Below are 72,089 nucleotides of genomic sequence, written 5' to 3'. Positions count from 1 at the left end.
CAAGTGATACTTGAGATTTATAGTTTCAACTTTTTGCAATTTAAGAATCGAATGCAACGAGCTATCAGTGTCACACTACCACATGGAAGAAATGGCACAACTATGAGAGAGGAAAGGCCAAGAGTAACATATATATGCTCTAACTTCTAGCATGATTTATGAAGGGATAGAATAAAAGCAATCTTTTGGTACTATCGGAGCCTATGAAGCTAGATCATATTTTAATTTCATTATGCCCATGAGAATCAAACTGTGAGAGAGAGAAAGAGAAAAGAGAGAGAGAGATCACCCAAAAATAACACATTGAAATCAGTTTTTACAATTTTCCCATTTCTTTAGGTTCAAAGATAGGAAAACGAATTAAAGAAAGAGTTTTTTTTATTTTGCAAGTGCAAGATTTTGGAAAAATTCATAAAAAGGTTGGAATCCAAGAAAAAAAAAATCCATGAAGACATTTCTTGCATTCAAACAAGGCCTTATATATCATTTTCATATGTACTTTAAGGCTAATAAGCTAGTAGAAACTTCTCCCCACCCACACAAGGGGTTGGACTCACATTGCCTTTTCTACGTTTATATAGTTTTCTTAAGCAGGTACGGACCTGAGACATTCAAACACTGATTTTTTTAATTAACATGCAAAAAAATAAGCAGTCCAATACTTGGACCTTTATTGCAGCCTAAATTGTCATATTTGCTTCTGATGGAATTCGGAAGCATCTCAGTAATCAGAAAGCAATTAACCTTGTGCATAATCATCTAAATAGTGTAGGATCCCACAACGAAAAAGATGTTTAATTTAGTTATTTATTGTTGCCTTTCGTTGCACCTTGTATCACCAAAGGCTGGCATCTTTAAGATTTGAATAAATCATCTTTGCATGAGGTTCTCCGATAAAGAACGAAAAGATTTCTTTTGATGTTGTTATGAGTGTAAATATTGCCGAACCAATTGTGACTTCACGTGGTGTTAACACCCCAAATTTTTCTACATCAAAATTGAAGCAATGTGAAAATTTCTCAAAAGAATTGTGAAATTTTACAATTTCAAAACCAATTTCAAACATAAACGTAATTTAGATTTGAATCATGAATTTAACTTGTGACACAAATCCCAATGCAGGATTATGAGTTCAAACTATGTCCAAATTAGGATTTGAAATCCAAATCCAATTGCAAATGTCATTTGAAATCCAAATCCAATTGTAAAATTCAAATTTTGACTTAGATCCAAGAATTGGATCTAATTTGGTCCAGAATGCTATGTGAGACCCACGTGTGGGCCCCACCTAGCCCGTGTGGTCAAGAGCCCCCCAGGATCACACCCCCATTTAAAAAAATAAATAAATAAATAAATTTTTTCTCCTAATTAAATGAAAAAGTCATTTTCAAGGAGAAATGAATGATATCATAACTAAAAACCTAGGGAAGGATAAACATTTATGCATCTCTCTCTTCTTTAACCAGGTCCTCTTTAAAGAGTTTTCAATCTTCGAAAAGCAATAACTAGGCTGATCAAACCCACTTAATTCAAGTAGGTTCGACCCTAGTGCACCCAAACCTTATCTAGGCTCAATCAACAAGAGCTCAGCTTGGCCAAAAAAGTAGGTCTGTCTCACGATCCAATTAATGGACAAAAATAGACTTTGACCGAACCAAACCCACTTTGACTAAACTCAGTCAAAGTACAATTTAGCTCAACTAAGAGCTTTCTTGGCTCAAATTTATCAAATTACCTCAAACAAAGTCAAACTACTTACAAATGAGCTTTGACTTTCGTCAATTGGTCGAAATTGACCAATCTGGACAATTTTGCCCTTCTACGGTCAAATTGAACTTACAGAGCCCAAATTGGTTTATGAAAGGCAAATAAACATTTGGATTTGTCAAATGCATAAATCAAATACCAAATTAAAATTCAATTTTTTCAAACAAAGGTTTGATTCAGTTGAAATCCTTCTTCAATCAAACTATGGATGAAAATACCCTTTTCGAGCCGAATTTGATAGGATTTTTAAATTTTATTCAAATTTAAATTGTATTATCATAATTCAATGGCATTTGGAGGTTAAAAACTAGGTTTTAACCCAATAAGCTCGATTTCAAACAAAAATAAATAAATAGCACAAAATAAGACAAAACCCTATACCAGGGCATTTTCATCCAAAATTTTAGTCAAAGTTGGTCAGCTAGGTCTGAACCAAGGTCGCCCACACCTAGCCCAACCCACCTAGCTCGTGCAAATGGGCTACGAATGATTAAATAGAGTCATTAAAACTCATTGAATCCATTTTTCATCTCCCTAACATTGATTAATCTTTCAAGGCAAATTAAAGGAGGTGGTTGAACCCACCTCCTCCTGTATATAAACCTCCCCTTGGCCACCAAGGGGGGGGGGACGAAATTTTGAGGTATTCCATCAAGTGCTGCAGCCAAGGAGCTAGGACAGAGAAGCCAAGGAAGAGAGGAGAGATTCGTCCAAGTACTCTTCCTTTTTTTCTCTTACTTTCTTCTTCATTTACTTCTATTCTCTCCATTGATTTTGCTAAGTTATGGTGCTTAAGTGAACCCTTACTTAGGATTTTCATAGTGAGAAGCCTTCTTTCCTACTACAAATTCCAGCAAGCAAGCTATTCTACTTCTAGTTTTGCTAAGATCGAATCCAAGCTTGGATTCTTGCTTAGGATTGCTCAATTTAGAAAACAAGTAAAGGCGAAGATCAAGTATCAAGACTGACCGCAAGGTAGGTGATTTTAACCATTTCTCATCTATTTTGACTTCTCATTAGTTTATTTTAATTTCAGCAATTCGTGGGAGAGTTTATTTTCATTTTTTTCATGGCTGGGAATGATGTCCAGCTAAGGGAAACCTACGATTAAATGTACATGTTAATGCATCATGCATGCATACGTCGGTTTTTCTTAAAGATGAACTCATGTATCAAATTTTGAAAAAGGCCCCAAGGCCACGTCCCTTTCAAAATAACCAGCTTAAAACCATTTTGAACTCCCTACCTTGAGAGAATATTACGGTGAGAGAGTAATCTTGCTGCAATACGTATATGACAAAAAAGCCTATTGAGGATGGATGCATTCTCATGAATGTAATCCACCTTTGCATGGCGAAATTAAGGATGAACTAACTTGAGCATTCATTTATCCGTTTCCATTTAAAGTTATTTTGTTTTATGCTTTATTTAATTGATCAAGGGTAGTAGGGGAGATTTGGAACAAGTTTTCACTCTTCCCACGTAAAAGAACCCAGCCATGAATCTTCATGATTCGTGAGTTATGTGGTCCCTTCATGAAATTTCATTTTGAAGAGTAAAGTATGTATATGTATACATTGTTATATATATACATATGTGTGATCAATCTCTTGTTAAAAATTTCTTTCCTCTCTTAAAATCAGATTGGAACACGTTTCCAAACTGGTTTTAAGAAGATGGTTCATTTTGATTTTCATAGTACCAAGTTATGAAATCATTTTCATTTCATTTTAAAATTTGCTTAATTTCAGCAATCCATACGTAAGATGTATGTATGTTGTTGAAATCCGACCATGTTTTATAGGAATTGGTTTAAGAATGTCAAATTTTACAAATTTGAAATGCCAACTATCGTAGAACCATCCAAAGAAGTTGACTATTTCATGAGTACGAAATCTGAAATTTGATCAAGGACTTCTCATTTCTATCTAAGAAACAAGCTCTTTATTGGAATCAATGTCCACAATTTTCAGCTATCTAAATCAACATAAGGTCTGATTTTTTTTAGCTATTTTCAGACAAAAGTGGATGTCATTAATATCTCCCATATATTTCAAAGATTGATTTTAGCATCATTTGTGTATTTTTCATCATTTGTGTACTTTTCATCATTTTGATAATTTTATGTTAAGTCCCAAGCTGATAGACTACTTCTCTAATTCATGTGTTTAATCATATAATAAGCACATTTAGAGAAAGTCCTACATTTTAAATAAAATTAATCTTTATGTGTAAATTGTATGATATGCAATTACAATGGATGAACTTTGAGAGATTATGAGAGAGTGAAGAATGTATGTTTCATATGAATAAATCTTGAGAGATTATGAGAGAGAGAAGAATGAAAGTTCCATATAGTTTCCCTTCTCATATCATGCATTCACTTTCACTCAAAATCAATGGCACCACATGCACATTCTCAAGAAGTTAAATGATTCAAATTTGAGTTGCAAAAAGTGACCAAGTCATATTGCAACAAGAATTTGTAAATTTCTCTTAACTTCAAAAGAAAACACAAGCAATGCATTCATGATCTTGGCCAAAGGATATTTGAAAAACAACACATTTACTAACAATTTGGAATCTATGTTTCATCAAAAGAATGAACTCTACCTAACTAAATCACGCGATTTGGCAAAAGAAGAATTCAAAAATCAAGTTTCTTTGCTAAAGAAACTTAGCCATTTTCCAAAAAGTTGATCATAATTTCAACTCATGAACCACCTAGAGTTCACAACAAAGAACTCAATTTCACATTTCAAAGTCCTCAGGAATTATGTATTTCAAATCGGATGGCACAAAAACAAAGGTTCTTTTACCAACTTGAAAATCTTCTAATCTTCAAAACGAATTCAAATCACTTATTCAAAATGAACTTTAGTTCTTGAATCCAAAACCTCAATGCATAAGCGTATAGGATTTGCATCAATAACTCGTATATGATCCAAATGATCCTTAGTCCTTGGTCTAATTACCCCTGTTAAAGGCGGCAGTAACGATTGGACCTCGTGCCGACGGGCGGATTCCTTTTCATTAAAATATTTTTCAAAACCTCAATTTTAAAAGAATTTTGCTGATTCGCATATGACACCCTTTGAGAAAGGGGTGGGGTGCGAACAGATGGCACACCCAGTGGGACCCGTCATTGTTTGTCTAAGGACCGATTTGGATCATATACAAGTTATTTTACAATACCGGATATCAATTGCACAAAATTTTTCATAAACATGCATACCGGCATCACGTAGTATACATTGAGGAGATTTCATGAACCTCTTCCATTTCAATTTATCCTACCCCTCCTCAATTTAGGGATTGTATGCTCTCAAATTTTCAAATCAATCTCTTAGGAATGTATGCAATAGAGACATCTATTTTGCATCTTCTCATGAATTTTGAAAAACAAATTCTTACATATATCATGTCCTGGTCATCATGTTGCCGGGCTATTTCTAGGACATTAGTCCAAGATGTAGCCTTACAACTGGACCACCCAATCGGACTGAGAAGTCCCCCCATTAGTACCAAAACGGACAATAGTCCCGGTATATCGATGGGTGAACAAGGAGAATTGGAGAGCCCAAATCTAGAAAACCCTTGGAGGAGTTTATGCCAGTACCATAAATTTGGTAGATAGGCATACCTTAAATTATTGGATAAATCGAAAACTATTCACCCATTTATTCTCCATAGGTTTCAAGACCAATTTTCAAAACAATGCATATAGGCAAGAGTCTTAGGGAATGCATTATCAATTTTTCGCTAATTGCTTGTTTGGATGCATATGATGTTTGCCTCTAAGTCCATGAATTCATGTCAAAGTCTAACACCTTCTCTTGTCTAGATGGACTCAGAAAGCATTTTCCCATATGACCACATCCTATTCGGGTCGTGTCAAGGTCGATCCGGACTTTGCATCATCTCAAGTGGTGTCTACCTACCTAAGTGGTATCTTTCATGGTACCCAACTTTTCGGTGTATGTTTTCGGACCACTTAGAAGATTGTGGTCTCGAAGAAGCAATTAGTTTTGTTGTGCAACCTATCAATGGTAATCTAATCCATGCAGTTGCCGAAAGATGGAACCCAAGGACCAACACATTCTGGTTTCCATGGGGTGAAATGACAATCACTCTTGGTGAGTTCTCTAGCATTATGGGTTTGCCAGAACCAAAAGGTGACCCAAGAGGTCCAATGGAAGACCAGTTTCTTGTAAACCAAGGTCAAGTCAAAACTCTAGAAGTGATTCGTAAACTCACAGGGAAACGGAGTTGGCCTTTTCTAGAGAAAGATGGACAACAATATCTTCAACTACAAGAACTTGGTGAAACATATTCCCAATTTGTCAACCCTGCGTCACTATCTAGAAATGTTGCAGACAAGTACAAAAACTTCATGGTGACTTGTACACGGGTCTTATCTTCTTCAACAATGAAGAACACATAATGGATTTCCGCATAGCCCGCCTCTTCAAAAAAATGGGGGCATGTCAAAGTCCGTCGCGTATCCGTAGCAATGGCAGCCTTGGCATTTCTTTACAGATGACTGACCAAATTTTCAATTGGAGATGCAGACTCGATAGAAGGATGTGTCTTCGCACTGCAAGCATGGTTCTACAAACATGTAGGGCCACAATCATGTCATTTTCAGAATACCGACAGCCAGTTATCCAGTATGGAACACTACCGTATGATGATGGAGGAAGTGGATGACTTCATCATCATTTGAGACTTCTTTGATCGAGAAGTCATCAAGTCAAGATGCACCTACAACCCAGTCAGAGGAAGTCTTCTATTGGGACCATTCTTCATAGTTGAATACCATCCAGAGCGTTGCCTCAGACAGTTATCACTGCGTCAAAGGAAAACATATCCAATTGAGTCAGAAAGAGCCATTGTAGAGTGTAAACTAGATACCGAAGAGTGGTCTGGAATATACACCCACGCCCAACAACGTTGGGAATCATTTGCTCACTTGTATCTTATCCTTGGTCCAGGAATGGGTCCTGAATATGTAAAATGGTGGGATGAAGTCCGCTCATCTATCCTTATATCCTAGATTGTCATGTCTGGTACATTGTTGTTAAGCCAAAATTTGTCAAGTTGTGTTGAACTTTGTCAAGTTTTGTCATTCTCATCTTTCTTTCAATATGCAATCAAAATTTGTCATCTCTCGTCAATTCAAATCCTGACATTTTCAATTTTTCTTCTTGCAAGGTGAACATTCGCTTTATGGTCGAAACCAGAAGCCAACAAAGGAGAAGGATTGAAATGGAGCTAGAGCAAACTTTTATGGGAGACAAGGGAGAAGAATCCTCCTCAGAAACACCTCCCAAGCTAGAAATGAATGATCCAGAATTTAAAGAATACAGAAGATTTCGGAGATACATGATTATGTTCAATGAAGAATAAGCCCAGGCAGAAAAGGCCAAAAAGAAAGGGAAGAAGACAAAGAAGTATTCATGAAGTAGTTCTGACTCTTCTGAAGATACTACAACAGAATCCAGTAGTGACGAAGAACCAAAAACTCCCAAGAAAAAGAAGAAGGGAGAATCCTGAAAAACAAAAATTTAGGAAGTTGAAAAGAAGTTGAACGCAGTTCAACTCAAAGGCAAGAATAAAAGAAATTTTACGTGCGAAGATTTCTACGAAAGCTTCGAAAACTACAAGCATATAAAAAACTTGCCTAAGAAATTTATCAAATTTGATGGCCATGGAGACCCAAAGGCACATTTGGCCAAGTTCTTTGCTGAATGCTACAAATTTTGCCACAATCACAAGGTCGTTTTTCGATGTTTCCCAAGAAGTCTAGAAGAAATTGTCACACAATGGTATCGGGAACACATCAACCCAGTCGAATGGAAGAATTTTGACAAGTTAATCAACATTTTCATTGAAAGGTTCATTCAAAATGTCGAAACTGCACTAACTATCACCACACTATGCTATCTGAAGCAGAGGCCAGGTGAAAAGGTGAGAGATTTTATTCAAAGATGGAGGTCTTCTTGCAACAAGATGAGGGACCCAATCTCTCAATCCCATGCATTGGGACTCATCGTAAACAATTTGACACAACCATTAAGGAACCTCATTTCCAATGTTCCAATCAAGTCTTTCATCGATCTCACTGAGAGGGCAGAATGCATTGAAGTAGGAATTGAAAATGGAGCTTTTGATGTTGTCATCCCGGTAAAGGTTAAGGAAGATACAAAGAATAATAGCAGGAGTCAAAATGCTCCAGCCAACATCGTAGCCAACGCCGCCACCTTCAAGAAAAAGAAGTTAGAATATCCCAAGAATAAATGGCTAATGGACAGAGCTAGTGGCAGTAGCAGTGGCACTAAAAACAAACATCCTGGATGGGGATACGATAGGAAATTCACCCCATTACAATAGAGTTATGAAGAGGTCATGCACATGTTGATCGAAAGAGGTACTCTGTTTCTCCCAAAATTATCCAACCCTCCACCGATTATGGGGAAAAACAAAGAGCAATTTTGCAAATTTCATCATGCTCCAAGAGATGACACAGAAGACTGCCTTGTACTCAAAAATATTGTGCAAGATGCAGTTGATAAAGAAATCATTAAAGAGGTCAGCGAACAACCAGACATTCTCAAGAACCCTTTTCCTAAACATAGGAAAGGAATAGTTTCGATGGTCAGATTTTCAACAGGTCATCAAATTATGGTGACAAACAAAAGGAATACAGCGTCCCTAGATTTCTTTGGATTATTTTTCAAACATGATAAAGGATCCATCAATGCACAAACTGGACTGGTTGAACAAGACCATCTGACAGAGATTGATCAGAAGTCACAAGTGTGTGACCCTAAACCCTTGGAATCCATTTTCAAGGAATCAGACCCCTTACCTGAAGTCAGGAAGGGAAGATTTAGCCCTAACCAAGGAAATGGATGGGCATTTGAATTATGTGAAAATGGTCTGATCATGTTCTCTGATAAAGATCTACCAATTGGAGGTGCATCGCATAATGATGCCTTGCACATAGTGGTAGAAACAAGGGGCACCAGAGTTTCTCATGTTTTAATTGATGGTGGAGCAAGCCTGAACATCTGTCCACAACAAACAGTTCGTGAGTTAGGCATAAGACAGGCTGACTATACACCGTCGTCGATTTTCATCCATGGATATGACGGAACAGGAAAACCATGCCTAGGATGTATATGTCTAGATCTGAATATCTCTGAGACGTATCATCGGGTTTTATTTCATGTGGTGGATATAGAACCCTCATTCAACCTATTGCTTGGCAAACCGTGGATCCATGCTACCAATGCAGTTCCTTCCACTCTACATCAGTGCATCAAATGGACTCACAACAGGAATACTATAACCATCTATGCAAAGGATAGGCATAGTCAGCTTGTGCACCCAATTATTCCAGTACCAACATATACAATTGAAGTACCTAGTATTCGAGTCTGCAAAGAGAAAGAAATATCTCAAAGACTTAGCATATTGGCCATTCAGAAACCAAAGAAATAGAGGTGGGTAAAAAAGGTACCAAACCTGAAACAAGTTACAAAAGTCATTCGTTATTCAAGAAATTCTGCCAGAATGAGAAAGGATTATATTTACTCATACACCATGGCTACCAGTCATTTACTGGCCTTGGCAAACATGAAAATGGAATCTTGAAACCAATTACCTTGACAGGACAACGAGGCACTCAAGCCTTAGGATGCCAAAGCTATGAAAAATTGGATGTCGAGGAAGAATTCAAGCCAATACCTTTTGTCAAGAGCAATACCATAGGTGGATGTTCACCATCAATCTGAATCAATAAATTCGCTATTATTTTGTCATCTAGTCATCATTTTGTCATTTTGTTATCATTGTACTCCAAATAGACCAAGTGTCTTCATTTTGTAATACCTTCAAAGATGTAATGGCATATGCAATTTACTTCCATGTACAATGTCGCAAATCTCATCTAACTTTTTTATGATCTTTAGGATGGCATCTGAGGATCAAACAACAAAAGCCTTTAAGAAGGTAAATCCAGAATTCACTGAGACAAAGTGTCCAGAATTCATCCAAATAAGAAAGCAAGATCAACTGTCACCTTTGATTAATGATCCAATTGAGTAAATTAATACTGGCACGAAAGAGAACCCAAAGATTTTGCAAATCAGAACAAGTCTTTCAGCAGGTGAAAGAAAAGATTTGATACACTCCTCACATCAAAATTGAAGCAATGTGAAAATTTCTCAAAAGAATTGTGAAATTTTACAATTTCAAAGCTAATTTCAAATGTAAACGTAATTTAGATTTGAATCATGAATTTAACTTGTGACACAAATCCCAATGCAGGATTATGAGTTCAAACTATGTCCAAATTAGGATTTGAAATCCAAATTCAATTGCAAATGTCATTTGAAATCCAAATCCAATTGCAAAATTCAAATTTTGACTTAGTTCCAAGAATTGGATCTAATTCGGTCCAGAATGCTATGTGAGACCCACGTGTGGGCCCCACCTAGCCCGTGTGGTCAAGACCCCCTAGGGTCACACCCCCCATTTAAAAAAATAAATAAATAAATAAATAAATGTTTTCTCCCAATTAAATGAAAAAATCATTTTCAAGGAAAAATGAATGATATCATAACTAAAAACTTAGGAAAAGAGAAACATTTATGCATCTCTCTCTTCTTTAACTAAGTCCTCTTTAAAGAGTTTTCAATCTTCAAAAAGTAATAACTAGGCTGGTCAAACCCACTTAATTCAAGTAGGTTCGACCCTAGTGCACCCAAATCTTAGCTAGGCTCAGTCAACATGAGCTCAGTTTGGCCAAAAAAGTAGGTCTGTCTCACGATCCAATTAATGGACAAAAATAGACTTTGACCGAACCAAACCCACTTTGACTAAACTCAGTCAAAGTATAATTTAGCTCAACTAAGAGCTTTCTTGGTCAAATTTATCAAATTACCTCAAACAAAGTCAAACTACTTACAAATGAGCTTTGACTTTCATCAATTGGTCGAAATTGACATCTGAACAATTTTGCCCTTCTATGGTCAAATTGAACTTACAGAGCCCAAATTGGTTTATGAAAGGAAAATAAACATTTGGATTTGTCAAATGCTAAATCAAATACCAAATTAAAATTCAAGTTTTTCAAACAAAGGTTTGATTCAGTTGAAATCCTTCTTCAATCAAACTATGGATGAAAATACCCTTTTCGAGCCAAATTTGACAGAATTTTCAAATTTTATTCAAATTTAAATTGGATTATCATAATTCAATGGCATTTGGAGCTTAAAAACTAGGTTTTAACCTAACAAGCTCGATTTCAAACAAAAAAAATAAATAGCACAAAATAAGGCAAAACCCTGTGCAATGGCATTTTCATCCAAAATTTTAGTCAAAGTTGGTCAGCTAGGTCTGAACCAAGGTTGACCACACCTAGCCCAACCCACCTACCTCATGAAAATGGGCTAAGAATGATTAAATAGAGTCATTAAAACTCATTTAATCTATTTTTCATCTCCCTAAGCATTGATTAATCTTCCAAGGCAAATTAAAGGAGGTGGTTGAACCCACCTCCTCCTGTATATAAACCTTCCCTTGGCCACCAAGGGGGGGACGAAATTTTGATGTATTCCATCAAGTGCTGCAGCCAAGGAGCTAGGACGGATAAGCCAAGGAAGAGAAGAGAGATTCGTCCAAGTACTCGTCCCTCTTTTCTCTTACTTTCTTTTTCATTTACTTCTATTCTCTCCATTGATTTTGCTAAGTTATGGTGCTTAAGTAAACCCTTACTTAGGATTTTCGTGGTGAGAAATCTTCTTTCCTACTACAAATTCCAGCAAGCAAGCTATTCTACTTCTAGCTTTGTTAAGGTCGAATCCAAGCTTGGATTCTTGCTTAGGATTGCTCGATTTAGAAAACAAGTGAAGGCGAAGATCAAGTATCAAGACCGACCGCAAGGTATGTGATTTTAACCATTTCTCATCTATTTTGACTTCTCATTAGTTCATTTTAATTCCAGCAATTCGTGGGAGGGTTTATTTTCATTTGTTTCATGGCTGGAAATGATGTTCAGGTAAGGAAAACCTACGATTAAATGTACATGTTAATGCATCATGCATGCATACGTCAGTTTTTCTTAAAGATGATCCCATGTATCAAATTTTGAAAAGGGCCCCAAGGCCACGTTCCTTTCAAAATAACCAGCTTAAAACCATTTTGTACTCCCTACCTTGAGAGAATATTACGGTGAGAGAGTGATCTTGCTGCAATATGTATATGACAAAAAAGCCTATTAAGGATGGATGCATTTTCATGAATGTAATCCACCTTTGCATGGCGAAATTAAGGATGAACTAGCTTGACCATTCATTTATCCCTTTCTATTTAAAGTTATTTTGTTTCATCCCTTCATGAAATTTCATTTTGAAGAGTAAAGTATGTATATGTATACATTGTTATATATATACATATGTGTGTTCAATCTCTTGTTAAAAATTGCTTTCCTCTCTTAAAATCAGATTGGAACACGTTTCCAAACTGGTTTTAAGAAAATGGTTCATTTTTATTTTCATAGTACGAAGTTATGAAATTATTTTCATTTCATTTTAAAATTTACTTAATTTCAGCAATCCATACGTAAGATATATGTATGTTGTTGAAATCAGAACATGTTTTATAGGAATTTATTTAAGAATGTCAAATTTTACATATTTGAAATGCCAACTATCTATCCTAGAACCATCCAAAAAACTTGACGATTTCATGAGTACGAAATCTCAAATTTGATCTAGGACTTCTCATTTCTATCTAAGAAACAAGCTCTTTATTGAAATCAATGTCCACAATTTTCAGCTATCTAAATCAACATAAGTTCTGATTTTTTTTAGCTACTTTGAGACAGATGTCATCAATATCTCCCATCTATTTCAAAGATTGATTTTGGTATCATTTGTGTATTTTTCATCATTTTGATAATTTTATGTTAAGTCTCAAGCTGATGGACTACGTCTCTAATTCATGTGTTTAATCATATAATAAGCACATTTAGAGACAGTCCTACATTTTAATTAAAATCAATCTTATGTGTAATTGTATGATATGCAATTACAATGGATGAACTTTGAGAGATTATGAGAGAGTGAAGAATGTATGTTTCATATGAATAAATCTTGAGAGATTATGAGAGAGAGAAGAATGAATGTTCTATATAGTTTCCCTTCTCATTTCATGCATTCACTTTCACTCAAAATCAATGGCACCACATGCACATTCTCAAGAAGTTAAGTGATTCAAATTTGAGTTGGAAAAAGTGACCAAGTCATATTGCAATAAGAATTTGTAAATTTCTCTTAACTTCAAAGGAAAACACAAGCAATGCATTCATGATCTTGGCCAAAGGATATTTGAAAAACAACACGTTTTCTAACAATTTGGAACCTATGTTTCATCAAAAGAATGAACTCTACCTAACCAAATCACGCGATTTGACAAAAGAAGAATTCAAAAATCAAGTTTCTTTGCTAAGGAAACTTAGCTATTTTACAAAAAGTTGATCATAATTTCAACTCATGAACCACCTAGAGTTCACAACAAATAACTCAATTTCACTTTTCAAAGTCCTCAAGAATTATGTATTTCAAATCGGATGGCACAAAAACAAAGGTTCTTGAACCAACTTGAAAATCTTCTAATCTTCAAAACGAATTCAAATCACTTATTCAAAATGAACTTTAGTTCTTGAATCCAAAACCTCAATGTATAATCATATAGGATTTGTATAAATAACTCGTATATGATCCAAATGATCCTTAGTCATTGGTCTAATTACCTCTGTTAAAAGCGGCAGGAACGATTGGACCTCGTACCGACGGGCGGATCCCTTTTCATTAAAATATTTTTCAAAACCTCAATTTTAAAAGAATTTTGCTGATTCGCATATGACACCTTTGAGAAATGGGTGGGGTGCAAACACATGGTCATCTCTTCTGGAGGCATTGTTTATAACAGTGCATCCATGCTCATATACCAAAGTAATTCAAGTAATCAATCTGTTGTAACATTGACACCCCAAAAAATGAAAAAAAAAAGAAATAAAACTATTGTTTAATAATTTTTGTTTGTGATAATGTCATTGCATATATGTGCATTGTCTCAAGTAGCGTTTGATTATTTGAACCTCAAGTTTATTATCAATTATTTGGATATCTTTTTAAATTTTAGCCTATATACGATTCAAGACTTAGCGTTCACAAATATTTGGGTTTGAATTTTGGTAATTTAATTCCAATACATATTATATGAAATTTACTTTATTATAAAAATAATCACCACCAATTTATTGGCATCCAAACAAGAACGCATTTAGTTAAAGTGAAAACTAACTTTAGGAGTTGTCGACCAAACACACAGAACCAGGTCTCCGATCTTTTTAAAATTAGGTTATAAAACTGGGCATTTACAGTACCTGGATTCCACATAATGGTTTATGAACCCTCATCAACGAGGCCTTAGCAGTTATTAAACTTTCTTTCATGGCTGGCAATCTCATCAGCTAGCATGTTCAGCTCTTGAGCAACCATTGGGTATCCAAGGCTCCAATTAGGTCACTGGTGGTAGGCCGTCTGTTTCCACTGAATCCAAAGCCCAAAAAAGCCACACGTTTGTTTCACTCTTTCTTTGTATAGAAAATATATTTTCCACTCCCAATCTTCATCAGTTTATGGCAAGGAAAAACTCCTATAGTGAATCCTTGACCTCCTATTTATAGACAGAAGCTTATCAAATTAAAGAAAAGGAAAGCAAGAAAATTTCAAAAAATGATATATATTACATAAAGTTTGTCAGTTGATGAATGCGATGTGCCATCAGATACATGAATCACACAAAATGTCAGCTAGCTCAGTACCTATTCTGGATTGGATCAGTCAATATAAAAGAGACAAGAAGCATCATGACCAAGAGGGCTTCTGCTCCTGGATACACCAGTTTATCATGTTCACCAATCAATTCATCTGCAAATATGAGAGGACAGTTCTGATGGTGAATACCAACAGCTTTCATGCTTGATGTTAGCCAAAAGTCTGAGAAAGGAATTCGGAAAATACAGAACCCAGATTTTTTATATCATTTGAACTCATGAGGTCTGAGCAAGAAATTCAGTTGCATCTCTGAATATTGCTGCTAACTCTTCATATGGTAGGTAAGAATGAGTGCCAGATCACTTGAACAACATTCCCCTTCACTTTAAATCCCTCAAAGCGACTGAATTAGGCAGCATTCGAGCATTGCAAGAACACCGTCGATGCGAACAACTGAAGTATGGACTGTTAAACCCAGCCCACATTAGTCACTAGTGATGGTACTTTTGAGTTTTGACCTTTGAGAATTGTCCATGCTCTGAAACCACCAATAAAATTGTCATCTTCCATCCAAAGCATTAACAATAAATAATCATTAAAAAAACATCTGTAACTGAAGAAACTTTAAAAAGACACACACACACACAGACATATATATATATATATATATATATATATATATAATGTATATAATGTGTGTGTGAGGGAGACAGAATTTGGGGGGGCGTGGGGGGGAAGAGAGAGAGAGAGAGAGGTTCAACCAGTCTCACGGGGAGGAGGCCAACATTGTTCATCGAGACACTCCCCTCACTTCTGCCTCATTCCCACCTATCCGCCGACGGCAAAGGGGCCGGCAGGGTGCCGTTGCGGGGGAGGAGATGGCCTCCCCTTCCTCATTACCCTACAAAAAAAAGGGCCTCACGGAGGGGGAAAAAAAGAAAGAAAGAAATGGGCCTTGTCTTTTTTATTTTATTAAAAAATGACAGGGTGGGCCGTTCAAATGGACATCTGACAGGGACTAATGGTTGCAACGGCTGAGGATGTGCGTGAGGAAGAATGCTATGTGTGTGTGTGTGTATATATATATATATATATAGGGAGACGAGGAGAGAGAGATGCAACGATAAACGTATGAACGGGCATCCCATGGCTTTGCCTCGTTTTCTCTTTCATCCCACCCTCTACAAAGCCAAACAGAGCACAAGAAAAATGACCTAATAAGGAATATGGATGCACCCAATTCAAAGGGGGGAACGACAGCAGCTAAACAAAAAAGGAAGTGGCCCAAGCAGGCTATTTTGCATCGATGCCTGAATGGAAAGAAAGAAAAAAACCTTTGTGCCAAAATAGGAAAGCCCAAATTGGTTGTTAAGAGTAGGCAATTTCTATTGACTACAAACATGGATGACCTCTCTTTCCGACTCTTTTAACTACCCGGCAGACTGCAATCTCCAGCAGCAAGGCCTTTGGCAGCTCCAAGCTGCATCCTGTCGTCGCCACTTATTCATACTCGTCATGTAAGTGTTCGCTTCTCAGTGGAGCGGAGATATATTTTAACTGCCTTTCAAAACAAGATTAAAAAGGCAAACAAGGGCACATACATGCTGGAATGATGAGATCACTTATATGTTTCATGACTCTGTTTTTCCCTTTCCCATCAGTAAGCAAGCTGGGTTAAGCAGTTTATGACAAAAAGAAACAATATGGGCATTGACCTCTTAACCTTCTTTGACCTGAAGATCTTGAATCCAAATCTCTAAAGAATTCATTCTATTCCTATTGGGGAAAGCTGAAACAAGAAGCCATCTTATTCCGGCTGGCTATCTTTGTCCACGCGCCCCCGTAAGGGTACATGATGCCTTGTCTGTGCCAACTATACTAGTTCATGTTTTTATTCCTTTTGTATGTTGGCTTATTGACATAATGAAAACACTGGCACATTTGAAAACCAGCAAGAGAATGAGAGACCCTTATATGTTATTATACAAGTCATATAACATTGATCTGCAAAGGCAATGTAAAAAAGTGAACAGTATCAACCTTTCACTTTTTCTGTAGGACTTTCTATATCACAGTCAAATTACAATAGGTGCTGCATGAACTAAGGATTTCTTGGTGAGCACTCCCACCCCTTTTCCTTGGGGTTTCACCAGGCTGAAGTACCTGGGGGACCATGAAATTCCATTGGAGGCTCTTTCTCTCTCTCTCTCTCTCTTTCTTCAATCCTCTTCTTGGCTTCCCTAAAATTGTCCCAATCATTGTTCAGAATAGATTTGCTCACCGCAGCCCAGACCAAGGATGACTCGCTTGGTAGAAGCCCCTGCTCAAAAATGATCCAGGTGCAAATTAGTTAGCCTCTCCTCTAAGAGAGAGAGAGAGAGGAAGAGATGAAAACTAATGAACTTGGACTTAAGCCTAACTCCAAGTTTTTGGATCTTGATGTGGCAAACTTGACTGAATCAAACTCGTTTCAAAATGAACCACAGATTGGTAGGATAAGTCAGCAATTTGATGCATCATTATCATTACAAAAGAGTTGGATATGGGTGAGATGTTGCGTGCAGCTGTTTTTGAATCCACTCCTGTGAAATTATCTGGATTTGGATATGACGCCATCACAATCTAAGCTCTTCAATCGGTGAAATAATACTTTGGTCCCATATTGATCCGTAACACATTCCAGATCCAAGCTGGGCCACCACTTGATTCAGAGACATGGCAATGTCTGTCTCATCTATGATGGATCACTGAACCATTTCACACAAGGTCAGCAGATACAGACAGACCATGGACATAACTTACTCTTGGTATGTGTACGGTTCTTAAATTATTGTCTGTCAGTTGGTTGGGAGATTTAGTACCTTTTTATCCTTCAGTACAGGAGTTCTGAGTCAACTAATGCTTTCCTTGCATGGTATAGAATAGAAACTTTGCCAGTTGCTACTTCCTTCTTGGTCACCACCCTGTAGACACAAAAAGTTGTTTATGAAGAAATTCATTTTTCTCAAAAAAAAGTATATCTAATAAAGTAGTAATTTGAATTAAAAAACAAATTTTGCACTCATTATATGGAACTATTATCTTCTGATTGGTGTCTGTGAGAAATTGAATGCGATAGTATGCAGCAGTTGAATGTAGAATGCAATGTTCTGTCCTGTAAGAGATTGACAGCTTGCTAGTAAGGTTATTGAGAGGTTCTTATCTGTCCTTTTGGATAATCATGCAAGACAAAAGTGATTTTTAGTCCTCAAAATGTATCCATACATGTGACTGTCACACTTCTGAAACCTTCAAAACTCTAAAGGCCAGGTGCAGGCTTTCACTAGCAGGTCATGGTGAAACATTTAGATCTTTTCACACAAACACACACCAAAACATACACATGTTCATGCACACATGCATGCATGTACTGACTGTACACACTGTAAAATCAGGATAATTTTGCAAATGCCATCACACAAGCCGCAGCAAATTGAAACAGACAATAGTAAGTGATACTGTTCGTATAGCTCAGATCAATAATTTTCTTCACTTAATTTGGTTCTTGAGTTGTAATGTTTGTGTAAGGTAATTTACTTTGAGTGCTGTGTACTTCCTAATTTTTACTGTTCTAACCAGCATGTAATAATTCATGGAAGTTCAAGCATGTTAAAGGATGCAATTTTTGACTGACTTTTTGTGGAAGATGCGACTTACTTGTCCCAATGACCATCGAGCTCGTATAAAGTTGTCTTTGTCAACGAATCAAAAACCTTCCCTTTAATAACTCTCCTCCAAATCCAAGAATAGACAGTCCTTTGTAGGTCAAAATGGCCTCAAGGCCCGACTCAGTGCATCGGACCGTTACGTTTCCGACCCACTCAACTAGCGGAATGGGCAGGAATCTGATAACGAGTTTGGGAGAACTCATCACATAGTTCTCACCATAATTCAGTAGCCTTATTTGCCTATACCCCTGAATTACACCTTCTACTGTTGCACCTGGCAGAAGGGGAAAAAAAAAAGAGAAAAAAGACAAACTTTTGAGAACTTCTATCCATTTCAATGGCATAAATGATCATTCATTATAATTCCAACCAATTATCATTCTGTAAATATTGTGAAAAATAGTAAGTTCAGCTTCAATGTGCAGTTTCCCCATGCACAGACAGACAGAGAGAGAGAGAGAGAGAGAGAGAGAGTTTTCTTTTTTCAAAACATGACTAGTGGCAAAGTTCACTAGTGATCGCCACAAGAATGGATGTGCTCAATCACAAAAAACGAAGAGTTTGAAAAATTTATATAGAAAGAAATTAAGATAAGCCAAAGAACAGTAAATATGTATGCCTCTCTCGAGTCCTTTTTCCCACATTTTTGGCACCAAGAAAGGAAAGCTTTGCTTGATAATTTATGTAGGTACATACCAGTGAACCTTGGGACAGGAGTGTGGCACCAAATCAATTCAATGCCCCTACCCTCATCTGTTGCATGAAGAGCTGACACAGGTGGGTGATGGGATACCTGTCATTTCAAGCACAAAGGAGGGAAAAAAAAAAAAAAAAAAGTTTTAAGCATCTCATCTCATATATTCGCAGGTTATAGACCTATGAATTTTAGATTCTCCACAAAGCCAAATTTATGCCACTGCAAATCACACTCCTAAGATGCCCATGGTTATTGATGAAATAGACCTAGTTAACATTCTGTGGAGGTCCAATAGAGCTCTCTCTCTCTCTCTCTCTCTCTCACTCTCTGCATAGTCATCACTTAGGTTGCAAATTATTAAGTAGGACTGTCACTGACATGCAATTCGAGAAATTAATGTAAATTCATCTGCCTTCCTCGTGTCAGGACTGGTTTGACGAAGGATCTAACATTTACTCGGATTAGAACCTGTCAGATGTAAACTATGTCTACGTTTATGTGGTAGATTTATATTGAAACCCAATCTGATTATTGTTCTTGTCCTAGTTCCTCTTCTGTGATCATCCAACTAAGTTAAATTCAGCTGGGCATCTAATTTATTGTTGTCTTTTCACATCTATTTCTCAACTCTACTATACATGAATCAACTGGCTAATTCTAGGGACAAACGCTACATATACACCAGAACACGGAAGGAAGATATACACTTGCTGTGAAAGGAACCATTCGTAGACTCTGAGAAGGAGTACTGAACCCATGAATGTGTGAGCCACTCAGCCTGAATTTGTTCCCATGTAAAAGTAGCCATTCTCCACCTAGCGCACGATAGTTGTCTGGTGTTCTCTTCTTTGCTTATCCGTAGCTACATGTCATCTCCTCTCACGACTTTTTGAAAGGTAGAAAGAATTTTGGCTAGCTAACAGTGGTTGACCGGTCTAATTACCTTTGGAAAGATATGAAAAATTTTGCCATGGATGTGAATGAAAGGCATTGCTGATCCGCATAAGAAGCAAAAATCAACTGATACTAAGTTGCCTAATGGAAATCTCAAACATGGGTCTTCACTTAATTTATTTTAAACTATAAGAAGGCCCATATTTTCATTGTAATCTGTTCAAAGGAAAGCATAGACATCCATACTAGTCTATTAGTGGACAGTGCCACTATGTAAGATCTTTAGGTAACATCCATGGCTACGGTCTCCTTGATTTTAGTAGACAATCTGCGTTGGATAGTGGCCCTGAGCCCTATCTCTATATCTCGTAACTGCAAGAGGGCCCACTTGCAGTTACGAGATTAAATTAGAAAATGTTTCTCAAATAAAAAATTTTATCAATTCAAATCAAAGATTTACGTTACCTGTTTCTCTCCTCCAATCTCTCACACGCACCTATGAGGCTGGCCTTTATATGCCCAACGATACTCTGACTTAGGGTTAATCAATTGATCTCCCTAGTCGGCGCCTCATAGAAGCAAACCCGGGAATAACAATTGCTCCGCTTCCGTTTTCCTTTCTTCTTCTTCATTACTGTTGCAGCACCCTCTGCCGCTTGGAGCTCGTGAATTCATCCTGGACTCGCCGCTGGTGACCCTGCTGCGCAGACACAGAGTTGAACAAGGTTGCCGTTCCGTCCTTCCAACATTGGTACCAGAGCTTTGTTCTTCGAATTCAAGTAAGTTCAGTCTGAACTTCTGTGGTGCCTGTTATGCATGGAATGAACTCTGTCCCTGCGCATGTAGATATATCTCATCATTCACTTATATGCTGTTTAGACCATGTCACTTGAACGTTAAAATCATGCTAGACGATATTAGACAATAATGCCTGCAGCATGCTAGTTCAGACAGTACATGCGTCGTAAGAACCTTAGCAGAGGCAGAGACAACACAGAATCTGGAAAGGATAAAGAAAATATTGTTTCAGGACCCTCATCCAGGGTCTGGCCTGATGGCCTGAAGCACGCATAAGCGCGAGAGGAAGAGACTACCTCTGCCGTTTTTATTTCTTTTTGACTTGATCGTAGACCCATATTTTGGGAACATACCGTAGTCGCTCATGAATTTCTTGTGACGATCGTAGGCATTCAATCCACGGATGTGGTTCTGGTACTGCCTGTAATGGATGACAATAGGAGGTCACACATTCCAGCAAACTGATAAAAATTGTTATCTAAAGAAAACCGTGATCGAACAACCAAAACTCCTCCCAGAAAAGAGTTAGTCGGAGAGAGAGATGCTCACAGTTTCCTCTCTTCCCTTTCAAAAATCGTCGATTTTAAGGAGCCGAAGGACACCATCGAGGCGATTCCCCACCTTGCAGTGACCCATACCCCTCTCTGGCGTAAGAGAGCCCCAGAGTGTCTGCTGCTCGCTGCTGCAGCTCCAGGCATCTTCTTCGCGGCGGAAGCAGAGGAGGTCATCGTCCTCCCAGTTGCGGCGGCGTTGGTTCGAGCAGCGACGGCGAAAAGGGCAAGGGGAAGAAACGATAGTTTTTCGCGAGAGGAGAGAGAGAAACGGGCGAAAAAAAATAAAACGGGGTTCGGACAATATTTATACTGAAAATTCAAAAATTACATATTTCGTCCAAAATATTATCAACATTTTCAAAAAAGCGTCGTAGTTTTTATCATTTAATGCCGCAACTTTTTTTGCTAAAATTGTTTTCAAAAAGAGACTTGCAAAAGTTATTTTCAGTAAAAACCGGGGATTTTATACGAAATTTCGCAGAGTTACCCTCATACTTATTATGAATTTCTAAAAGAGGATTCCGGAAAATTGTTTTGCAATTTCAGCGGAAAACCGAGATTTTGTTTATAAATTCGTATAAGTACCTCAGACTTATTATGAATTTCTAAAAGAGCGTTCTGAAAAGAGTTTTGAAAATAAAAAAGAAAATTTATTGTCTGAAATTTAAAATTGATATCTCCTTGCTTTTAAGTGGTGTTTTAGATTTTGTTGGAGATGTTTTGACATGATATTGCTAGTGTTGCAAATACCTAAACGCTGATTTAAATTCCTCTTTGTTGTTCTTAACGTATTTTTAAAATCGAAACTTAACAATGACTTTTAGAGTGGGAGCCTTAGAACTGGCCAAGACTGAAAAATGGCTAGCAATATTTATGTATGCTTATGCAATTTTTTGTTATTTTATGTAAGTGTGCACATGAAAAGAAGTAGTATGAAAATTATTGGGACAAATAATGGTTCTCCTATCTGCATAGATTTGTGCATATAAAATCAAGAATTTTTTTATTCTTTTATGTGCTTTCCAAAAGAAGGTCTGTCTTCACTTTTATGTGATATATTTTGAATAAACTTAGTGACTTTGAATGTGATGAGTAAATGTGTCACTGTGTCTTGTAAAACAAACATTGTAGTATGTCCCTTGGCCTTGACTTGAAGAGAATCGAAACGTTGTTTGGATCTGGATGTGTTGATATAAAGAAACATGAACACAGTGAAATAAAATTGATAAGGAATGTCAATGTCTTTTGCCTTAGGTTATGATTTTAATGTTTTTGTCAAATCAAGGTTTATATTATTGGAAGTAAAATCTGTTTTCTAGTTCAAATTAAAATTGGTTATATTGTGGTATTATTATATCCGGATATGTGATTGTTATGATGTTGATACCTAAATTAGATTGATAAATGAATGTCAAGTTTTAAATCCGACCCCGTTGCAGTTTTAAGAAGCCGATTGGCGGAGATTAGGGCCCTCCCCACAAATTTTCGAAAAATAAAATTTACTAATAAATGTTGAACGTTTTCAGTTGCATCCTTTTAAAACTATGAGAAATACCTATTGGCCCTTATGAAAGAATTGAAAATACTATTATGCTTCCACATTAAAAATTTTGGCTCTATCAGATGAGGATGGGCACCACTCGACTAAAGACACCAATGATGCGAAAATCATTCTGCAATGGCGTGATAATGCGGAAACCCCCCACCTCTGGGCTGGTGAGTTTTTCCTGAGCCACAGCAAGCCATGACGTGCTGGCAGCTCCATTTTCCGGTCTTGCCTAAATAAAGCTTCCTATTCTAATAAAAGTTTGTTCATGAAATGTCTTTCTAGAAAGAAAGCACCGAGCATTTTCCAGACATCCAACTTTATACGAATATTTTATTTCTGTGGATGAAGATACATTTTCTATTTGTGGTTGAGGCTTGTCTTTTTTCTATCGCTTCTTTTCATTTAGTAAAGGAAACACGCTCAAAATTTTTGAATGCCCAGGCTGTGGATTCAGCAATTCAGCTGAATCGGATGAGAATCAGCAACATTTTTGAAAAGATAAACAAAGAATATATAAATAAATAATAAGAATAAGAAAACAAATGAGAATATTTGAAATAATAAATAATACACGGACCAAGAGCTTCATGGAGGTTAGACTTTGAAAGGGCCATGGAGTGGAAAGATGTTCTTAGTTCAAAACCCAAGTCCCTAAACATGATGGGAAACATCTATGTGTTAATTTCAAATAGATCAGATAGTAGAGATTTAAGAGGAAAACAAATGAGTTTTCTTAAACGAAACATCTTTGAAGGGTAGTTTGGGCTCTTAAAAATAAGTTGACTTGTGTAATTGCAACTTAATTTCCACTATTCGATATCTCATGAAATCAACAACATGATGATACCCATAATGACGGTCTACTTGCTACCTGTTTATATATAGAGAGAGAGAAATTGACGCAAACCACAAAACCATATAAAAAATGTTTTATATAAAATACAAATATCCGATAAAAACTATTTTGATATAAAATATGCATTGACTCAAGTTTTTTATGAAAAATGTGGATTTTTCTATTACCAAAATGTTGATGCTATAAAAGCCATTCGTTCATTTCTTATTATAGAAACACTATTAAAGTCCAAATAATGATCAACTCAATATATGTTTTGTATCAACAGATCATACCAGTAAAGTTAGATTGCCAAAAAAAAAAACCTTAAACATCACCACTAAAATGATATAGTTTTTATCCCTGTCTTAATATATACACATATATTTATTTATTTATTTTTATAGTTATTTATATAATGTAGTGGCATTATAGCGTTGATCGTAGCCCCCACATAAAAATGACTAAAAAAAAAAGAAGTTGATAGAATGAGCTTCCCTCTTTGCAGCCCAACTTCTTTTACAAGTGGCTTAATTTGTTGGGCAGCTTAATTTTCAATATAGTTGTTTCAAATAACTCCCATAGCTTAATTTATTGATTGAAATCTCCTAATTGTGATTCTGATGCATGGTCGTGGAAGACCATTTCCATGTTATGCCGTTAACATGATAAGGCTTGTTCCCTCATTTTACTACGTATGTATTTTGTTAATTTCGTAGAGTAAAAATTTTCTGGATTTTACTTTTGCCCTTACGGGGAGAAGGGTTTTCCTTTTAACAAGCATAGTAGACATGTTGGTCAATGCTGATTCATCAACACAAGTGAGGAGCCATAATTGTATGTATAACTTTTTCCAATAATGGTGTTCTAATTGCCCGCACCACACAAAATTTACTTTATTTATATAGCAACTCCATTATTTTCAGTTTTTTACATATGAGTGTCGCATAAAGTTTGAAATTTAAACTTAGACCGCCCCATAACAAAAAATTTGTGACTCCCTTATGCACACAAGGGCCCTGCCCTACATGTTAACAACCAGGACTAAAGGCCCCCTTTCAGAATTTCAAGAAATTCAATTTTATGTATAAATTTTTCTGAAAAATGAAACTTTAATACCAGCATTAAAGTTCCACCAGAAGAAGTGAAACTTTAATGTTGGAAGATTTTTTTTTTTTTTTCCTATTGTCCGAAACAAAAGTTCCACAAAATCAAACAGTGGAACAAAAATTCTACCTTGGTACTAGTTTCCCTGCAGCCAGAGTATGGAGTTGCAAGTATTCAGGTGCTGCAAAAGATAAGGGAGAAGGCCATGTTCCGCATACATGACTTTGTGTCCTGTGGAGGCTAAGAAATGAGATGAGCGGCTCGGCCAGCGCAGGCAGTTGCCCACACAAACTCACGCAAATTGGTTTATTACAAATTGGTGCCTCAAAATATTTCATTATGTATTATTGTAGATTTTTCGAAAGGTTTAAATTTGAGGTATCATCTACTAGTGCACCTCAGTAGATAAATTGGACGTATTTAATGTTATTGCATTGCATCTACCTAAGTTCAAAGTTTGTTAAGTAAATAATTAAAAGCCTTTTACAACAGAGAATCCATTCGGATCGTACCCCCTGATAAGTTTTTCAATGGCAAGTGGCCTGCCTTTACCTGCAATCCAACTCAGTCTCTGTCAACCGAAACTAAAACACAAACGTATATTTCAACATGGTCAAATTTCCACAAGTTTTCCTCTTTATTTAATATTATTTGGGTCCTTGTTGGAGCCATTCGTTTTTGCTTATTATGAAAAAACTATTGAAGTCCCAAAAATGATCAATTTAATATATGTTTTGCATCAACCTATTCTTAATATCATGTCGGTAGATTGCATTGCAAAAAATGTAATTTAAACATCACATTTAAATGATGTGGTTTTTGTCTTGATCTAGTGGTCTGGTGTTTCTTCTGCCAAATTCTCTCTCTCTCTCTCTCTCTCTATATATATATATATATATATATATATATGATCATATTTGATTATTGCATATGAAAAATGCTTTTCACTTGACAGGTTCTAAATAAAAAAACATGACTATTTTGACCATTACAATATTTGCTTAATATGACTTTTTATTGCCTCAAAGCAACATTTGTCTTTCTAAGAATGCTCAAATCGAGATGTAGATCTAAGTGAACAGCTATAAGCCATGCATTCTTAACTGCCATAACGAGTGCAATCTCATAATCTCGAAGTTCAGATGAGGTGAATTTTATTTTTCCCTTTTAATGTATATATTCTCAAATTTTTTATATGACAATTCCAGTTTACCTGCATTTCACTTTACCATTTCACCAAGCAATAGCTCTCATCTTGAGCTCACAACATCCTCGCACCCAAGACAAGCTAAGCTTTCAGGCCATCCGATCCACGGAACCGACGATGTAGATTGCTTCTCCTTTGCTTCAAATAAGACTTGACTTGTGAATAAGATACAACCATAAAACTACACAAAGTTAAAACTAAATATCAAAAGAAAAAGCATCAAACGGGTCTGGGCCCACGTGGGTCCAGTTCTGACCCGAAACACCAGGCAGAACTGAAAAATGTTAAGCCCAACGGCCTCTTACGGTCCGGACCCATGCGACACGGATCCAGAAGCCAGAACCAACCACGAGGAGCCTCGCTGAATGCTGAAACCCAACTGCCATAAATGGTTCAGAATCACGTGGGTCCGAATCAGATAAAAGGACAAGGAGATATCCGAGAGTCCGACAGCACCAAACGGTCCGGACTCATGTAGGCCCGGTCCAGACCCGAGTACTACCTGCTGCTAAGGCGTGACTGGGACGACGAAAAGTACAAAACTCCAAAGGCATGTTCGCGTCGATTACTCCCAAGGGGCCAAGTCGGACAAGGAATTTTCATTTGAGCCCACCAATTTGCTTCTTTTTCACAATATGTGGCAAAGACATCGCTGAAACCGTGGATGCAAATAACTTGGCGGAGGAGCGAGTGGGTATCGTCAAATTGAATCTGAAAAACATACTCTATGATGCCCTATCACTTATATTCCTAGATGAATATCTGTTGGATCTAAATCTGGTTAATCGGATTCAATAGGCAGAAATGGTTGTTGTAGCTTGAGCACATTCTTTTGAAAGTCACAAACTACAAGTGCATGTATTTCGCTTAAAATTAGTTGGATCTAAATTTTTTTTACTGGTGTTGGGTCGCGGAGCATAGTTTCAGGTGAGTGAGAAGTTAACAACCCACTGACCGGAATAAAGGACCGAAGAAGACCCCCCATTCCCTCTACCTTCACCTCCAGGGTTTTCACATGGGTGGAGTTAAGTTTTTTCCATGAACCATACTTTCAGAATTTTGAACATAATTTTGTTTACATAGATTAAGTAAAAACTCAAAAAATTACATGTACATTTTTTTTAAAAAAAATTTGAGGGCGGTTGATGTTCCTTGCTGCCCTTAGGTATTGAGCTACATTAGCATCAATGGTAGCAGCATTGTACCCTTCAACTTTGGCCTCACCCTTCATCACCTTAAGAAATGAAGATATAATGTTTACTGGACATACATTTTCACATGTCTTAGTCCAGCCAACTACAATTGGATCCGGGACAACTCTTGATATGTGACTGCCTATTTGGGATCCAACCTATTTGCATTCTTACAATATTCAGACTCCAGAGAGCTATGCGAATCCAACTAAAATCAAGATCTAGATGCCTGTAAATAGAACATGTTAAACTATCCAAATTTGGATTTCTTCTCAACCGATTTGATCTTGCGCCAAATGTAACTCCATGCCCGATTATGCTACTCTTATTGAACGTAACTTGGTAACGTTCGAATCTGCCTTAAATGTGCCTCTTTCATCAAAGAATACCATTTCCTTGGACTACTTTTCACTGCAAAACTTTATCATACCAACTGATATTTTAAGCTATAGATAGAGAGTCTTTACCAACATTCTGTTCTAACCCCACCTTTCCTAAAACCCAGATTTGGAATGTCATTAATGAGATCTAAACATGAGATCCAAATACTCCTAATAGTAGCAATCAACCGTAAAAGTAGCTTACAAGCTTGACTAAAAATATAGAATGATATAGTGAAAATGTTTAATTTAATACAAAAAAATTGAAGCTTGTAACTCTTTGGACTGACTGCTAAAAACCTATGCCAAATAGAGCTCGGAAGAGAAGATAAAGGAAACAGATATTCTCAGGAGGCAGATGAAGATCAGCTTGAAAAGGATAAATATAAAGAAGATGATGTTACCGAAAACTAAGGAAAGAAAGATGCCAATAATTTTGTAAAAAATGCTTGTAACAGCTCATCTCTAAAAACAATGGATTGCTCTTGTAACCAGCCTCCCTGCTGCCCTGAAATTCTTAATCAAATGGATGTAAATTGATCTTGCATCAAACCACGTAAATATTGTGCATGTCTATTGCACCGCAGTGGAAGAAAACTGGAGAGAGAGACGAGAGATAGGCGTGCAAACAGATGGAGATAATATATGATTTTGGATTCAAATCCGAAACCACTTAGCTGGATCTAGTAAGAAAGTCCACATAAGTTATTTCTTGTTCAAATTTGGTAGTTGGGTCCAATGTCCAACCTGAGTATAGATAAGGTCGGATCTGGATTCAGTTTCGAGAAATTGAGTTTGAGACCAAATTCAAATTTGAATTCAATTATACGGAATCCAATTAAGTCGAATTCAATAAAGGTTGAAGCCGGCCCAAATTCGAACCGTCTAAATACCAAATGAAAATGCTCAATGTGCATAATGGCAGTAAATGGAGTTAGGGAGTGTTTGAATCCAGGCATAAGTTGTGTATATGGGAAGAGATGCACAATATTTTTGTGGTTTGATGCAAGCTCAATTTACGTCCATTTGATTAAGAATTTCAGCGTGGCAGGGAGGCTGGTTACAAGAGCAATCCCTTGTTTTTAGAGACGCTGTTAGAAGAATTGTTTACAAAGTTATTGGCATTTTTCTTTCCTTGGTTTTCGGTAACATCATCTTCTTTATATTTATCCTTTTCAAGCTGATCTTCGTCTTCCTACTGAGAATATCTGTTTCCTTCATCTTTTCTTCCGAGCTCTATTTGCAATACTCCAATAGCTTACATAAGTAGAAAAAACTACATACTGTTGAAATGATGAGCACAAGGCTCTCTTCTATCAGGCTTATGCATTTGTTAGGCGTAAAAGTTGAGCCATCCTCGCAAAAATTAGACAGTTTATGATTCATATCAGCCATATTTGCAACACGTGCAGATCTCTTCTACCTTGTTGAGATTCCTTTTTCTTTTGCTGAATTTTTTTATTGAGCAATTACTTCATCTTATGTTCATACATAGCACATGCTTAGAAGCATTAACTACAAAGGTTAATCGTACGAGTTCCATCTTCTTTCTAATGCATCGACCACAATTATTTGCATCAGCTTGTTTTCTTATTTGGGAACTGCAAAAAAATTGGAGCAATTAATCCTCAAGTTAAACCTCATATAGAAAAACTACGAACGACCGAGGGAGCTTCTGTATTCCGTTTCCCTACTGCACCTGTTGCCTGGCTGCCAACAAGTCACACTTAGCTGCTCAACGATCGATCACTTGCATGCTACATTATTCATCTTCAACTGCCGGTTCAGAGGTGACAGAAATACCTGATGATGGTGACATATGCACTCGACGAATTCAAAACTTTCTTCCGAGGAGGAAAAAAGGCATCCCCAAACGGTCACCAATGTTTTAAATTTTGACGGTTGTTTCGAGTGGTTATAAGTGATCTGTGAATTCTGCAGAATCAAACGTACTTTGGTAAGTGTCTAAGTGATGCTTCAAATGTCGATGCTTTTAAATACTATCCCGACGGATACACATATATAATTTATGTCTCTCGGTGTCCCTTTGCATCCTAACTTCAAATAGGCGAAACTTTTAGCTGAGTTGGTTTGCTTGCATGACTGAGGATCTGATCTGGCTGGCACTGCAGCCTGGCCTCTGAAAATGTTGGTTTTTGAGTGTGTTGTCTAGTTTCGAGAATATTTATTCTTCAGTTGGAGTTTTCTTCAATGCATGAATGTTGGGATACGGCGCGCACGTGCGTGGCTTACGTCGATTGGTTGAGCGATCAACTTTTGCTGTCCCACATGAACGGATTGGTTCCTGCTGTACGTTGTCAAGGGCATATGAAATTGTTTTTATATTTGAGTCCCGCCTCTCTCATAATCCAGGGCGGCATTCGTATTTGATGTGGGGATAACGAAATAGTATGGTATTCTGACGTGTTCTTGTAATATTAAAACATGTTGCTTGTGATCATGTTGCAACAGCGATGCTAGATGATAGGATTATTAAAAAAGTTCTAATAGTTCTTCCATTTCATCAGATATTAGGTCCTTGAGATGCAACTTTATGTTCTTGAGAGGAAGAGTCACATGTGAACATCATGAAAGACGTATTTTCCCATGAAATGGGTACTTTATGAGAGGCGAAAATGTTTCCTTGGTTTGCAAGCGTAGCCGTGCAACTGGATTTAATCAAGCAAACACTGTTTCTCTCGCGCGCTCTCTCTCTCTATGCGCAGCGGTTCCACTTCCACCCTCCTCCAACGAGCAGGTAAGCAACTCCAACTCCTCCACACCGACCCTCGTGCTCTCGCTCTCTCCGACTGCCAACTCCAGTCCCTCGGCCAGTCTGCTCACGCCACCATCATCAAATGCGGGCACCATTCTCTCTTCTTTCTCTTCACTCACCTCATCAGCCTGTACTCCAAATCCGACCTCCAGGGCGATGCCCGAGCTGTTCTTGGCCTCATGCCCCAACCAGACGTCGTTCCCTGGACTGCCCTCACTTCTGGCGGTCTCCAAAACGGCCGGTTCGCTGCCGCCCTCGAGCATTTCCGGGAGATGCAGGATGACGGGGTCCTGCCCAACGATTTCACGTTTCCATGTCTGATCAAGGCTTCTGGCAGCCTTAGATCGACGATCACCGGAAAGCAGCTCCACGGCTACTAGATCAAGCTTGGATTAGACACCGACGTCTTCGTAAGTTGCAGTATCTACGATATGCATGCGAAATGCGGCTACTTAGCGGACACCTGCCAGTTCGACGAAATGCCCCATAAGAGCGTTGTGTCGTGCAATGCTTTGGTTTCAGGTTCTGTGGTTAATGGTCGGCAGGAAGATGCGATGTGGGCATTTCGGGAGCTCAGGAGGGTGGGCGATTATCCGAATTCGATTACATTTTGTGGCTTTCTCAATGCCTGTTCGGATGCATCTGCTCGGTTGCAGGGGATGCAAGCCCATGGCTACGCGTTGAAGGTTGGGTTCGACAGCGATGTATCGGTTGCTAATGGGCTGGTGGATTTCTACGGGAAGTGTCAGTTGGTCGATTCAGCAGCTAAAGTATTTGATTCGATTAAAGAAGCAAACGTTGTTTCATGAAGTTTCGATGGTGGCATCTTGTGCACAGAATGGGTGTGAAGAAGAGGCCTTGAGACTGTTCTGCGGTGCTCGGAGGGAAGGAGTAAAGCCGACAGAGTTTATGGTTTCCAGCATATTGAGTGGATGTGCAAGGTTGGCTGGCCTGAGGGAAGGAAAGTGGATACACTGCCTTGTTGTCAAATCTGGTTTGGATGAAAATGTGTATGTAGGCAGTGCACTTGTAGACATGTATGGGAAAAGTGGCAGCATATGCGACGCTGATCAGGTGTTCTACGAGATGCCAGAGAAAAACCTCATTACTTGGAACGCCATGATCTCTGGTTACTCCCAGTATGGGTATGTGAATGAAGCACTAAGCACGTTTGAAGCAATGCAGCAAGAGAGTGTTGCACCCAACTACATTACTCTTGTCTGTGTTCTCTCTGCTTGCAGCCATGGTGGTTTGGTGGATACTGGATTGTCATTTTTCAATTCCATGTATGAAAAATATTGAATCAGGGCGAGAGCAGTGCATTATGCCTACGTTGTTGATCTCCTAGGCATGTTAATAAGCATGGAGTGGGATTGAAACAGAGGAATAGGGCATTAGAGAGATAAAGAGGCACACAACTTTACGTGGTTCGGCATTTCAACCTACATCCACGAAGAAAGAGGAAACTACTTCATTATAATGCTCTGGTACAACCTTGTTGTGATACATTCACGTCTTTATATAGACAGGGAAGAGAGAAAGGGGATAAGGATAAAGGTTGAGCGATCGAAGCATGAGGTGGCAACTTATCCCATTGAGAGAAACTCGTGATCTCTTCCTATCTTCTTCCAACTGAGCGTGTTTATCCTCTTTCCATAACAATCTCCCCCTCAAGTTGGCGCACAGATATCTATCTGTCCCAACTTGTGAATTATAGTTTGGTGTTTTTCTTTTGCCAAGCTTTTGGTAAATATGTCGGCCAATTGTTTGTCACTTTTGACATGAAGTGTTTGAATGGTGTTATCTTGGATCTTCTCCCTTATGAAATGGCAATCAACTTCTATATGCTTGGTTCGTTCATGAAACACCGGATTAGCACCAATGTAGATAGCAGCCATGTTGTCGCACATTAAGTTCATGGGTCCACTAATTTCAACATTAATATCCTTTAGTAAGACTTTAATCCATATTAGTTCACATGTGCATGCTATCATGGCTCTGTATTCAGCTTCAGCGCTTGACCTGGCAACCACAGACTGTTTTTTACTCTTCCATGTGACGAGATTACCCCCAACAATGGTGCAGTATCCAGAAGTTGATCTCCTATCATTTGGGTCGCCTGCTCAATCAACATCACAATATCCAACAACATCCAATGTTTGGCCCTGCTTCATTAAAACTCCTTTCCCTGGAGTTCCTTTAAGATAAAGAAGGATTCTATGAGCTGCTTCGACGTGTGAAGACCTGGGCTTGTGCATGAATTGGCTTATAAGACTGACTTCATACATGATATCTGGTGACACTAAAATAAATGAGTTTTCCAACAAGCTTTTGAAAGCTTTGGATATTTTCGACAAGGTCACCCTCATTAGTTTTCAATTTGCAATTCATTTCAAGAGGTGTGTCAGCAGCTTTTGCTCCAATGTTACCTGTTTCCTTTAGTAGATCCATAATATATTTTCTCTGACATATGAAAATACCTTTATCTGAATATGCAACTTCAATCCCTAAGAAGTACCGCAAGACTCGTAGATCCTTGATCTCAAACTGTTTGTTAAGAAATGTCTTCACACGAAGCATAAAAATGTCATCATCACCTGTCAATATAATGTCATCAACATATTAATAAGCATGGAGTGAGATTGAAACATAGGAATAGGGCATTAGAGAGATAAAGAGGCACACAACTTTATGTGGTTCGGCATTTCAGCCTACATCCACGAAGAAAGAGGAAACGACTTCATTATAATGCTCTATTACAACTTGCTGTGATACATTCACATCTTTATATAGACAGGAAAGAGAGAAAGGGGATAAGGATAAAGGTTGAGCCATCGAGAGATTCTCGAGATGGCTTCTTATCAAGAGAATCATCTAGAGCATGAGGTGACAACTTATCCCATTGAGAGAAACTCGTGATCTCTTCCTATCTTCTTCCAACTGAGCGTGTTTATCCTCTTTCTATAACAAGGCAGAGCAGGAAATCTTGAACGAGCTCACAATGTGATAAAGACAATGTCAATTGCACCGACCGCTTCTGTTTGGGGAGCCCTTCTAGGTGGTTGCCGAGTTCATGGGGATGTTAGCCTGGGAACTGAAGCCTTAGCTCAGCAGCCATGACCCTGGAAACCATGTTCTCCTGTACAATACTTATGCTGCAAGTGGTAGGTGGAAGTAGGCGACAGTGGTATTGGGTTTACAAAACCTGCGGATTCAGCCCGCGTTTACAAAAACCGGAACCGTGTCCAGTGGCCCCGTGTCGACCCGCCTTGCGCTACCTTGTTCATCAACGCTCATAGTGTTCCTCCTCACCTGATCGTGTGTCCCGCTTCAGTACTCACTGGTCGCATCCCAAGCATGTCCCGCTGTAGCATCACCAGATGATGTGTCGCACTCGAAAATCAGTTGGCCGAGCTCCTTTCAGCCATGCCGTCGCGTGTTGGTCGAGCAGGCTCGGTTGCGCTTAGCCGAGCAGCCAAGCAGTCATGGCCGAGGGTGGCTGAGGTTGCTGGGCAATCTCGGCCAAGGTTGGCCTGCAAGATTGGCAAGAACGTAGATTGTGTGGTCACGGATTGCATTGGATATTAATAGGATTACATTGGATATTAATGCATGTAGGACATAATGGAGGCAAGATAGCTGCGAATATTCATGATGATTTGGGGAAGATTCATCCAATGAAGAGTGCGTTGGTTATTAAAACAAAACAAAAAATGACAAAGGCAAATCAGCCACTGTTACTAAGGAAAATGGCGATCCAGAAAGACAACAGCCTAACAAAGCAAGTCAATCCAAAACCGACAATTATATTAAGGATTCTTGTACAACTCATAAAAGCAATTACCATAAGGATGTAATCTCTCGACGTCTCTAGTGAACGTAGGTGTAATCTCTCCACGTAAAATCTTCTCTTTTCTTCTCCCTTAGTTCCTCTCTTTTTCACATATGGCTGGTCGCTGTTGGTCTACTCTGTGGTGCCTGGGCGTCTTCGGTAGTGTCTGGCCGTGTTTCCATTTGGCTTTTGATAATTTCTAATTATGGATGGAATATTCAAAATATTCTTTTGCGTTGCATGATGACAAGGTTCAAGCTGCTCGGGACAAAATGCAGTGGGGTGAAGGTGGGCCTCCTCCTTTGCTTGTGAAAATTGCCCCTGACCTTTCAAGACAAGATCTTGAAGATATTGAGAACCACGATGCTAATCTAGAGACTGAAAGGAACATACATTTGATCATTGCTACCAAATGCATTGGAGATATGGAAAATAAGTTTTGGAGATACCAAGCAATTAAATAGGATAGACGGTCAATAAAAATAATATAACTATGCACGTAGGCATATAAACATGCACAACCGTAAAGTGTACATCTAAAAGCAGATGTAAAAGTAATCGGTAGGTCCCACAGTTTATTTCCTAGGCAAATCCAGACACCTGGAAAAACACTTTGACATAATTTTGGCTTAATTTAAGCATATAAATATGTTATTTATCTCTTGCTAAGAACAGTGATCTGGTCTAAATAAATTTTCACTTGATTGACCATCAAGTCTTTTGCCATATTGAGTGTCGTTCAATTTTATTTGCTTAAGAATACATCTAAGGATTAAAATAATTAAATATTTTCCCCTTCCAAAAAGATTGAAGATCACGTAACAGAATTTCATTAATTTTAAAAAGGAAAATGATACCTTGCTCATTACAAACTATAACATTCTAATATTGTACCTTAATTTGTGGGATCAAAGCAGGTCCCTTATAAGCAAAGGATGTATACAGCTGAACGAGTGTAGCTCCTGCCCTTATTTTCTTGTATGCATCTTCACCACTAAATCAAGTATTTTCAATCATGTAAACTCATTAGACTTTGAAAAGACAACTTCAGGATAAAACAACAATTGTTTAGGTGCACATTTAAAATTAAGCAGAAAAATATTATTATTTCACCTGCTAATACCTCCACAGCCGATGATAGGAACCTTTCCCTGATGACACAAAGATAGACAAACCATAAGCTGACACTCAGCAGCAGAAACCAGGAGAAGCTATTTAGCGGAGAAAACAAAAACAGCAGTAATAGCGTAAAGCAAGGCAAGAATCAGGAATGATAGAAAATCAAATAGTGAATATAAATAAATTAAATTAGTTGGCAACCACATATATTCTAAATTTCATATGCAAATCGGCCACAATAGGAAATTATGCTTTTACATCTTTCTCTAGCAATGAAAAATATCATTAACGTACTTGTGTTAAAATGTACATCTCCTTGAGAATATCTGTTGACAACTTGAATAAGGGTTTCCCACTCAATCCAGCAGCCTCCTCAGCCAGAGGCAGCTTACTAACTGGCTCTGGTCTTGATATAGTTGTGTTTGATATAATCTGCAGAAACATCCACATAAAAACAACATCATAGTATTACACTTGCAAAAAAATTATAAAAGTGAATTTGAATCGAATGAGCACGTCTCCACAACAACTAAAAAAGGACAAGGACGTTTATACGAGCAGCTAGAAATAAAGTCCTGTTTCTGGCCAATCTTTTCAAACATAAAACTTCTAATGAAAAAACAACAAAATGATATTATCAAGACTCAGCAGAAATAAAATAGAAAGGGACCAGGCTGCAGCTGGAACAGTGTCAAGGACGGTGTGCATGTTTTCCATGTGAAGGACCGGTCTCATCCCCGCACAGCCGAGATCTATGCAATGTTGACGAAATTGAGGGAACAGATGAGAGCTGCAGGCTATGTACCTGATACCAAGTTCGTGTTGTTTGATCTAGAGGAGGAAGAGAAGGAAAGCCAACTCTGGTATCACAGCGAGAAGCTGGCCCTCGCTTTCGGATTGATCAGTACAGAACAGGGGATCCCAATTCGAATCGCAAAAAGCCTTCGTGTCTGCGGCGATTGTCATAACGTGTTCAAATTCGTTTCAGGAATTTTACAGAGAGAAATCATCCTGAGGGACAATAATAGGTTTCACCACTTCAGCGAAGGACGTTGTTCTTGCGGGGACTACTGGTAAACCGAAACTTCAAGTTAACTGTCAAGACAAAACAAGGATGCACACGATGTTCTTTGCGTCGATAGCCTGGCAGTAGCCCCTTGCATCAGCCGGTCGAAATGGGAAGTGCTCCTTACGATAGCATGACCATTAAGCGACCGTCGTTAACTGAATTTTTTGAATGCTGACAGTCCTCCCAAGAAAAGACTTAACTCCAAAAGTCTCACAGGAGAGTTCTCACATGGTGATCTCTATCCAAATGAAATGGTTATAATAGCCACTTGGGCTACTGTTGCTTCACTCTTGTTCTGGAGTCACAGTGGCAAACGTTATTTCCCCCATTATTTGACGTCGGACTTTCAATTTTATTTGGTTGAAGAAGACATTATGTTGAAATAAGAGAGAGAAAAAAGCCAGAGCAAGCACACAAAGCTTAACGTGGTTCAATCTGATCCGTGGCCTACGTCCACACACAAAACAACACAATGGCTGCTTTTACATACTAACAACGAGTTTTTTTAGAGGTGAGAGAACAAAAAACTTCACACACCTCCACCATGAGAGAACTAACAAAAGGAAGGAGATGATAACTGTTCAAAAATACCTGCCAACATAAAAATGAAAAACCCAAAAATGAGACACGTCCTTATAAATATAACTGTTAGCAGCCTTGGAGTCCAACACCCAAGTATTAGAAAACATACCTTTGGGGTTACACTGAGTGGAATTGGATGCTGATGCAAGCATGACTTCTTGCTTAACAGGCATGTGCTTTAGCAATTCTGAAATCTTTTTTAAGATAGCCGTAGCATCATTAGTTTCTTTAGATGTGGTAGCAACCACTTTTGTTGAGGATGAAGTTTTTCTATATTTTTCAAAGGGTGAATTTTTAGGTTCTGGTCTTTTATACAAATCCCAACATCGCTCGCACAGGTGTCTCTCCTTTTTACAATAGGTGCTCTCCTTTTTACAATAGGTGCAAACTCTCTTCATGTTTCCTTTCCATTGGTTAAACTCATTCTGTCTTTCAACAATACAACTTTATTCCCCCTTTGTCAGCGAGTGAAGCATGACTGCTTCATTGATTCATCACTCATTAATAAAGAAAAAATGGTGAATAATGAAGGCAGTGATGCATGCATAAAAATCTGATGCAGTATTGGTTCATATCCTGTACCAAGACTGTTAAGCAATTGAAAGATTTTTTTACTGCTCAAGTAAACGATCTATGGTTTGCAGACTTTCAGTCATATCAACTAAGTAGTCTAACTCGTCCCACAACCCTTGAAGATCACCAAGATGTTCACTTAAATTGGTTTTTTGATCTTTCTATATACTGTAAGCTTTTTTTGACAAATGAAACATCCTAACAATATTGTTTCTCTCAGTATACAGCTCTTTGGCCTTCTGCCAAATTTGTGCAACAGTTTCAATAAAGAAAAAACCTTGTTGAATTCTCGGTTTCATAGAATTCGTCAACCAAGACATGACCATGTGATTGGTCATCTTCCACTCCTTGTAGAAGGAGCTCTTCTCGTCTGGTTTTGGGAGGCCACCAGCAACATATTCAAGTTTTGATTTCCACTCAAAAAATAACATTGTTGATTTTGACCATGCAAAATAATTTATCCCATTGAAAAGCACTGACGTGATTTTAATAGCAGGATTGGGTTGCTCTTGAACAATAATCTTCTCAATGACTCGATTGTTACCTGTTTCAACCATGATGCTCACGAAGATGAGAATGAAGAAATTAGGTCTGCTATGGTGTCATCTAGTACCAGCAAACACTCGCCGAATTTTAAAAAATGACCTCCAACTAGAAAAAATCTGAAAATTGGACAGGAACTCACTGACGGTTGCGGGGTGGACGTCCCTAGTTTCAGCTCCAAATGTGCATTGGAGAGAAATCGCGTGAAGATTTCTTCTTGCCTTCTGGCTGTTCCTATGGTTTGCAAGAAGCTTTAGAAACCTGCGGTACTTGTAAAATCCACCGTTTTTCGTAGGGTCATCCAAAAAATCTGAAACTTGGTCCAAAAATAGTAGACACGAGCCTGAATCCAATGCCCCCTTGCTCAACCCTTGAATTGACGCCAAAGAGGAATGCATGAGAGAGGAAGCCACGCCTGGACAAAGTCATAGGAAAACTTCCAGCAACAGACAGTCGTTCAAAAATTTGTATCTCCGCAATGTCTATTCCAAAAAATCTGAAATTTGGCAGGGAGAATCCTCAGATGCCAATGATTCTAAGAGCCTATGCTCGATGCTTTCCGACACTAAAGCTGACAGCATCGGTCGTCAAAATTGGGTGAAGTTTTTGAGTTGTTGTGTCTGCTCGACTCCTCGACAGAATACGCAGGAAGCTTTCTAAAACTTAGGATCAATGCCCCGACAACCTCAGCGGAAATGGTAAATGCTCTGATACCATGTTGAAATTAGAGAGAAAAAAGGACAGAGCAAGCACACAAAGCTTAACGTGGTTCAGCCTTATCAGTGGCCTACGTCCACACACAAGACAGTACAATGGCTGCTTTCACACACTAACAACAATGAGTTCTTTTATAGGTGAGAGAACAAAAAACTTCACACACCTCCACCATGAGAGAACTAACAAAAGGAGGGAGATGATAACTGTCCAAAAATAACTAAGAATAAGGTTTGTAAACTTAAAATTTTTTTACATAGCCTACATCAAACACCAAGGAACTGGTTTCAGAAGTTGACCTCTGAGTTGATTAAGTTTGGCTTTGCACAGTCACACAATGATCATTCTCTCTTCATCTTAAATAAAGGTGAAAAATTTCATAGCATTCTTAGTATATGTCAACAATCTGGTTGTTGCAGTAAATAGTATGAAACGAATTGGGAAGGTGAAGAAGTACCTCAGCTGTGTGTGTCATATGAAAAATTTGGGGCGTTTTGAAATATTTTTTGGGTATTGAACTTGCAAGGAGCAGAGATGATAATCAAAGTTAACGAATTCTCATTTCAGTGTATCCAAGTTGCTTTGGTCTCTCTCAACTTTCTTCTATGCTTTGTTCCTTCGTCTGCTCTGCAGATGAAGGATAAAGACAAAATAGTAGGGAAAATGAGAAAATAAATGGGAGATAGGAAGAAGAAGAGAGATGTTGATAGAACGGAAGTGGTAAGAATTGAGGGAGAAATAGAAAAGAAGGAATGAAAAGGAAGATAGAAAAGAAGGAATGAAAAGGAAGTTATGGGAGCAAAGGAGAACAACTAGAAGAAGCAAGTGGGAAGAGAAGAAGAGGGGAAGAAGAAAGAGCGAGAATGCAAGGATGGAGAGACACCGAGCATCGTGGACTGCAAGAAAGGAAAAATGGAGAGAAAATGGAGTAAAAGGGATAAATGAAAAAATTCTAAAACTTGTAAATTAAAATTTGTAATTATTTTTCGAAATTGTTTGAAATTTCTCTTGAAAATATCATTTAGTTTGATTTTAAATCCTTGAAATTGACCTGAAAACCCTATGAAATTTATTAAAAATCATCCAAAAATTGATCTAATTCGTTCCAAAATACTTGGAATTTAGTTCGAAAATATTTGAAAATAGATCTTGATTAATTGAAATTAATTGAAGATTTCAAGAAGTCAATTTGGAAATGATCTCAACACTTGAACATTTTTTTAATTTATTATCAATTAATTGAAATGCTTCTAAAATCATTTTGAAGATCCCTTGAAATGATTGAATAGATATCTAATATTTTGGATTTTGTCATAAAAGTCCTTCTAAATTAAGTTGAAAAACCAATTACAAATCTATTGAATCTGGTTTTGAAAATCATTTACACATCTTGAAACTTCATTGAAAATCATTTGAAATACATTGAACTAGATTTGATATATTGAATTTGATTTGAATTTTAAAATGAACTCAAATGATTTGACCTATGAGTCAACATTGGAAAAATGTATCATAGATCAACATTGGAAAAATGTATCATAGATCCGAATAGGAGATGAGCTAAGGCTTATTAGAATCATGATCCCAAGTTAAAGATTACTTGTATTCAGGATAGTAAATGATTTGGATATGGGATTTGTACCTAGAATATTAGAGATATCATGGATCATAAAAAAATGAGATTTTATATCCAAAAGTAAGGATTGAACAATGAATCTTGATTGGATTTAAATCATAATTGTGGATCCAAACCCTGCAGCAATAGAATTGGACTTCAGATATCAAAATGAGTGACATTAGATACACTAACTTTGACCTTAGATTCATTTTGCAAGAATTTGACTAATCATATTTAGAAAATGGCAGAGCGTAACTGAAAATGGTTGAAGATGAAAGAAAATGAGTCATGAAGTGGCAACACGATCAAAAGTAGGAAGAACTGAGAAACTAGATTCAGCCGTGATCCATTTGTAAGGCCTTCAATTTTTGAAATGCTTTTGCAAAACAGTTCCAAAATAACAGTGAGGGATAAAATGGTAATCTATCCAAGTGAAAAATGTGGTGTGTTTACAATATATAACCGAGGATGAATTTCACATGTTCAAAGCATCTTGAATGTGCTTCCCCCTAATTAAATGCCCCCTCAATGACGAGAATTAGATACAGCAGTCACGGTGTCGTTATTTATACAGTCAGCACATTATGGCCGGACACGTTATCAGAGATTTATATATATATATATTGGCACATTTATTACAAGATTTAACAGGAAATAATTTCTAGAATCTTGTCGCGATACAATATTAGACTTCTGAGTGTTTAAAGTTTCATTTTGGCTTCACACAATCCATTCATTGTCTTCCTAAAATTGTTGTAGATTTGCCATCAATTGAATTGGGGGTAGCTATGACGTGTACAAGAGCCAACCACCATCCAGCCAGCCACTCTGAATTCTGAGCTTGTACATGTTATACATGGTAGTGGGACCAAACTCAAGTGTTGAGCTCCAATTGAAGAAACCAAGTAACAGACCGTCCATTCATGGTTTTGACAGTTACTCATCGCATCCTCGGCCTTGCATCGGGCAATTCCTCATCATACGTCAAACGAATGAGAAGAAAACCAGAGAGATTGACACGACGTTATTCACATTTTAAACTCATGAAAAGAACATCCTAAATGTCTTTAACCAGCTTGAAACGTCTAAGGGCACAGGTCTAATCTCCCCCTCCATGCATATTTTGAAAATTAGACAATCCCCCAGCGACACACCGGTCCATAGGCTTTTATGGTTCTTCCCGTATAACAAGCTACGAAAATCCGTCGGACAAGCACCAAGTCAGTTAGAAAGCTACATATATTTTACCATCAAATCCTGCAACCATTTTACAACCAGCTCAACAGGAACAAAAGAAGAAGAAAATCATAATCATGGCCAGAAACACAGGCCAATATGGATAATACTTACATCAAAGTGGAAAAATAAGCAAAAACAAAAGCTATATCCTTGAGAACCAAATACAAGGAAGAACATGCTATGTCAGTCTACTTCTAAAGCAATAGAAGTCAGTATAGTGGTTGTCATGGTATAAGATGCCACGGCTGGGATCAGCAAGTCTACTTAGCTCTTGAGGACATGTTTTTCATACAAAGATAGTATGTCCCTTTTGTTTGGGTTCCTCAACTGCAGCAGTTGCGCACCAAATCCATGTTTTGTGAGTTCCTGCTTGAGCTTCTGTACGGTGAACTTAGTATAATCTTCTGTATCATGCTGGCTGTCATCCTCACTGGGTTTAAAAACTGAGCCTCCATCATCTGCATGATTGTTTATGGGGCTAGTTGTGCTCTTGGATCGCTTATTTGTTCTGATGATATCGGCATCTATTTCCATATCATGAACTGATTCCATGCCGGCATAATCTTCAACACGTGACCGTTTAGCATGTGAAATAGATTTTAGTTTGCCATCTACAGGAGTCTCGTTCAGTCTTACCGATGTCATTGTCAACTCTCGGTGAACAGCATCTAGTTTTCCTTGGGTGGCTTGAAGCTGCAATGAAAGAGCCTTTGCTCGACATTCTGCTTCATCATGAGCTGCCCTCTCAGTAGCTAAAAGGCTTTCAAGCACTTCGACTGTAGTGGCTCTTTGCTCATTTGCAGATTCCACTAGTTCCTTGATTTCCTTCTCCCTCTCATGTACTCTTGTCTCAAGCAACGAAACCTTGGAAATAGCAGCCATCTCAGAATCTCGCAGCTGTTCAATCTCCGCCACCAAGTCCAGCTTCTGTCTTTCAAGAGTTTCAATTTGTCTCTCAGCTCTTTCAATCTGTGTCAGCCTTTCCATGGCCAAGCGGTGGACTTCATTCTTTTCTTTTTGTGCAGATGCTGCCTCGTTTCTGGCATTTTCGACCAACTCAGCAGCTTTTCGAGCCTCTTTCTCAGCAGTTTTGTACCTCTCCTCGACTTCCTCAAATCTCTTGAACCCAGTCAAATATTTTTCCTCCAGATGAATTTTTTCTTGCTGCAACATCCTTGCCTCTCTTTCAAATGACTGAGCAGCAACCTTGGCAGAATCAATCATCTGTCCCAACTCCTCAACTTGAACTTTCAGAGCAGCAGATTCTGCATCCTTACTTTTCAATGAAGAATCCACTATCTGCAGTTGTCAAGTACAACAACATCAAGAAAAAAGCAGCGAAAAAAACTATGATAGAGATTGTTTCGAAAATTTAAAAAGTCACCTTTAGCTGTGAACTCAAATTCATGACACGGTGCTCAGCCTGTTCAAGCTTTGTTTCCTTTTCCTTGATCTCTTCTTCCTGCCACCACAATAGAGAGAAAATGATACACCAAAGCTAAAGACACCCAGAACTTATGTTGTGCATTCTCCTGGAGCAAAACTAAAGACACCCAGAACTTATGCTTGTGCATTCTCCAGGAGATGGATGACAAACTTCGCAGGAAACAATACTAACCTTCTTAGCTAGAGCAGCAGCATATTCTGCCTTGAGAGAATTTTCTCTAAGTTGAATTTGGTGATTTGAACGATCTTGCAATTGTGCAGCTTTTTCCAGTGCAGATTTGGATTCTTTGACAGCTATATCAAATTTCCTTTTCCATTCAGAAGCCTCTTCTTGAGCAGATTCCATCTGTTCACGAGCAGCAGCTAATCTTGCTTCAGCAGTGCGAGCCTTAGACTTGAGAGTTGCTATTTCAGCATTAACTTGTTCTTCTTCAGCCTTATGTCTAGAGGATATCTGCTCATATTTCCGCTTCCACTCCACAGACTCCAAAGAGCTGGCATCTAAGGTTTTTGATAAATTGGAGTACCGCTCTTCCAAAGAACTATATTTACTTTGCAGATTGTTTATGCGATTAAGGTAATCTTCTGCAATTTTTCTTTTGTCACCGAGTGCTTCTTCATATCTTTTCAGATAATCAGCACGATGCTGCTCGTTTGCGTCCAATTGTTTGCTAAGCAGTTCCATTTTATCTTCATTTGCACGAAATTTTAACATAAGATCACTTCTCTCTGATGCAGCTTGGTCTAATTGCTTCATAACAAGATCAAATATCGGGCCCTCCAAACTGCCACAAGTTAGCATAATTTTGTAAAGATTTTCTGAAGGCAGAAAAAAAGAGAAAGACGTCATAAACACATGAGAGGGTTGTAGGACAAACCACTGCTGCAAGAATCGAACAAGCTTTTGCCATTTCCCAGGACCATGGGAAGATCTTTCATATTCAGAGATAAGACCGTCCAGAACCTGAAATTAATTAAAAAAAAAAAGTATTACCTTACAGTCGTCATGAGCAAGTATTCATTGGCCTGCATCTTTCCACTAATATCATTTTCCAGACCACTTAGAAAATTTTGGCACTTAAATCAGCTCACATCTAGCAACAGAAAAGGCGAAACAATTTTTTGCCATGTAACCTACAAGATCAGCAATTTAAAACTCTGACAGTGCAACTCACTAAACTAATTAAGATATGCAATTGACTGTACATTTCCCTGAAACTGCCAGAAAAAAAGTGTTCCTTGTTTGGGGCTAACATACATTTTCGAAAGGGATAATGAAGCCCAAGCACATATCAACTACCAAAACAAGATCTTAACATAGTGAACCACAGTATTTCACAGACCGTCAATGGTGACAGGAACCACAATGCCACAATGTTATGTACGCCAATACTAGTCATAATATTAACAAAATCCTCAAAACATGATCCAATAATCAGGAAGCAGGAAGAAACGCGAAGTCCAGAGATTCCAATTCCCCTAGTTACAATTCCACCAAGATTCAAGAGCATTCTAGTGCAACAGAAAACATTAGAAGACCAAAGACGTGATTCAATTCCTACAACATATATCATGCACTAACTTGAGAACCATATCTAAGGATTATGCCATGTATGCTTAGCTGTTAAGGTGTCTCCTAGGCGACCCTTAGTCGTGGACTAGGTGTGAGTCGCACAACCCTCGCCTAAGACTTAGGTGAGGGGTTTGGTGTTGGCGCCTACGCTGGACTAGGCGCCAGCACACCTAGTCCATGGAAGGTGACTTTTCATCTTCAAAGCTATGTAACACGGGTCCTGCTCTGAAGGAGCAGTACCCGCATTGTACCGGAACGATACTGGTGCAGGTACGGTGCGGCCTCGGGTATATCCCGAGTACGCCGTTGACCGTATCGTACCCAAGGTCGAATCCGACCATTTTCGGACTCTGTCAAAGTTGACTGAGTCCAAAATTGTCCATAGTTAGGCTTTAAGTTTTTAACGTGGTTTACATTTTTCACGTTAAAAATATCATAAACATTAAAACTCCTTCGACAGTTTTGCGTCTTCACCGATAGAGATCGACGAGAGGGAGCGATTCTCCACTCCGGCGAACGGCGATTCTCCACTCCGATGAACGGCGATTCTCCGCTTCTTCTTCTTCAGCGAACGGTGATTCTCCAGCGATTCTCTAGCGATTTATTCACTCCGGCGAACAGCGATTCTTTGTTTCTTCCTCTTCTTCCGCCGCTCCGCCTCCAACTCATTCTTTGTCCTCTAACTTACGCTTCTGCTGATCCGGTTTACATAAAGGTCTACGAGCTCTTTCTTTTGGTCTTGCTTGGTTTTTAGGGATGAGAGGAGGAGGTGATTGGATTTCTTTAGTCAAGGCTGTTATTCTATCTTGTGGCTGAGTGATGAGAGGGTTTTCCAATGTAGTGATTGGTTTCATCTGAAGGATCTCTCGTTTGTTTTGTTCTTATCTGGATCTTTTTTCGGTTGATTTTTGAAGATTTTGTGAAGACTGAGCTCCTTTCTTCATTTTTTGTTCTTTTGTTTTCTCATATGTGCCTATCTGCTTGTCTGAAGAGGTTGATGGTCATAGTTACCTCTGAATTTTTGCTGGGTTTCCTTTTTCTTTTTGGTTTTACGATCTTTGTAGTGGTTCTTGTGGATTTTAATCTCATGCCTTCTATTTCGTTTTCCTCTCTTTACTTTGTTTCTTTTCAAGAGGCAAAAAATGTACAGCTTTAGCGGATTATAAATCTGAAGCATTTGTTTCTTTGAAGGGTTCATTTTTTTGTTTAAATCTTTCCAATAATGAAATTTCTGCAGCATTCTATATGCAAATACGATCTCCATCTGTTTGGTAGATCATCTGTTTTTTGTGTTTTTCTTCCATGTGTGCTTGCACTGTTTTCTGGTAGATCATCTGATTTTCTTTTTTACGTGCTTGAATTGTTGATATATTTTCAGTTATTGGTTATAGTATTTTGCTATTCAGAGATAAGTTGTAATCGTTGATAAAAGAAAAGGGTCGATGCCTACAAGTGGAAGTGGGAAGTGGAAATATGGTAAGCAGCAGTACCGCTGCTGCAGTAGAAATAGATTCATCTCAGCCTCTTTGGTGCTACGTGACTAAAATAGGAAAAACTAGTGGTGGTGGTGGGAATATAAATTTTTCTTGCAATTTCTGTCATAAACATCTAATTGGCTCTTATATGTGTTGCAACTAACTTGCAAGGATCATTTATTGCATATCAAAGGCCATGGAATTTGACCATGCGAAAAAAATCGCAAAGAATCGATGAAGGAATTGAAAAAAGAACAAGATGCAGCTGAGACGAAAAAATCTTCAGCCAAGTCAAGTGAACTGTTAAATACTCTAGACAGCCGATCATAGTGTTTCTGCAAATTAGAATGTTGGAGAGTAGGTCTTTAAATATTTTCTTATGTTTCTTGGACTGAATTTGTAATTATTGTATCGCCAGCCCTAATCTCTTTAACTTGAGATTAGGGTTAAGTTAATGATAACTTTTTTGCCTCTCTCTCTCTCTGATCATAACATGGTATCAAAGCCATCTCCGGCGTCGACAGCCAAGTAAGTTTTCCGGCGACTCCTTTCTCCAGTGACCTCTTCCTCTGGCGACCTCTTCCCTCCTCCCTCTTCTCATCGCCCATCTCTATTCCCTCTTATTACCCAATAAGGAGCCGGTAAGAGAATAGAGTTTGAGTGTGTTGCGTCAAGAAGGACCTGATCATGCCTATGTGGAAGGCGTGATTAGATCCTTAAGTGGATCTCGTGGATGCTACTTCAGTTGTGATCAGAGTCTTACATTGATCATGTGGGGCAGAGTTAATCTACTGTTTATGGAGAGCAGATTTAATCTGTCATACGTGGGTGGTATTAAGAGTGTGATCAGATCCTCAAGTAGATCACGTGGAGCATAATGATCTACAGATCATGGATGTGAAATCTGTACGTTGAGGCTTCGTGAGTTGTGGACTGCTGCTGATCGTAAGTATGAGATCTGTCAGTTGATATTGTTGGTCTCTTTGTCATGCTTTGTGGACAAACGTGATAATCATGTGATATTTAATGTCATATGTGGGTGGTATTAACAGTGTGATCAGATTCTCATCAAAATTTTCTTGTAGCATCATGCATTTACAATGTGACGGTGGAGGAGAGTACTCACTGAATGAATTTACTTCCTTTCTTCAGGATAATGGAGCAAGTCGACAAGTTTCTTGCATGTATACCCTGTAACAAAATGAGGTTTAAGAAAGGAAGCATAGACACATTGTAGAGGATGTTACATGATAATCATGTGCCTATGGGCCTTTGGACAAAGGCCTTACATAATTCAGTTTATGTTATAAATGTCTCCCTATGTCATTTTGGATCATAAGCCTCCTTTTTATACTTTGTTTGGTCAACATCCCTCTTATAATGAGTTGCAAGTGTTTGGTTGTGTTTGCTATGTGCATATTGATTTGTCCCTAAAAAACAAGTTTTAGGACAAGGTGGCCAAGCGTAAGTTTGCAGGATATGCAGATGATTACAAGGGATACAGATGCTATGATCTGACTACCAAGTATATAGGGCTTTCATAAATGTTTTCTTTGATGAGAATGATTTTGAAATGTGTGGCTTTGAGTAGGTGATATCTAGCACAACAAAAGTACATGGCCGATGAATGAGTGCAGATCTCTTTGCTAGTACATGTGGAGAATGTCAAGACACTTGTGACTTTCAACAACAACATGAATTACGATGACACTCAAGAAAATGCAGTGTCACATCAACTAGAACGTCTTTCTGGACAAGTGTATACTAGGAGGGACAAAAATATGGATCAAGCAAATGCAGAGGCCACTACTAGCGATTTCATTCGGAGATCAATCCGGAACAGACATCTTATCCAATGACAGGTGAGCTATGATACCTTTTCCCTTGACTTCCAACTCTATATATCTCAATTCACAAAACAAAGTGAGCCCACCTGTTTGAATCACGCTGCTCAGTCCCACTATCGGGCTGCGCTAATGAACGAGGAAATACAATCCCTACATGAATGTCATACTTGGGAAGTGGTTCCATGGCTGGAAAAGAAGAATGTAGTTAGCTCTAAATGGGCTTTTAAAATAAAGTATAAACCCAATGGAAGTATTGACAAGTACAAAGCTCGTCTAGTGGCTCATGGATTCACACAGTAGTATGGTGAGGACTATGCAAAAACTTTCAGTCTAGTAGTGAAGATTGATAGTATTCATGTGATCATATCCTTAACAGTTGATCGAGAATGGAAGCTTAGTCAGATGATGAAAAAAACAATTGATCGAGATTTGAAAGAGGAAGTCTCTACGAAGCAGACCCCTGAGTATTACCAAAAAGGACCTTAGGCCTGGGTATGCAAATTAAGAAAGTACTTGTATGGACTAAAGCAAGTGTCTTGTTCTTGTTTAACAGTTTCTCCCTATATATTCAAGGTCATGGTTTTAGAAGGTGCTCACTAGATCACTCTTTTGTCATTTATCAAGAGAAAGATATTAATACTATTCTTCTTATATATGTCCATGATATTGTGATAACTGGAAGTTCTAATGGCCATGTGAATAAGGTTAAACAGTTCTTAGTGAATGCCTTTAAGATCTATGTTGGTAAGGCCTCTCCTAGGCGCGGATTAAGCATGAGTCCACACCCTTCACCTAAGTCCACCACTTAGGCAATGGGATATGTGTTGAAGCCTAAGCTCGCCTAGGCTGGCCTAGGCTCCAATACGCCTAGTCCATGGAAAAGTGAAAAAGTCACATGCCCTTTCAATTAAAATTTCTTAATTGAGTATATATTATTATTATGTACTTTATGTTGTATTGATTACGTATTTTTATGTATTGTTATGTTGATTATGTTGTTAAATGTATACTGGTTATGTATATATTGTTAGTCACTTAGTCTGTTATATAGTATTGGGATACCTCATACCCTTATATGTATACATTAGTATGGTCATGTCTTTATTTAAGTACACATGGATTAAAGCCTTCTTGTCGATTTACATTCCATCTTCTAGAGATTAGATCTAGTTTTTTTTTTTTGTTTCTTATATTAGAACAAATTTAATGACTAATGTCAATGTTATCTGTATTGTACGATACGTACCGTATAGGTTTAGAAAACCCATATAGTATGCTTATGATACATGATACGCTCGTGTACCGTAAGCGTATCACCCGTATCGTACGATACGAGCCCCATATTGTACGATTCAGGCGATGCACCCCGGTATCGTATGATATGGAGAAAAAACGCAAAAAAAAGGGCCCGACGGCCCCTTTTTGCATTATGTTTTTAAGTTTAAACACTCCTCTCTCTCTCTCTTTTCTTGTTTCTGAAGACTCCAAAAGACGTAGGAGGGAGACATTTTGCCCATTTAAAAAATCACTAAGGATTTATCGATTTGGGAGAGCCTACTAACCGGTGAAGAAGCTTTCTCATAGTGGGAACAGTGGGAAGCTTGGAGCCTTGGAAAGAGAGGGTTTTTTGGTTCCTAAGATTCTCTAAAATTCCAAGTTTAAAATTGTGAAGGATGCTTATTATGTTATTTTGAATTTTTGATTTCTTATTTTTGAATGTGTTGTTGATATCAGTGTTGTACGTATCGTACGACACGACCCCGTATCGTTTTAAAAAAACGGTACGATACACTCCCCGTATCGTAAATAGGGGGTGTATCGCACGTATCGTGCGATACAGGGCCCGTATCGTACGATACGGGGCGATACACCCTATATCGTACGATACAGACTGATTTCGCAAAAGGGGGCCCGAGACCTACTTATTCAGCTTATTTTTGAAAAAAAGCCTCCGTTCTTCATTTCTCAAGCTCGGATACTGCCGTCAGGGAGGACGATCGTCCATTTCCAGCATCAAAAAGTTGATTTTCACCGTGAAATCGAAGATTAAGGTGTCAATTTGTGTGTGGGTGGTTGATTTTCATTGGGAGGAAAAAGGTTTTCTTCATTTCTTCTTCGTAAGGTATGAAATTTCATGTTTTTACCATGTATTCATAATTTTTTACTGTATAATCGTACATTGAAAGATTTTGAGTGTTTTTCATTAAGTTTACCATAAGATTTCGTTTTTTTTTTGAAGATATGGATCCCACATGGCAATGGTGTGAAAAGGTGAAGGAGAATAACCGCTTGAAACTCAAATGTAGCTTCTGTGGGGATACATTTTCAGGAGGGATCAGTAGAATGAAACACCATTTGGCAGGGACCATATGTGCGTCAGCAATGTTTAGATATGCTTCATGTTTTACAACAAAAAAGGATACAAAAATAAATTGAAGAGGCAGATGTAGGCTATAATGAGCCTTTGGAAGAAGAAGAAGAAAAGGAATAAGCTTATGAATGTGATGATGAAGATGATAGCATTCTAAGAACAGATTTGGAGGCCTCAAGAGGTAGAGAACGTAAAGGAAAAGGGATCATGTATGAAGGAGGTCGATCTGGCGTAACGGGAAGGAAGAGAAGAGGCACAATAGATAGGGCCAGGCGTGGTATGCGACCACCTAGTGGTAGAGTTCCTACTGGTAGGTTAGCGTTGGCTCTATTAAGAGTTTTTTCCCTTCATATACTAGCCCAGGTGGTCAACCGCAGATTCGTGCTGCTATGACATCTAAAGATATGCTATATCAAGCACAAAAGATGGTAGGGAAATGGTTTTATGATGCATGTATTCCATTTAATGCAGCTAATGCACAAAAGAACACTTGTAAATTTTCTTGTTTATTGTCCTAAAGGTACAATGTTCTTGAAATCTCTCGACTTGTCTGATGTTCCTAAGACTGCTGAGATTCTGTTCAATGTTTTTGATAATGTCGTACAAAAAGTTGGACCTGCAAACATTGTATAGTTTATTACAGATAATGCTGCAAATTATAGAGCTGCAGGAGATTTGTTATTTCAAAAGTATGGAACATTCTTTTGGAGTCCATGTGCCACTCATTGTATTAATCTTATGCTTCAAGATCTTAATGAGATGCATGATATGAAATCAGTCATTGACCAATGCCAAGAGGTAACAAAATTTATCTATAATCATGCATATGTATTGAGTTTGATGAGAAAGTTTACAAAAGGATGTGAATTGATTCGACCTGCACAAACTAGATTTGCCACAAATGTATTGACTGTGCAGAGTGTGGTGAAACAAAGAACTCCTTTGAAGCAGATGTTCGCTAGTGAAGAATGGGCTGCATATCCACATGCTTATAAAAGAAATGCTTCTTTAGTTGTGGATATCATATTTAATAACGAATTTTGGGAATCATGTGTGAAGCTATTGAAAGTTTGTGTTCCATTAGTGAAAGTCCTCAGGTTAGCTGACAGCGAGGATAGGCCTTCCATAGGGTACTTATATGAGGCCATGGATAAAACAAAAGAGGCAATTCGAGACAACTTAAAAGGAAAGGAAAAGTTATATATGGCCATATGAAAGATGATAGATAAAAGGTGGACTTGACAGCATAATCAATCTCTTCATGCAGCAGCTTACTATCTAAATCCTGCAATTAGATTTTCTCTTACATTTAAGAAGGACAGAGAAGTCTTAAGTGGTTTGTTGGATTGTATTAACGTGTTAGTGGCAGATTCTAGAGAACAAGATGCCGTCAGCAATGAGTTAGATCTATATGATACTTGTTATCGGGGCATGGGACAACCTGTCGCCGTTCGAGCCATGCGTCCAGGTAAATACATAGAAATGTTTAATTTACTTTGCATATGTTACATTTGATTCTTTTAGAACTTCCACATTGATTTGTTATAACGTTATATTTTTGTTTAGATTTGTGGTGGAATAGGTATGAGTTTGATTGTCCAAACCTAGCACGTTTTGAAAGCAAAGTCCTCAACCAGACATGCAGTGCTAGTGGATGCGAAAGGAACTGAAGTGTGTTCCAACATATCCATAGCAAAAAAAGGAATAGGCTCGAACATAAAAGGTTGAATGACCTTGTCTTTGTTCGATATAATATGAGGTTGAAACAAAGGTAATATAGCTTAATGTTTACATTTTTTGTACAATATATTTATATGAAATTATATATTAACAAGTTTTCTCTTATGTAACGTAGAGAATTACAAAAAACATCAGCAAGAAAGCACACATCTCAGTTCGATCCTATCAGCTTGGAAAACTTTGACGATCTGGAGCCATGGATTGAGGAAGAACCGGCTACAATATTTGATGATGAAGATCTTGAATGCTTCAACCTTGAAGCTGAAGCAACAGAAGGCTTTGTTGATGAAGGAGAGTGCTAGTGCTACAACTGGTGCTGAATATGTTGGTGAGGATCTTCCAATTCTTGACGATGAAGATGAAGAAGAAGATGAAGATGATGAAGATTATGAATGATGAATCATTATATGTATCGAACCACTTAAGAGTTATGAATATATGGTTGTTGAACACTTGAATGTTTTATGACTGATATACATATGTTCCTTATGTATGATGACATTTTATATTAAATGCATTTTCTTGATTTTTTCAGATTTTTTATAATTTTTTCTCTATTTTTCTGATTTTAATATATTTTTAAAATTAAAAAATTAATTTTACGATAGACTACGCTACCTTTGGGATATTTTACAATACGACGCATAGGTCAGCCTGACCAATACGCGTTATGCTACACCTTTTACAACATTAAGTAATGTTAAACTTCTTCTATTGATTTTGCATATGCAATGAAGTAAACAATTAAATTTTGATTGTTTAAGTTGATTATGCTTGTTATATTACTATTCTTCATATTTCAAATATTAGTAATAGTTAATTAAAATAACTTGACAAATTAACATAACTAAAAAAAATTTAAAGAAAAAATTGATTGGCTTTTTAGCTAGGCCTCACCTTGGCCCGCCTAGGCGCTAGGTGCTGCTTGGCACCTAGGCCGCGCTGCTAGGGTGCATTGACAACATAGTTTAAGACAAAGGATTAGGGGACTGGAGATATTTTCTTGGTGTGGAAGTTAAGAGACCAGGGAACACATTAAACTCTCATGCAACAAAACTATATTTTGGATCTTTTAGATAAAGCAGGAATGTCAAATTGCAAGCTGGTCAATGCTCCGAGCATATTACGTTAGAGGTTGGGCTCTGAAGATGGAAAACTTTATGCAAAGCATACATGATACCAAAGTATGTAGGCATGTTACAGTACATCACTTTCACTAGGTCTGATACTATCTATGTTGTCAATCCAGTGTCTCAGTTTAGGCGTGCAACAAGAGGGTCACATGAAGGCAATGAAAGCATGTTTTACGCTATTTACAAGAAACCATAGGTGGACTTGTCTATCGAAGAAAAACACGTGCGGATCAATGACAAACTCCTTAACTAAACGGATACAGATTGGGCTAGAGATCTAGACGAAGGACAACATGTATCTGGTTATTATGTTTTCATTGGAAATAATCTAGTATCCTAGAGTAATAGAAAACAAAAAATCAGTACTGCGGTCAACTACAAAAGCAGAATATAGGTCAATCGCAGCAAGCACAACAGAAGTGACTTGGATCAGATACCTAATAAGTGATCTAGGAGAGGTTATATGCGGTCTATACTCCTATGTGAAGAACGAAGTGCCATCAACATTAGTTTTAATCCTATTTAAAGCAGCAGAACGCTATTGAAATTGATCAGCATTTTGTATTATAGAAGGTTGAATTAAGTGAGATAGAACCATGCCATGTGAAGACAAAAGATCAAATGGCAAGCTTATTTATAAAAGGATTGACTGGAAACAATTTTGGTTTTAAAGAGCAAGTTGCACATGATCAAAGACCATATACAACTAGAGGGAGGGTGTAAATAGGTGTGGGTTCATAGACATCAGGAACTGGATCAGATCCAGAACATCTGATCCAATTCATCAGTTCAGAGCATGTTCATTAATTGGTTTTGTTCATTAGTGGCATGATTTGTAATGCTTCTGTTGTGTTATTTTTATTTTAGGGCTCGGAGGAGGTGCGGTGGTTGCTGCCCAACTATAGTGCACCATTCTTCTTCCTTCTTCTCTGTTTTCAAGCACGTTATGAACCATGGTGAATCAAAGGCAAGGTGATATCAGAAATCTATACCTATGTCCTCATGGTAGCTTTAAAACCTGCTTTCCATATGCTTGCCAAATCCCATACATACTCTGTTTTATATAATCTGATTTGCTTATAACACATAACCCACATATATATATATATATATATATATGGACACACCCACACACATAACACATATTTTTTTTCATGCAAAAGATGATAGTTTTAATCAACATTTAGACAGTAAGCCTACATAAACCAAAAACCCTACGTCAAAAGCAGATTGTAGAATGAACTTACTTCCAATACATGCTTGAGTTTAGCATTAGGGACATGGCAGGATTCACGTAACTTTTTGTCCATCATCTGAATGGTATTTGAACATCTTAAATCTGCTTCAGTAAAGGCAGTCCTTTTGTAGTCCTGCACCAGCAAAAGTTGAAACCAATTCTAGAACTTGACACATACATTTGTAAGAAAACAAACAGAAGGCCACTAAATTATTAAAGGAAGTCTGAAGAATGGAAAGGAAGACTCAAATATGGCACGAGAAATCTTCAACAGTAATCTCTCCAATGCAAGACAAAGAAACAATGAAGATAGAAACAAAGAAAGAAAAACTAACATTGCTTTCAAAACTGTAAAACAATATTTAGGAAACTCACAATGTTCCTTGCCAAAAAGAAATTGTAAGGCCGTTGTGAATTCCTCCCCTTGTACAAGAAATACATAAAGAAAGCCTCTCTCACAAATATCTATCCAGAATACCGTTGTGAATTCCTCCCCTTGTACAAGAAATACATAACGCAAGCCTCTCTCAAAAATATCTATCCAGAATAACAGCTGGAAAGAGAGGAACGTGGATGTAGGTTTACATCGTACCACTCTAAAATTCTCGTCTCTTATTTTCTGTCTTCTCTCCTTGTGTTTCTTGATAAATAACGTGCATAAATAGCAAAGAATCTGTAAATAGATTACTCACTACCAAAAAAAAAAGTCTATTTACATCATTTTCCCTCCGTTACATGTTTAGGCCATTATCACAAATACAAATCTTGGATTTTCCAGGAAGGTGTTTATAGAGATTGATTGGAAAGTTGCCTTTTCATTGGAAAAGAATATGAAATTATGAATTTTCTACTCACTTTCTTGGTTTTCCATCAGAAAGTATAATGGAAATATGAGTTTTCCAATTTTTCTTACGAAAGTATTAATAAAGAGCGAATATAGAAACAAAGATATGGAAAAAAAAGGTCTAAATTACATGAAACATAAGTTCTAGAAGAGCCAGATATCATAATATTCTCACAAGAAAAATTGTCGGCAATATTCAGATTATCACAATATTTAAACAGTTGTGTTTCCGAAACTATTGAAACATTTTTTAAAATATGATTTGGGACAAAATTCAGGCTAAACAATGAAAACATCTCTGAACAAGAAATAAGTAGTCAAAGAGTCACATAAATTCCCGAAAAAGTCCGAATTTCATTTCACCTCAGATATCCAGAAAATCAATTTCTAATGCTTCTCCATCCTTTCTATTGACGGATGCTACACTCATAAAGACATAGTGGAATGACTAAGGGATTGCAAATTAAAATAAAAACGATGAGAAAAATTTTACCTCAAATGCCTTCCTAAGGAAACCATGAAGTTGGTTCTCATATTTTTGACGGACTAATCCTGCACCAACAGCGTTCTCACTAAAAGCAGCTAGTGACTTTTTCATGGCATTTTCATGTGCTTCCTTAAGGAGAACCTAAAATTCAAGCAAGAATAATAACTGTTAGCAAATGTGATTCCATCAACTGCATGGAACACTAGCAATGAACTACCTCGTCTGGAGGCCTTGAGCGGTCAAAATTAGCCATATACACCTCAGCAGCTGATTCATATGCCCTCCTACACTCTGCTTCTTCAACATTCTAAAAAAACATTGAAGAAATGTATTTTCATATTAATGCCAAAATCCAAGGTTACTCTACATTTTCTGTTTCATTGCTTAGTCAACCAGGTCAACTAGATATATTGTCAGAAATACTATTATCAGGCTTTTATTGGCAAGATTTATCTTGATTCTTAATCAGGAAAACCTCAGGAACTCAAAAATTTTTCAAAAATAAAAAATTTAATAATAAATTATGACAATTTCAATCTTCTACTATTTTTCACGCAAAACCATTGATAACTGTAGCATGCAACCGCTAATCATATTAAGGAATCTCCACAATATATCCTAAATACTTGGTGAATGCTTTGACAATGAATGTTCTACTCCAGTGAATGAGTTTTTTGATTTTCTCACAATGTAACAATCCAAAGGTGGCTTAATATGGTACAAACCAGTGTTATTTGTATTCTCCAATACAGGGCTCACAAAATGCATGTGTACCTTACCCATATCGGCTGTATCTTATGATATGGTCGATGCAGACTGTACCTTAAGATACAGCTCTGTTTCTCAAAAAGGGGCCTGATGTCCCTTTTTGTGGAGATTGTTTTAGAAGTTTCTCTCCCCTTTCATTTTCAACACCTCTAAGAGTTGTGGGAGAGTCATCATTTTAAAACGAAATCGCGAAAAAGCATTGTCTCAAAGGGAGAAATCACCAGCTTGAAGGGATGAGGATGAAGATGAAGAAGATAGTCATTATTGAATTGATTGATAATAATCATGATGTTATTTAATCATAAGCATTATTTCAATTCTCATTTGACAGTGAACAACTATGGATTGTACATTTTGATGTGAAGTTGGAAAAACTGAATGTTGATCATCAAGTGTCTGATCATGCAGTTCTTCATTTTAACAACTGAGCATCAAAATAACTATGCAGAATAACAGCTTAACACATGCAATAAGTGCTGACCTGCCATGAAGAAGCTATTGCCGGAACTGCACCCTTGTTTATGGCATCTAAAAATGACTGTGTGATGCCAATAAATACAGGACCTGTCATAATTGTGGATCCTACCTGCTTTGGTCTGGTTCTCTCAAACACAAACTTGGTCAAGGCATCTAAGCCTGCTCTGAATTCTGGTCGTAGCTTATGTAACTGCAAGTGTTAAAGGTTCACATAAGTAAATTGGAGAAAGAATATAAATCAATAGATTGTTCGAGTGTCAAATATCACCTGGACTTGATCCAGTTTCTGAAGAGCACTTTCATCACTTAAAGGTCGTACAAGCGTAAAGCATTCTCGATCAGGGAAAAGTGCACGAATTGAATCCCGAATCTGCAAAGTGCTATTAGTTTTAATGAAAACACCTTTGCTCAAGATAGTATAGCTGCTGAAAATGCAAAGAAAGTATCAAAACAATGATCTCCTATAGAGTGAAATTCAGCTTTTCCTAAATCCAACTATTGCTGATATAGAAAGCCAGACTTCAAGTTGAAATATGAAAAAATGATCAAACTAGTATACTTGATCAGATGCTTCAGCAATCAAGTTAGATCGTTATTCAAACCAGATGCAAGGGAGATGCAGAATACAATGAAGTAGATAAAGAAAGACGGAGCCATTAGATAAAGAAAGACAGAGCCATTATGTTGATGTTTTTCTGAATGCAAGAATAAGCACCAAAAAGTTCAAGAAAAAACTGCAGATTAAAGCTCACATTCAAGTTTCAACCTTTTCTAGCAGCAAAGTTGCATTTAATCTTCCATATGAACTTCGAATCACAAAACCTCACCTCATTTCTGGTTATCACCTCCCTTCCACCACCTTGCATCGGTCTCAGGAATAGTTCCATATAATCGCGAGGGCTTATTCTTCTACCATCTTCTACCAAATCCAAATAAAAATCCTAGAGAACAGATAAAAAATTGTTAGTTAGTTAGCTATACTTCTGAAAAGAATTTTAATGAATAACTTTTAAAACCATTTGAAATGATTTAGTCTTCGGTAACGATGTCCACACATGATCAAAAGCCTAGAATGTAATATTGTAAACATCTTCATTGTGAAAAAAAGGTTACACTTATACCCTCAAGAGCCAAACAAAAATAGGAGAGAATTGCCCTAGCTCTGAAAAGGAGGTCTTTCCTGTGGAGGCTCTAACACGGATATGCTTTGTCATTTCAGTGACCAATGACAAACGATCAAGTGCAGCTTCATCAATACCACCCAACTGAAGAAGCAAAACAAGAAAAGGATAAACAAATCAAGTAAGCAGAAGGACGTTGATGCAAGGATTCAGTTTTTTTGGAACAAGGCAATGGAAAGAAAGGCAATCTAATTTCATATGAACATGATTCTTACAGACAACTTGTAAGAAATCCACCAGCCACTAACCTGGTTATAGATGAACATGCTAGATAACAAAAGAGCCAATGAGAATATTTTTGTGCTATATGTTCCCTGGCAAAAATCACAGAAATAAATAAGTTAACTTACCGCTAAAAAAGAAAAATATCCTCACTCTGGTAAACAGAAAAATGAAAAGGAAGTTATATTACAAATAAAAGGCAAACAATATTCCATAGAAAAATCATGGAAAAGAAACCTTAAGAAGAAGCTGAAAGATTAGAACATAAAAGATAAATGGGGATGGGACCAATATTTAACATATCTGACAAAAAATAGCTACAGCAAAGGTTCTGCAAGCAACGCTGGCCATACACTAATTATTAGTTTAACAGCTCCACGGTCCACCTACATTTTTTTGTAGCTCAAACGTCAAAACTGACAATGCAAGTAGATTTACCAGTATTAACTTAAGCCCATGTTACCAACAAAATACAGAAGGGAAGAATTCAGATCAGGTTAAACAGAACCGAGATATTTCAGAACTCATTTTTGAAGACAGATGGTGTAGTATATTACCTAATCTAATATAAGGAAGCTATCTTGAAGTCCGTCAAGCATCAAAGCCAAACATGCAAGCTGAGATACCAGTATTAACTTAACCCCATGTTACCGACTAAATACAGAAGGGACGAATTCAGATCACATTAAAAAACACGGAGATATTTGAGAACTACTTTTTGAAGACAGATGGTGTAGTACATTGCCTAATCTAATCTAAGGAAACTAACTTAAAGTCTGTCAAGCTTTGAGTAATAATGTCATGCATCAAGATGTGGACACTCAAGAGATCAACTTATCCATATAATATACCTTATCAAAGATTATTAAATTTATATACGAATTGGTGTTCCAATGAATCCTTGCACTCATTTCGAAAATTCTAGGACAGGAGAAGAAGTATTTTCTTCAAGAAACTCATCTGTTTGAATCATGTTACAGTTTCGGTTCATAACCCAAGGGAATAAAAAACATAAGGCATGTTCAACATGACATCACTAACAGAAGCTTGCTCTCATTTAAATTGAGCTCCTGCAAATCATCAACTTACAACTGATAAATGAATGCTCCCATAAATACTGCACTTAAAACTGACAACTGAATTTGTTTTGTGGACTCCATGTTCAACTACCTTCTAAGCAAGAACCATATCTAAAGTTTCAAAGAGTCTGAAGCTTATGTCTGTAAAAATGAAAACCGCATATACATTGACAGGTATTAGTTAAGCCAATATGACTAACTGCACTTCAAATGAACATCCAATAGCCACTATTTAAGCATTAACATTTTCAATCATATTTAAAGGTGAGTAAATATGAATCCTTACCCAAAAACCTAATGAGAACAAAATCTATCAATTGCACGAGACATACTTTTAGATTGCGAGACAGAATATGTCAACAACGTCAAGCTCTACTTCAAATACTCCATGAGTTTTTGGTGTAGAATGCTACCTCTAGGTAATCCAAAATTAGACTCATTTGATTGATGTGGTCGAATGGCAACTAGTAAGTAGTGATCTAAGTCACATGGATACAGGTATGATTCAGGTACGGGTACGAATACGGTAACTTTAGAAAATGTGGGTACGGGGATACGACAGGATATAGATATGTATATATGCAAAATAGCACAAAAAAGAATAAAAAAATCAACATTTAAATAAACAAGTAACATAAATAAAAACATTATATGTTAATGAACAATAACAACAAAAACATAATAAAAATTAAAAACTAAGTTAGATAAAATTAAATCAACTAAAATTAAGTAATTTAGATCAGTTTCGAACTAAAAAGTACCCAAGTGTGTCCAAATACCTACTTTAGATATGGGTAGGGCAACACAGGTATGTGGACCTTATTAAAGTACCCATGTGACTTAGGTAGTGACATTCCTTAACATTTTCTCTGCAGACCTTCCATTACATCATTTGCCCTAAAGAGTTTTCAATATTTTGGCTTACAAAATATTGCTTAGTTTTTCTATCTGTTCCAAATCTTGTCATAGTCACATATATACGAGGCTTAGTTACACGTTATGGGGCTGTAGTTCATAATTAATTACTTATCTAGAGAAATTATTGATGCTTGAGGTACACTACTTAAAATATATCATGAAATGCAACTCGGGAACAACTAGATCACATGCAGCATTCCTTTTGTGTAGAAATAACAAGCTACCTTTCTGGATCTAACACATGTGACACAAGGAAGGAAGCAGGAAAGATACATTGAAGCTTCCAGAACAGTACTGGAGCAAGGTGTGGCTCAAGATGAGCAAACATCCACACAAAAGTTCAGCCTAGGACGGGAAAAAATGGACCCAGTAAGGGAGTACTCTCTGCAGATTCTCTATTTATTTCATTTCTCATGTTGCCCTTGAATAGAAAGAATTCCAACTTCAATTCATGGGTCATTTACTTTTCCATGAAAAAGGATATCATTAGATGTTTGGCCGTATTTTTTTCCATTTCAAATTGAGCCAATCTTATATTTGTAAAATACAGTTGGATGCTTTTCTTGTTAAGTGCATGACTAAAACCTTCTTAATATTGAAAGAAAGAAAATTTGAAAATGCTCCATATAGTCATTGTTTTACCTTTGCCAAGAGTACAATATTTATCTATGAACTTTAAAAGATCATATTTACTTTTACGTACTATTATTTTGTATTTAAGAAAAACTTAACAAAATTCGCTTTTTTATTCTTTAATATTAAAATCACCAGATTTTCAGTTTAAAATTTTAAAAAGGTTGAAAAAAAGCTATTTTTCCAAAAGATATTTGGTGAAAAACCAGCAAAGATAAATTTATGATATCTTTTGAGTTTTCCCAGGAAATGTTCCACAAAATATCAAGTAGTATAAATCTAAAATGGACAGCATAAAAAACGCACACAAATATGCACAAAAATGAAATGGCTCAAGAAAAAGAAATAAAGAAGAACTCCTCTTTTACATTTTTATATTTGTTGACTTATGACTTATTTTTTATCAATTTCTGGTTTATTTTATTTTTTATAATTTTCAGGATTTCTTAAATGTTTTAATTTTTTTTTAAATTTGCCGAGATTTATCCGAGATATTCCTAAGATATACAACTTTGCCGTGTTAGACCCAAGAAATTCCTCACCGTATAATACTAATACACCATATATGTGACAATGCTTAACTGTAAGCATAACCTTACCTTAATGCAAAAACCTATCCTCAATAAACTGAAGGCATCAAATACACGGTGAGGAAGTCCAAAGCTTCCTTCACCACCTTCCAGCTTTTTATCCTTGAAATTACGTGAAGAAAATCAGTAAGGCCCAACTCACCCTACTGAAAGGACACTATGACAGCAATAATTGAGCAATCAAACATGCCCTTAGGAGAAATGCAAGTCTTCAAGAAGTTATCTAGGAACGAAGAGAGGAATTCTTAAAGCCATATTCAAAACATATTTATTAAATCTTTTCATTTCTAATGATGAAAAGTTATTAACTACGTCACATGGGTACTAAGGAGGAGTACCCGCACGGTACGGGTACGGTACCGGTACGCAATGTTATCACTGGCGTATCGTATCGCGTATCGGTCGGGCCGACCTATACGCCGTATCGTAACGTATCGTAAATGTATCGTAACGTATCGTAAAATTAATTTTTAATTTGTAAAAAATATTAAAAAATTATAAAAAATAGAAAAAAATCAGAAAAAATTTAAATAAATTCGAAAAAACAAGAAAAAATCAAGAAAAATGTATTTAAAGGAACATTCATCATTCATGTATATGAAGTATGAACTATGAAGTATGAATATGAACAACACATTCCAAAATAAGAAATCAGACATTCAAAAATCAAAATAACATACTAAGCAGCCGAAGAGTATTCGATTACATCACAATTCATAAGTTCAGAAGTCAAAACATATAGACATAGTTATCATCTTTCATGATCCAAAAAGCCCTCTTTCTCCAAGCTTTCCACTGTGCCCTCTACAAGAAAGAAAGCTATCTCACGGGCAAAACTTAAAGCAAATGAGGAAAATCTCTTCCTCCCACGTCTCTTGCAATGTTTAGAAACAAGAAGAGAGAGAGAGAGGAGCATATCTTTTGAAATAAAATGAAAAAAAGGGGCCATCGGACCCTTTTGCCATTTTTCCCCCGTATCGTACGATACGGGGGTGTATCGACCGTATCGTACGATATAGTGCCCGTATCGTACGATACGGGCGATACGTCTACGATACACCTCTGTATCGTGTATTGTAGGCGTGTCGTATAGTTTTTGTTGATACAGACGATACGTATCGTACGATACGCGTCCGTATCGTACGATACGGATAACATTGCCGGTACGCCCATGGGTGCGGCAGGGGTGCTGCGTTGACCGTACCGGGTACGGTCAATGCACCCAAGGTCATTTTCGACCTATTTCAAACTCGGTCAAAGTTGACCGAGTCCATTTCCGTCCAATTTTAATGTTAACCTTTTTTTACATTTTCACGTTTTAAAAAATTTAACGTTAAATAAATCGAAACCCTAAAACCCTTTTTCGTTTCGTTTCATTTCGTGTGTTTCTTCTTCTCTCACCGACGACCACTGACGGCGACCGACGAAGGCAGGGGCGGAGACCGGCAGCTGCAGGCGACGAACGACAACGGCAGACTATCTCCGGCATCGCCAAACAGTGACGGTATTTGATTTTTTTTCATCACTTTCTCATTTTCTGGTTCATTTTCAGGCGGCGAACAGCGACCTTTTTCTGAATCCTCTTTTTTGTTTGTCGCCTGCAATCGGTTCCCTTTTTTTTGTTCATTTTTTTTTTTGTTCCGTGTTCCTTCTTTTCTTTGTTATGTTACTTATGTTAAGCACGTTGTTTGTAATTTATATATATATATATGTGTGTGTGTGTGTGTGTGTGTGTGTGAATATGTAATTTTGTTTGAAATTTTTTGATATCATATATATATATATATATATATATATATATATATATATGTCGCGTGCGCGTACGGCCGTACCCCCGCACCCAAAATTTTTGAAAATGGTCCGTACCCGTACCCGTACCTATGTGACATAGGTTATTAATAATGAAGTTATTAAATCTTTTCATCTCTAATGATGAAAACTACTTTTGTAACATATTTATTTAGTCTTTTCATCTCTACTGATCACAAATGATCGATATTGAAGTTGCACTTTGTTTTCAATAAGCACGTTGTGGTTAGATCCTTTTCCAAAATATGGCATGCAAACTAATTCATTTATAAGCCAACAGAATTGGTATAAGACAATACACTACAGGTTATCACCAATTTTCCATAAAATACAATATTATCAGAAAATGTGCAGGCAAGTCAAATGGTGGCAGGAACAACTAAGCATCAATAGAATTGGAGGCAAAAACATCTAAACACCAGCAGATTAACAATAATTATGTATAGAAAAAAAAAACAATCCATCTAAATCCACTAACTTTTGACTAGTGTCCAAGTAATATCATACATAGCACATATAGTCTAAGAAATGTAGCAAATACGTCATTGCTTTCTTTGTGAAGCTACACAGGGAGAATTATTAAGATAGATTTAAATCTAAAGGACTTGTAAGGAGTTAGATACCGTTTGGTCATAAGCCTCAATTCCTTCACTATCCAAAAGTACAAGGTTGTATTCAGTGCCATCGATAGCAGTTTGCTTAAGAGGTGCACTCCACATCCAAAGTCCTTTAGTGCATGGTTTGTGAGTTGAAGCAACTTGAAATCCATTACTCCTCCCCAACAACTAGTAGCCATTCAAATGGATATCTTCAGTATGGTAAATCAAACATCATGTATACTAAGCAATATTACCAGATTGCCATTAGAAGTCATTTTGTACAAGACTATCATTTTGAATTTCAAAGAAATTAATCATATACGTAATGATGAAATGTAAACTAGTTTTACCATCTACTAAACCCAAATTAGTTATTTGAGACATAAATAAATGTAGAAACATCTTTGAATTTGCACCTGCAAGTACTTCCAAACAATAAAGAAACAGCAAAAAGAAACCCAAAGACACCAATAACACCGATAGAAGTGAATATCAAGGTTCATTTGTGCTAATGCTCACCAACATGCTGACAATCAACAGAAAAAGTTGGCATGTAATAGATTAATCATTAATTTGCAACTACCATTGGGCGTGTGTGTGTATGTGTGTGTATATCTTCCAATGCCCACAGAGAAAGAGGGAGAGCGAAGCGACATCAGAAATTTCAAAAGGCATTAAACACTATCATGCACAGTGAGAAACTGCAAAAACTTTACTAGAGTAAACTCGGATTAGGATGGGCTTAAAGGTTCAAGCCCATCTTCACGAAAGTAAGCGCAAGCAAACAAGAGCGCATTACCACCACGGAAAAAAGCCGAAAAAACGGGACGAAGTGATAAAGATGGATCATGAGTCAATTCTAAATCAGCCGAACTTTTTAATGCTCCCCAGCAATTTCAAACCCTAGTGCATTGAAACAGAAATGGAGAAAACAAAAACGAAGTTTCCTTTTCCACTAAATTTGACAACTAAGCAAGAATAAACAAGCAAATGCCGCCCAATAAGAGAGAGAACACATTTCACGGAACAAGATTAGGTGTTCCACTAAGTAGGAAGAAAAGAAAGCAATTCAAGGGAAACCGAAGATTCACCTGATTAAGAATGAAGCTTTTTCCTTGACGAGCACGGCCACAGACGGAGACGACGCCGATGGGTCCCTTGACAAGCTGGAGGGCGGCGACGGCCTCCGGGTCCATGACAAACTTGCCCTGAGGGTCGCAATATATCAGTCGAAGAGGCCTAGCAGGGCCGGCAGCCATGCTAGCTGAGGGTTCCGAAGGGGGGGTCGGTGGGGTGGGAGTAGAGACCGACGATGGCGAAGGGGAACGATCTGAGGACCTGAACATCCTCAGCATCTTGAAAACCTTTCCCTCTTCCCTTCTTCCTTCAAGAACCAAAAGGAAGAACGAGAGAGAGAGAAGGGACTGCCGAGCCCTAGCACTATGCCAGTATCAGAATCCCGATAGAGAGAGAGAGAGGGAGATTTGAAAAGCGAAGCAGAAGAAAGCAGCGCTCGCTCCCTTTCTTTCTCTCCCCTTTCACGAGTACGCTTTCCTCTTCGTCGAGCAAAATGGTCTAAAATTTCATTTCAAGCCCCAATATATTAGGTTTTTCGTAAATTCTGTCTTTTAGAACTTATTCGCATGGACCAATTTTTGATTTTTTTTTTCTAGCGATTATTTAACTGCAATCCTTGGTAAACGGCGCAGGAGAGAGGTCAGGCACCAAATCCAAAAAGACACGGTCGAGCCTGCTGCTTCAGCAGCCGAACCAACTTACAGGAAGCTACGTGATAAGCTTACATGAAGCTTGTTGCCTCTCCTTTTCTAAGTTTTGTAATCTGTTTAAAATAAAGTTGATCCATCCATTAATGTAGAAACTCAAAATAGAGCCCATCTTTTTCCTACCCAAATTGACGTCAGTGGTGCAATCTGACAAAAGAAAATTCTGAAACCAAGTCTACAAGAGACGAGATCATTAGTTTGTGAACTAAAATTCAGTTTCCAAAAGATCAAAGGCACGGCTGTGAATCCGATTAACTTACAGCAACTGGCCATTAGGTTGGACTCTATTTGCATTAGAAAGTAAGTAATACGAACACGCTTTTCAGGAATTCAAGTTAAAAGATTCGCACCGAGAGGGAAAAGGAAGTCGGTGCCGATTGAGAATGAATACTTTCAAGCTCCATGTAAACGCCGAAAATTGTAAACACCTGAACAATGGATAGCGTCTGCGCAGAATCAGATTTTCCTCCAGGCTTGGACCGAGTCATTATGGTCGCATTTTATCTCCCCGGATCTGATCTGTGAGGACCGCCAATTTCAGATCCGTGATTCTGAAACAAGTCATTGTGGTCGCATTCGAGTCACTGCCAATCGTTCTCGGATCTCAAATCCACTTTTTTTTTTTACATTATAGCGTGGATTTGAGATCCACTTTGGGGGTGGATGCTGCAAAATCTCCAGTTTGATAAAACTGTGGATTTCATCTGAGACTCGTAAGTCATCAAACGAACCCATATGTGTTTGTGTAAATTCATCAAAATGATTAAGCAAAGAATTAATTGATTGGGGAAGCAGCAGCTGGAAATGTTCATGGGTCAGCAAGTTCCATGCCATCCTCCTTCATGCAGTCGATTTTCAGATCATCCAAGTTCAAGAATGGCCCGAATTTGATGCTCAACTTTTTTCTTGGCACAATCCGAGTAGGAATCTGCTTGACTTCCAATATTTAAGAGGAACGACTAAGCCTGTTTCACAAGTCCCACTGTCTCAAATGATCTTCTTTCAGATAATATTAACCTTACGTGCAAGTTGAAGCAGCAGCGATCACATCGCCTGGTACCATTGCAGCTTTAGACTTGAAGCAAGAGAAAGAGGAGGGTTGATGAGAATTCAGTGTATAGTCGATTTTAAGGAGATCCAATGGTTGAAAATAACTACGCTGAAAGAAATGGAAATCTGTTGTATTTTCAAGATACTGAAATACCTTAATTGGGATTTCTTGGTTCTTTTGAAGGGTATTTCAGTCTCTTGAAAATACAAGTAGGCTTTCATTTTTTCTAACTTAATTTCTACGCTTCTTAAAAACAATGGCTCATACAGTTCTCAAGTCTGCATATTAAGGTTATATATATATGTCAGGATTATAAATCAAACGTCTTAAATTCATGTTAAAATATATTTTAAAGGAAATGTGAACATTTTAGAATGTTTATAAACACTAATTTATTGTCAATCAAGCCTTCATTCAAGTTCTTTTTATGAAAAATATTCATTTTTGTGATAGTAACACTTTTCTATTACCATAAAAAAACTGAGACTCAAAGAAACGTTAATTCAATACGCTTTCCTCATCAAGACATTTTAAAGATCCTATATGTATCATTGGATTGTAGGAAGAAGTGTTTTAATAAGCGCTTATGCTGAATGGCTAAATTTTTTTAAAACCGTTGTTGAAGAACTTTACAATAGGAGCCTTAGTAATGATTTATTATATAGACATGGTTTATTGCGTTTTTAGCAACTATTTATCATGCTTTTTTATCTGCAAATTTTAATACTTAGTCATCTGGTAACATCCAACAGCTTGCTGATTTCAATTTCCTCATATATATATATATATATATATATATATCTAGAGAGAGAGAGAGAGAATGAGGACAGCTGCATTTGCTTATGGATCCGTAGTTCTCTATACTATATAGCCAGGTTTCTCTTAGCTGCTAAACAATAGAACTCTCTTACCTTGCTTCTGTCCGTTTTTTTAAAGTTAAAACAAGGTGGGTAAGTTGCATCCTCCATTTTTGTAAAGATAGCATGATCAGCCTCTAGTATTTATCTTGGATTAGTGGCAAACGATGATCTTCATCTCCCCTTTTGACTTTTATAGTAACAGCAAGACTATAGAAGACATGTTGCTTGTTCGATTCCCATGAGTGTTACTCTTTTAAACTATTAATAAAGATGGATCGCAACACTCAAGTTGAATAGTGTAGCATACTTGGCAGTTGGCACAAGACCCCATAGGCAGGGGAATGTGGTTCCTCCCTGTTTTCTTGGAGCGTTGAGTTGCAAGTCTCCTTATCCATAGTAAAAAATCCTCGACAAGAAAAATCATTCTCGGAGATGGGAGGGGTGACATACTCTTCCAACCCATTAGCATTCTCTTTCCATCGATTAAGATATTTATGAACATTGATTATAGACCCTCAGAGTGCAAAATAAAGCAAAAGTATACATGTATTCCGACTATATTGAGTTAATCTCAATTGTCTTCTTCAACAATCATAATTCAAATGTAGGTCCCAGTCATCAAATACAATATGCTAAAAACTGATCAAAATGAATAATAGTCATATGTGTCATTATTAGTTTGATCACTTCAATTGAAGTTTAATCTACTTATTTAGTTGCATAATTTCTTGTCAAATGTGAATAAATTGATTGGTCTATCGTCTACTCAAGAATATTTTCTCATTTCCATCACATGATTACTTCAAGTTGTTATGAAATACATATACTTATTGTCAGTAGAAAAAACCCGTTATCCCATAATAAGTTGTTCTTCAACCACACTTAGAAAACATAAAAAGCAATCTAATATTTCTAACAAATTGGAGAAAAAACATATATAATTGAAATTAAGTATAGTTTCTTAAGATTAATTTTGAACATGTTATTTCATGTCATGTACACAATGTTTGTTAGGTAATACGCAGTACTTGTAAGTGGACAATCGATAATGATACATACATACATACATACATATATAATAAAATCATTCTTGAGGTCGTATGTGTAAAGTTAAATTACAAAACATACTCATAATGATAAATTAAAGGTTCAGGTTATATCCTGAACTAAGTGTCTAGTCTGAGATGTACCATTATCTATATAGTTATTTGAATTGTTTTCAAGCTATAGAAAGTGTCATGGACCTCTAGAGTGACTATGGGCACAGAGAGAGATATAAATCCATAAACAAATGTAGTGGACAGAGAGTCATGTGGAGCATCATCCAACATCACCCGTGTGAATTGAATATGTGAACAAAGCTCATTCATTAAAAAATGGCAGATCAATCGTCCAAAACGGTATGTGTGTGTGGGAAAAGAAGCATGTGAATATGCGCCCACGAGTTTGGATTTCTGGGCCAACGGGTTATTGACAATACCAATAAATGAAGAATAGGCTTCCAAGTCAATAATCTGAACTTGTAGCATCTTGTACCTCCTCAATGATATATGGGATAACGTTTTAATGCATAGCAACGAATCCGTAGTGTAACAGAATTTTGAATTTAAGAGAAAGAGAACATTAATAACAAAAAACCCTAATCACAAGGAATATTTTATTTAGGGGAGTACACGCACACCACGAATCTGTCTGAGGTGCGACCGCATTTTGAATTTAAGACCTATACAACAAGAGATTGAGTAGTCCCAACATTACTAACAAAAAACCCTAATTACAAGGAATTATGGGACTGCAGCCACACAATGCTATCCTTATAAGTGCAAAAAACCAAACCAAGTGCAACAATAACCCAAAGTAGTGCAAACATCCAGTTACAAATGCCAAACTCATGAACCAATGGAATTCCAACAATAGAGATGAACCCAGTAACAGAACCAAACAATAGAAGTAGAAGTAGATTACTCAACGACAAGCCCAACAATAGAACCCAACGTAACAACAAAGGTGACCTAACAAAGGATCCAAGCAATCGAATCCGGTGGTTTATAGATTTTTAGTTTTTAGACATATGACGCATGACAACATCATATATAGGTAAATGGTTGGTAAGGAAGCAGACGATTATTGAAAATTGGAGAGAGTGGCTATGGGAAAATGGTGTTCATCCTTGTGCCTGCTGGTTTAGATATGTGGTAGTAAATGAGAGACTTCTTACTCTTGGCAGATGGAAGAAGTAGAGGATGGTCTTGGCGAATAGATGCTTCATTTGTAATCCCCACATATTTTAAGTCGATAAATCCTTTATTTTATAAATTTTTAATTTTTCTTTATTTTATAGATTATACTATTTGTTCCTTTTGTTAGTGGACCGTTGTTTTCTTTTTCCTCATGCTAGTCACAATCTAAAGTGGGGGAGAATTGGATGGAAACTAGATAACATTGCTTTAATTGTGAAGTTATGCCATTGGGATATAGGAAGAGCCTTGTTTCCTTTGTTTTTATTTCTCCTTTCCTGTTCATGTTTTATTGTGTGCATCATTTTCTGTTGAGCTTTGGCATTGTTAGAGGAGCATCATTTAGGTATGGAGCTCCTTTGGCAGTCAAAATAAGAAACCCGGGAAATGGACATCATGGACATCGTGCATATATATAACCACTAAAAGTCTAAAATGAAGCTTTATATATATATATATATCTATATATATATATATATATATATATATATAACCCTATTCTTTTTATTCATGTAAGGATGACATGGTTAATCATTATATATGCATGCCTTTCTTGTGCATGTAAGTAGGTCCAAATTGAAATAATAGAATTTTTTGGCAATATCTTCTTTATTTTTAATTATTAACATTCGAGGTTAAATGTGTCATTTACAAGTTGTTTATTATAAGGTTTCCGTAATTGGAGTATCACCGTACATTTTTTAATTTTTTAATTATGGCGTTTAAATTTTAATCTTAAGAGAAACTATGTTTATTAGTTTATAAAAACACAGTTAAAGCGCCTTATTAACCTTTTATAAAACATTAAGGTATGCCAAAATAAATTTCCAGCAAAAGAAGTCTATCTTCGAACTTAGTAAAAGAATAACGGATAAATTTTGCAAATGAAAGGTCGAGAACTAAGCCTAGGCACTGGGGCCGGGTCACCGGCGGGAAATTGGTGCCCGGCTTGACTTGGGTCCAGAAAAAAGGGCACCGGGCCGGCCCGAAATGATATCGGGCCGACCCGGGTGGGCCCGATAATAGTTTTTTTAATATATATTTTATTATTTTTTATATATAGTTATAATATTTTATTACAACTTTTAATATTTCTAGGCCGGCCCAGCCTAGAAACAAGGGCATCGGGCCAGGCCCAGCCTCGGTTCCAGGTGTTGGGCCGGCCCCAGTGTTGGGCCGGCCCCATGCTTGGGCTTAGAAAACCCTCTTTCAACAATTATTTTTACAAGAAAAGGAGGAGGGGTAAAGAATTTTTCATTTTAACAGCGTTTTTGAAAAAAAATCAAGAAACAAAAGGGCATACTTAAAACTTTCTTATAAAACTATATATAAGCTCCCTTTGTCACTTGCATGATTATTTTGTATCATATCTTTCTCTCTCCCTCACTAACCATGAACTCCTATGGCTACTCCGGCCATTCTCCGACATCCAACAAGAGATCTGGCGCAATCCTGCATGAACCCTTGGTGCAAAGATATCTATTCCATGTTTATTGATCCATGCTATGCATGTTTACCAATGTTATGAGGACAATGCATGATAATCACTATGCATATCATTGAAGGCAATAAGGCCCCACGGTAAAAACAGAAAGAAAATTAAACAACTCTAGGAATCCAAGTCCTCTTTACTCTTTACTCTCTTCAGCACTATCATGTCCTAACATCTGCGTTTTCTTCTAATCTGCTTTTGCCAGTTCATTTTTCCCTGCTAATTCCTACTACACTTTCCTCAAAGCCAAATCACCATTGCCAATTGTTTTCAATGAGCCTTTCAAACTACCGAACCCTTGAAATGGAGGAAGAAAAGCCATGACATGAATAAATAAATAGATAGAGAATCAGATGATTAACATTGAGCTTTTTGGATAGCATTGACTGATTGTGTGAGACACCGATGCTCCCACAGGTTGCCGGAAGTGGCTAGTGACAGCCGCTGCATTTTCCGGCCAAACCTAAACCCTTGAAAACCTAGAAAGAACTGATGAATATACATAGTAAATTAGAGAGAGAAGCTGCTACCGCTGCTACCTCCAATTGTCCCTGCAAAACCCAGTTAGCAAGAAAACACAACATAGCCACCCACACACTCACTCTCATTTTCCAAGTAATCGGATTCCAGAG

General features: G+C 37.4%; 2 protein-coding genes, 1 long non-coding RNA gene and 1 pseudogene across 3 annotated transcripts; 1 reads left to right on the top strand and 3 right to left on the bottom strand.

The window, feature by feature from the left end:
* Positions 1 to 14,555: 14,555 nt before the first annotated feature.
* Positions 14,556 to 21,442, bottom strand: LOC116247524 (oxysterol-binding protein-related protein 4C-like; annotated as a pseudogene).
* Positions 21,443 to 30,746: 9,304 nt separating this feature from the next.
* Positions 30,747 to 31,617, top strand: LOC116247523 (pentatricopeptide repeat-containing protein At4g14850-like). The gene is made up of 2 exons (XM_031619697.1): positions 30,747 to 31,085; positions 31,153 to 31,617. Exons 1-2 carry the CDS (start codon positions 30,747 to 30,749, stop codon positions 31,615 to 31,617), a joined length of 804 nt encoding a protein of 267 aa, XP_031475557.1.
* A 3,390-nt stretch (positions 31,618 to 35,007) lies between these two features.
* Positions 35,008 to 35,695, bottom strand: LOC116246766 (uncharacterized). Its single transcript, XR_004170751.2, has 3 exons — positions 35,561 to 35,695; positions 35,261 to 35,298; positions 35,008 to 35,141 (listed from the first exon to the last, which is right to left on the bottom strand). It is a non-coding gene; the product is annotated as an uncharacterized LOC116246766 (long non-coding RNA).
* A 5,891-nt stretch (positions 35,696 to 41,586) lies between these two features.
* Positions 41,587 to 65,583, bottom strand: LOC116247966 (uncharacterized). Its single transcript, XM_031620460.2, has 14 exons — positions 65,125 to 65,583; positions 64,058 to 64,219; positions 58,432 to 58,497; positions 58,124 to 58,267; positions 57,830 to 57,943; positions 57,271 to 57,372; positions 57,007 to 57,192; positions 55,975 to 56,064; positions 55,764 to 55,898; positions 54,437 to 54,559; positions 43,929 to 44,014; positions 43,223 to 43,835; positions 42,989 to 43,066; positions 41,587 to 42,903 (listed from the first exon to the last, which is right to left on the bottom strand). The coding sequence occupies exons 1-14, from the start codon at positions 65,386 to 65,388 to the stop codon at positions 41,869 to 41,871; spliced, it is 3,198 nt and encodes a 1,065-aa protein (XP_031476320.1). The 5' UTR covers positions 65,389 to 65,583; the 3' UTR covers positions 41,587 to 41,868.
* Between the last annotated feature and the right edge of the window lie 6,506 nt (positions 65,584 to 72,089).

Source organism: Nymphaea colorata, chromosome 2, assembly GCF_008831285.2.
Source record: "Nymphaea colorata isolate Beijing-Zhang1983 chromosome 2, ASM883128v2, whole genome shotgun sequence".
Taxonomy (NCBI): Eukaryota; Viridiplantae; Streptophyta; class Magnoliopsida; order Nymphaeales; family Nymphaeaceae; genus Nymphaea; species Nymphaea colorata.
This window is presented reverse-complemented; position numbering and strand designations above follow the sequence as displayed.

What these genes read in the sequence shown, in the direction of transcription:
- LOC116247523 (XM_031619697.1), top strand. Translation starts at nt 30,747, where the DNA reads ATGCATGCGAAATGCGGCTACTTAGCGGACACCTGCCAGTTCGACGAA. An exon ending in TGGTCGATTCAGCAGCTAAA is followed by an intron (nt 31,086 to 31,152) that starts GTATTTGATTCG and finishes TCTTGTGCACAG; the next exon opens with AATGGGTGTGAAGAAGAGGC.
- LOC116247966 (XM_031620460.2), bottom strand. Translation starts at nt 65,388, where the DNA reads ATGCTGAGGATGTTCAGGTCCTCAGATCGTTCCCCTTCGCCATCGTCG. An exon ending in TTGAGGCTTATGACCAAACG is followed by an intron (nt 58,498 to 64,057) that starts GTATCTAACTCC and finishes GATTTTTGCCAG; the next exon opens with GGAACATATAGCACAAAAAT. An exon ending in AGGTGATAACCAGAAATGAG is followed by an intron (nt 57,373 to 57,829) that starts GTGAGGTTTTGT and finishes AGCACTTTGCAG; the next exon opens with ATTCGGGATTCAATTCGTGC.